Source organism: Vigna unguiculata, chromosome 5 (assembly GCF_037176805.1).
Source record: "Vigna unguiculata cultivar grain cowpea cultivar isolate G323 ecotype 2 chromosome 5, ASM3717680v1, whole genome shotgun sequence".
NCBI classification, from domain to species: Eukaryota; Viridiplantae; Streptophyta; class Magnoliopsida; order Fabales; family Fabaceae; genus Vigna; species Vigna unguiculata.
Window position 1 is genome coordinate 39,592,527 of NC_140796.1, and position 72,089 is coordinate 39,664,615.

The 72,089-nt window shown below is 33.4% G+C and overlaps 2 protein-coding genes, 1 long non-coding RNA gene and 2 pseudogenes across 11 annotated transcripts; 3 read left to right on the forward strand and 2 right to left on the reverse strand.

Moving 5' to 3' along the window:
* Positions 1-3,594: 3,594 nt before the first annotated feature.
* Positions 3,595-5,976, reverse strand: LOC114183457 (uncharacterized). 7 transcript variants are annotated; one of them, XR_014994999.1, is made up of 4 exons: positions 5,725-5,976; positions 4,894-4,964; positions 4,136-4,786; positions 3,595-3,883 (listed from the first exon to the last, which is right to left on the reverse strand). It is a non-coding gene; the product is annotated as an uncharacterized LOC114183457 (long non-coding RNA). The 7 variants fall into 7 exon arrangements; XR_014995001.1 differs by having other exon boundaries at positions 4,136-4,226; positions 4,721-4,964; XR_014995002.1 differs by having other exon boundaries at positions 4,136-4,529; positions 4,721-4,964.
* Positions 5,977-11,432: 5,456 nt separating this feature from the next.
* Positions 11,433-11,942, reverse strand: LOC114184627 (uncharacterized). Its single transcript, XM_028071944.1, has one exon. The coding sequence runs from the start codon at positions 11,940-11,942 to the stop codon at positions 11,433-11,435; it is 510 nt and encodes a 169-aa protein (XP_027927745.1).
* Positions 11,943-16,672: 4,730 nt separating this feature from the next.
* On the forward strand, positions 16,673-49,093 carry LOC146886425 (uncharacterized; annotated as a pseudogene).
* LOC114184158 (uncharacterized) lies at positions 25,068-34,747 on the forward strand (annotated as a pseudogene). Its single transcript, XR_014995414.1, has 14 exons — positions 25,068-25,209; positions 26,119-26,190; positions 26,264-26,304; positions 27,017-27,109; positions 27,475-30,071; positions 30,144-30,243; positions 30,337-31,113; positions 31,866-31,917; positions 32,639-32,776; positions 32,869-33,079; positions 33,165-33,294; positions 33,375-33,698; positions 33,916-34,017; positions 34,092-34,747. The product of XR_014995414.1 is annotated as an uncharacterized LOC114184158 (transcript).
* Positions 49,094-50,481: 1,388 nt separating the features above from the next.
* LOC114185951 (protein SRG1-like) lies at positions 50,482-57,078 on the forward strand. Of its 2 annotated transcripts, none has more exons than XM_028073928.2 (4): positions 50,482-50,825; positions 50,917-51,164; positions 55,716-56,040; positions 56,660-57,078. In XM_028073928.2, exons 1-4 carry the CDS (start codon positions 50,568-50,570, stop codon positions 56,912-56,914), a joined length of 1,086 nt encoding a protein of 361 aa, XP_027929729.1. In that variant the 5' UTR covers positions 50,482-50,567; the 3' UTR covers positions 56,915-57,078. The 2 variants fall into 2 exon arrangements, with proteins under 2 accessions (XP_027929729.1, XP_027929730.1); XM_028073929.2 differs by having other exon boundaries at positions 50,486-50,825; positions 55,716-56,075.
* The last annotated feature ends 15,011 nt before the right edge of the window (positions 57,079-72,089 follow it).

Below are 72,089 nucleotides of genomic sequence, written 5' to 3' on the forward strand. Positions count from 1 at the left end.
TAATTTGTTAGTGTTCTCAGTTTTAACCAAAATATAGTCTCAATTAAATGTGAGAACTTTTAGATTATCCATAGTAAATTCAACCAAAGTACATTCTCAATCAAATTTTACTATGCCTAATCATGTCTATTCTTTTGTCTCCTCACCAAATAAAAAACTTAATTAATCAAAGTAAAGTCTTGACTAATTTTAGTTAGAGTAAATATCTTTAACCAAAGTAAAGTCTCAATTATTGGTAAAAATACATTCAATTACCTGAATGTTTCTACCTAAAGTCAAAGTAAAGTCTCAATTGAATTTAAAATCCTTTCAAATCATATGATTAGCATGCATATAGATTTAAAATCACTACATTCTATTTGATTAAGAAACAAAAAGACATAGATAAATTAAAATCTCAACAATAACATAGTATGACCAACCCGAGAAGCTTAGCCTTCCATGAAATAAAAAATAAAATAAAAAAGAGAGGGTGGAGAGAGAACGAAATTAGGCCCCCCCTAAGGGTTCCTAAACTCAAAAGTTCTGAGTTTATCTTTCTACCTTCTCTTGGTCTCTTTATATAGGACTTGGATTGGACTTCTCTTTATATATGACTTGGATTGGACTTCTTATTTGATTAAGAAACAAAAAGACATAGATAAATTAAAATCTCAACAATAACATAGTAGGACCAACCCGAGAAGCTTAGCCCTCCATGAAATAAAAAAATAAAATAAAAAAAGAGAGGGTGGAGAGAGAACGAAATTAGCCGCCCCACTAAGGGTTCCTAAAATCAAAAGTTCTGAGCTTGTCTTTCTGCCGCCTCTTGGTCTCTTTATATAGGACTTGGATTAGACTTCTCTGTTGCTAAAATCTCTTAAATATCTTTTAAAATATAGATAAAGATAAAATTTATTTATCTTTATAGTGATCACAAATATTTAAAAATATTTGGAGAGATATAAACTATTTGACAAATATAGTTGGTTGAAAATTTATGATATAATTAAATAAATTAATTATTTAAAGATATCTGATAAATTATCACCAAATAATATTTTGTTAATTTTCTAAATCATTCCTTTGCAATCCTGTAGTTCAAATTAGTTGGGAAATCCAAATATATCAATAGTTGCACTTTAAACCCTCTTTTTTGATTAAACTTTGACCATATTTGAATATTTTGACCATCTTTGACCCATTGATTGTCCACTTAGGTGCTGACATCTCAAACTCATGCCACTTCTTTGTTATGGTTTCCGTTCAAGGTTCTGCTGATAAAGACACATGCTCATGTTTTGGAGTGTTGTGCTCATGTGTGCAGATCTATGGTCGTTGGCATCGCGAATCTAAATGAGATACATGGTAGTTCTATTCAGAAGTTATTGCGGTCTCGCGTGGATGATGAAACTCATGCAGGTACGATTAGGGTTTCGCAATTCGGCTACTTGTGGTGGTTTTTCTGCCCGTGTTTTCATGTGGTGAAGCCAGCGGAGAAGATCTGCACTGGTTAGTGTCGTGGTTGTTTGTCGCAGGTGTAGTTTTTTGGCGCGATAAGTGAGATGATTGTAGGGGTCTTCATTGTCTAATCCTGCAAGTTGGTTTGCTATTATAAGTGCAACATGGTATGGTTAATTTCCACTCCTTTCATAGGTCTAACAATGCTTGAAAAATTTCTTGGCCAATCTTTCACGTAATCTCCTAACAATCTCGTCTGTTTTGTACATTTTGCCCTGTTTTCCTCTAAACTAGTCTTATACACATGCGTACGCACAGATCGTTATATATATATATATATATATATATATATATATATATATATATATATATATATATATATATTTTTTTTTCTTTTTTTTCTTCGGTTACATTTGTTAGTTTAACGTGTGTGAATTAACAAGGAGAATTAATTTATTATCATCATGTAATCAAAAGTACGTGGTTATATTTGTTTATAATAACAATATATTTTACAATAAACTAACAATATTTTTTACCATAATCTAATTAGTTTATATCACATTTTTATTGTATGTAACACAAATAAGTTTTGAATTTATTATGATGTGTAATTGATCGTGTTTTGATATGACATAAGTAAATAATTAAAAATAGTTTTAATTAAATAAAATATATATAAGTTGTTGTAGATAATAATATGAATCCTATTATTGATACTAATATTACTAATACTAATATTATTTTAAATAATATGATTACCTAGAAAATATGTAAGTTATTGAAATATGATCTCGTAGAAGATAAAAGTGAAATGTATGTACAAAATGTAAAAAATAAAAGTAAAGTGTAGACATATTGTGAGATACGAATGATCCTGTACAAAATGGAAACAACATGAATTAATGTTAAAATTTGTAAATAAAAGTACATGCAAATATATATATATATATATATATATATATATATATATATATATATATATATATATATATATATATATATAATGATAATGACATAAAAAATTAAAGAATTTTTTTACATGACAAATATTAAAATTAAAAAATAACACTTGGATATAAATTTATTTGAGCTAAATTATAAAATTGACATAATAAGTAATTAGTAATGTGTAGATATATGATTAAAAATTCAAATTAGACATTAAAATTAAATATTATATTAAATAAAATATTTTAGGTTGTCTTTTGTCGGTGTTGTTTGTGAATTTATGGTATAGGAATTAATTGTTACTAATAATAATAATAATAATAATAATAATAATAATAATAATAATAATAATAATAATAATAATAATAATAATAACGTTATTACTCACTACAAAAAAAATAATATTTAGTGGAGGTTTTTTTTTTTGATCTGCGGGGGTTTTCACCCTCCATAAATTAATTTGTAGAGGTTTTTTGGACCTCTACAATTAGAATCCCCACAAGTTATTTGCAGAGATTTTGAACAACCCCTGATATCCGAATTATATTGTGGAGGTTATTTTGTGAAGGGTTTTAACCTCTTCTATTGCTAACTATTATTTTGTGGAGGTTTAAAACCTCCTTTATTTGTAATTACCCACCAACATTTATAATTTATTAATTTAATGGAATTTTTTTTATAATAAAAAATAAATAAAATATATAAATTCGTAAATTACACAAAAATTAACCAAAGTTACTTTTATTGATGATTTCATAAAGTATTAACAATTACAATGTAAATCTAAAAAAAGAAAATACATGATGTTGAACAAAGAGAATACATAGTGTTCTAAATATAAAAACTAAGTGTAGAGTTTAAAGCTACCCAAATAGATAAAACTACTGATCCTTTCGTTGCTCTTCTGATTCTTTCTCGAAGTGCTTGGTTGAAGAGAAAGATAACTCTTTCATCAGGATTGGCATTATTGAGTGAAAGTTCTTCGAATGTTTTATCTAATTATGGAACATTGAAAATAACTATATTTAATCATGGGTTAGAGAGTTGAAAATAGAAAGACTTTTTTATACTGAAATTCACATTGAAAACTAAAATACAAAATCATTAATAACAGTTTTAATAGAAACTTCGATCATAGTTTCTGAAATATATAAAATCCATTCAAGGGAACTTTTAGGACAAAAATTATGTAAACATGATGAATGAGCAGGGACCGGACCATCCTGTAATTTGAAATGTAAACCCAAGATGTCGAATTATTCTAAGTCGTTCATGTCTGAGTGTGACCAACAAATAATGCAACAGAAGAGAAGAGAAGAAACATGCAGCGAATCCATAATGGACTATACAGATGGAACATGAATGGATAAAATATAAGCTACTACTCTGCAGAGTGAGATACTGTAAATGGAGTGAAAATGTAGAGTTTACAGTCGTGGATATCAACTCCAACACTGAACGAGGACACTGCATCTTCAGCTACTAACTTGTGCTGCAAGATAAAAAAAAGCGGGCAAAAATGTTTCCATCAGTAAGTGAAACTTGTATTGATAATAGACCATTAAAATACATAAAGAATGCATATCTGTCTCACAGATTCACAATAAATCAAGGGTACAAAACAAATTATTGATTAATACATCTCAAATTTATCCATTTTATGTAACAAAATAAACACCATTGGCACCACAGACAGAGAGTTATGCATTAACTTGGAAACAATAATAGAAAGTAGTAGTACGACCTTGATTAATGGCAATGACTTCTTCATTGCTTAAAATCTCAAGTGTTTCAGCAGTCAAATTTCTGACATCACACCCGATCAATAGCGGTGTCTGCATGCACATGTTCAAAATTTTGAGCATGTGAAAGTTTCAAATATAAAATATGTGTCTCAGTCTTTGAAAGCTCAACTTATGTTTATGCTTTATTCAAAAGAAATCATGGTTAAGCCAAACTGAAAGTGAATTCAGAGTACCCCTAATTTTATCTTACAAAAAATGATTAATTAAAAAAATGAGTGTGAATCGTGTATACATGGAGAAACACCATCCACCCTTTGTGCTCATTTATCCCTGCACTTTCCCCTTCCTTTCTCGTGCCTACTCATTGCTACAACCTTATGAAAATTTTCATTCCTACCAAGCCAAGGTCACAAAAAAGTAATCATTAACCATTACACCATTAACCAATTAGTTGTTACCTACCTTACCTGCCCACAAGGCAGGGTTATCAACGCCCCTTCAAAATCAAATGTATCCCATGAAGAATTCTGTCAAATTAAATGGAACTAAGCTCATATGACAAAATACCAAAAATGCTTTATTACCATTCACAGAGTGAGTAGAAAATTTTGCGTCCAGTTGCATTGAGAGCAGCACGCATAGGAGGATAACTGGAATAAAAGCAACCACATTGGCTCAATTTATTGTATTAGGTGTAACAACCAATACAAACACAGTGTGACAAAGATGAGAACACATCGTTGTTTTGGAGGGATACCCAGGTTGTAACAATTGTCATACTTCAAATAGTTTACACCCTGGTATAAGGATTGATTTGAGTTGAAATTCCTGTTAAGTAAAGAAAAATATAACTAGCAACCATTCCAATTTATGACAATGTTACTAAGATACAGACTTTTAAACTTTTATACATAACCATTTATTCACATAGAAAATAGGTAGTGCATGCAATCATGAATAAAATACATGCTTCCTGCTTGATTAAACAAATATGTAAGTGGAGTGCAAAGTTGGAAGCACAACGAATGTATACTTTAAATCATTACACAACAATAACTTTAGCCATGATATAACATTGAAAGCCAACAATTATTCAAAGTTTATTTAATGTACAGGGAGAACCAAAGACCAAAGAAAGAAAAAAAGATACATGTTTCCTTAATGACCTTTTCACTGATATTGCATGCAAAGAAATTCTAGCTATTCCATCTGCAGTGCAATTAAAGTAAAATCAAAGTTAAGACCATCCAAAATATCTGTGTGCGATGGTGATCGTGAGTGTGACCGTGTTTGTGCAGGAGGTGATTACAGTTTTTTTACGGTGGTGCCTGTACACACACACAAATATTAACGACATCCCAAAAAATAAATAAGGACATTCATAAACACTCTTTTCTACACCTTAATCCCTCTACCACTTGGAATTTTTTGACAACCAGAGGCTCAAGAAGGCTCAATAATTTGAGACAGAGGAACCCAATCTTAGACATTGCACAACATTATTAAGTGATGAGCACAACCTAAAAGAACACAGACATTGAAGAAGTACTGGGAATCAATAGATGGCAATCCAACTTAGAGTTTGTACCTTGAAGGTCGACGATGACGAGTACAGGCCGACGACAAACGAGCCACGACAGAGACGATTTCATTGAATGTCGTCGCCGACGACGAGCACTGACCGACGACGATGACTCCCGACGAGCGACGACTGCCGATGAGCGACGACGGAGACCAATTTCCCTGAACTGAACCCTAATCCAAAGCAAAAATGAAGGGAGAGTGTAACCAAGCTGAAAAAAGATAAAAGGAAAATGAAAAGTATAAAATGATTTGCGGAGGTTATAGACCTCTTCCAAAAATTAAAAAATCCACTAATTTTTATAACCTCCGCAAATAAACCTTCACTAAATAATTTTTTTTTTTAGTGACCACTAATAATAATAGTAATATCAATTATAGTATTATGACTAATATTATTACCGCTAATGTTAATTCAAATAACAATATGGTCATATAGAAAAAATAAAATATGCAAGTAATTGACACATGATCTCGCACAAAATAAAAGTAAAATGTTTGTACAAAATAAAGGTAAAGGACATCGTACAGTATGAATGATCCCGTACAAAATAAAAACATGAGATTGATGTTAGAATCTATAAATAAAAATATATGCATATATCGACATAAGATAAACAGACAAATAATCAAACAAAACTACTGAAAGATATTGACACATGAAGAATCAAAGATATTCCTATTCTTTTATATGATAAATACTAAGAATAAAAAAATAACATTTAAATATGAATTTATTTGTACTAAATTATAAAATTGACATACTAATTTATTAGTGATGTGTAGTTATATGACTAAAATTTCTTAGTAGACATTTTAGTTAAATATTATATTAAATAAAATGTCTTAGTTTCTCTGATTGGTTTTGTTCATTTGTTCATATATTTATAATATATGAATGATTTGTTAATAATAATAATAATAATAATAATATTATTATTATTATTATCAATGTGAATGCTAATAATAATAATAATAATAATATAACTAATTTAATATTAATGTAAATAATAATAAAATTTATAGAAAAAATATAATTAATTAAAATATCATCATGTAGAAAAGACTAATTCAAATATACTGTAAATTCCATATAGAAAATAAGTGAATTTCTAGGTCATCTAACTATTTAGTTTTTATTTTTTAAAAGAAAAAGTTGTTATAGTGAATTTATTTAATAATAATAATAATTAAAAGATTAAAGTTTATTACATAATCAATAAAAGCCAAACATTTATATAAAATAATATAGTTCAGTTAAAGTAAACAAACTATAGTCTGTAGATAAAATAAAATAATTAGAGAATCTTCTCTTCAATTATTAGAAAGTAAATAATTTCATAAAATTTTATGCTAATTAATTTTCTTTTAAATTAAAAACAAACTGAAAAATGATGAAAATTTCCACCATTTTATGTCAATTTATATATACTTAAAAATATGATAAATAATAGTAAATACAATAAGAAGTTTAGGTTAAATTTGTCAATGAAATATTGAAAAAAATTGGCCAAATGAGCAAAAGTATTTTAAATAAAAGTAACATGTACATGGGAATCAAATGCAAGATATCATGTAAATCCATTAAAAAAAATTAGAGTAACATGAATTTGAAGTTAAAATTTTGATTAATAATATATAGTATAAGAATATTGTTATATGTTTAAAATTTAAAATTAAACTTTTATGTTATATATCAATTTAAAATGACAAGTGTATGCATGGGCAATAAAATACATATATATATATATATATATATATAAGGATTAGAGCTGTCAAAATGGGTAATCCGATTCTATCCGATCCGATCCGGTCCACCACAAGTTGGCTGGTTAAAGAGGTTGACTCACGGGTTCACTTAATTAAAAACAATATAATTTTTTTTTATTTTTTTTCAGTCAAAACTAAATTATAATTCTAATTAAAATATAAATAAATAAACTAATATAATCCAAATACAAACCAAAATAAAAAAAATACAAATTATTTATGTATTGGATAAAAAAATAACCTAACATGACCCAAATGTAAAGCCCAAATTAATAAAAAAATAAAAAACACTTGTGTGACCCTTTTATTTGGGGGTTGATGAGCCAACCCGTTTTACCACGGGTTCAACCCGGATGAGCCAGGTTCTAGATGAGCCAGGTCAAAAATCAACATGTATTGAAATTTATAAAAAAATTTCAACCCAACTCGGCTTGAACCCGTGATGAGCGAGTTAGTTCGCGAATTCCAACCCATTTTAGCTTTAAGAATGATGGACATACATGAGTTATAAACGCATAATATAAATGAATATATTCTCCAATGTAATTCGTGCATACAGTGGCGGAACTTGGACTAAAATTGTAGGAGGGCCAAATTAGATTTGTTATATATAATTTTTTTTAGAAGAAAAACTATTCATTTTTTTCTCTTCATTTCCTCTTCTTATAACAAACACATATAATAGTAGAATTCGAAAAAATATTACTATCATTCGCTATTATATCATGATACCAATTCATAAATACAATTTTAGATCAAGCATTCGTATCTGATCAATTTGATTTGGTGGTATTGTCAAATTTGATGTCGTTTTTTCCAGATCACGTTCTATTGAATTGTTAAATTAATTATATGTAACTCTGATAACTTTAGAGATTTGTTTTATATTGTCTTAAATTCTTGGTTCTTATTAAATTTCTCAAGCTTAGTTAACGTAAATACATTTTTTTTCATCTTCATCACAAACCTTCCTCTTTGAAAAAAATGAATCAATTTTTTTACTTTTTATCATAATCTTTCTAATATAAATTTATCACCTCTTACCTATTTAGAATAAATAAAATTTATATTCACAAATCACAATTATCACAATGCAAAACATAATAAAACTCATACTACTTTAATTAGATAAGCAATACTGTATAAATTCAAAACTTAAAAAAAAAATACCATAGGTAGCGAAAAACACAAAATCCCTAAATTTCACAATTAAGGATTATAATAATTTAGGAAAAATTATAATTAGGGTTCATACCAATTTCATAAAAGAATCCCTAAAATCATAATTAGGAGTTATATTAATTTAGGATAAACTTAATTTGGAAGAAACATCCTAAAAAGAATCATAAACTAACATACATAAATCATAATAAGATACTAACCTTGATTTGTGATAGATCATGCAAGAATGTATACATGAATCTCAATCTATGTGTTTCCAACCTCTATTTCCCAACCTTTGTATTTATCTCTCTTCACAGACTTTCATGATAATTTACATGATGGAAAGATCTTATAGTCAGAAAAAAAACCCTAATCTCTTTTATAAATTAATGTCTCTATTAAAATTTTTTATTTTATCTTTTATTATAATTTTTCATAATATAATTTTAATATAAATAATATATAATATAATTTTAAAAAATATATAAATATATATAAAAAAAATTCAAAAAAAAAATGGGGGAGCCGTGGCTCCCCTGTCACATCCTAGGTCCGCCAGTGTGCAGACACATGTCTTTTGGCATGATATAATTTTTTTTATAGTTATTAATATAAATTCTAAATTAGCTTTATATATAATATATATATATATATGGATAATGTAAGAAAATAAAAGCCATGACAATGGAATAATGATAAATAAGTTAATCAACAATTTAAAAAAGATATATTAAAACATTTTATATATTGATTATAGGCTATTGTCAAACCATTTTTGTTATATATCCTAAATTAGTTTTTCAATCTTATATATCTAATCTACAAAAATAACAATCAAATCATTATATTCTACTATAATATTTTAGAAAAAATGTATAGAGTTAATAATAATGTAAAACAAAAATAATAAAATAATAGTAATAATAATAAAAATACAAAATAATAATACTAAATATTTGTTAATACAAATAATATTGACAGTAATATTAATTAAAATAATAATAATAATAATAATAATAATAATAATAATAATAGTAATAATAGTAGTAATAATAATAAAAATTAATAATAATAGTAGTAGAATAATATTAATAAGAATAATAACATCAAATACTAATCATATTAATACTAATAATTGTATCATATTGATACTACTAATTGTATTATATTATTTGAGAATAGAAACACAGATGCAAACAACTTAAACACTAAAAAGAATATTTAAAATATAAAATATACATTAATATATTTAATTTTTCACTAAATTAATTAATTTATTTGTTATATTAGTATCATAATGTTATAAAGATGTATCGTTATATTTCTTGTAACGTCCCATTTAATTAATAAACCAAATTAAAAGGAAACGTCACATAGAATAACATATTAATGCAGTTCTGGAATATAAATACAACTCCGTACAGTAACCAAGGCACGTCACGATGCCAAAGGCAAACATAAAGGAATAACCACAAAGTTTTCAAAATGAAGCCCAAAGGCCAGACAGTACATGGGCCATTGCCCTAAAAGAAAAGCCTAGTTAACACAAGAAGTCCAGTCCAGGTAGACTATGCAGCGAAATCATCTCTCCCCTATTGACCACGAGTACCTCTCGCATATGCTCTCAGTCATGCATATTCATTCCTCTCATGCCATTATATAATAATCCAATCAAATACAAGCCAAACATTCAAGAACAAGGGAAACACCAAACCAGAACGCACTCTCGCCCAGCGCTTTGCTCAGGCTGAAGGGTCTCGCTCAAGCGAGAGGGTCTCTCGCTCAGGCGAGCTCCCTTCGCCTAGGTAAGAGCTCGACACACAGAAACAATAGCCTATGCGCATTCTCGCTTAGGCGAGACTCCCCTCGCCTGAGCGAGATGTTCACTCGCTCAAAACTGAGTTGGTCGCTTGGGCGACTCCTCGCGTGAAAAGGTCTGGGTGAGTCTCTGCTCATCTCGCCTAGGCGAGACAGGCTCGCTTGGGCGAGATTATCAGATCTCGCCACTATTTCCCTACAACAACCACACATACCAATCCGAACCAACATGCTAAAACGTTCCAAGCATTCACAACATCACACCAAGTATAGACTCTTAGAACAACAACAGAACAACAGAAAAAACGAAATACATGAGTAAGCCATAGCTTCCCTTACTTGGAAAGAGGCTAATATCAGACTCCGACCCTAAGCCAAGGAACTCTGTAGATCCAGGAGCATATTCACTAACTGGAACAGCGGCACAGAAGGATAACAAGGTTACTATCATGAACCCTAACAAAAATCATGAAAACCAACTCAAAAGGAAAGAAGTAAGGTTCAAGAACGAACTTACGTGAGACGGAGCGAACTTTTAAGTTAGCACAAACGAGCGGGAACCAAACCTAGCAGAGCTCTGTTTTAGGGGGAAAGGGAAGAACAAACGATTGTTTTCTGAAAGTGAGAAGTGAAGAGTGTGTTAGGGCAGACTTAGGGTCTGTTTGCGCTTTGGGCCAACCCTAGGCCCAAACGATTTTGGGGTGGCCCCTTTAAAATAAGGGCAGCAACGTAAGTGGGCCTTACATTCTCCCTAATTGGTGGAGGTCTATCGTATCATCTCCTCCGCTCCTCATGCCTCGGTTTGGACCGTGATGGCCCGCCAATCCTCTAAGGTTGCTGTGGACGCTGACCCTCCACTTCATTCTTCATCTTCTCCATCACTCGTGCTTTCTCCACTAGTGCAGCAAAGTCATTGATGGACAGAGGGGTTACCATCAAGCAGATGTCTCCTTTGAGACTGTTCTAAAATTTCTGGCATCTCCACTCCTCATCAAGTTGAAGTGTATAGAAGCGATTAAGATGCTTGAACTTCTCAGCATAGTCCACCACTGTCTTGTTCCCCTGTGTTAGTTGGAGGAACTCCACCTCATTGGCATACTTGACACTGTTGGGGAAATACTCAGAGAGGAATTTCCCTTTGAAGGCCTTCCAAGTCACAGGCTCACCTCTCTCCTCCATGATGGATTTTGTACTGATCCACCAGTGTTCAGCTTCTCCGGTGAGCATATAAATTGCAAAAGTCAACCTGTTGTCTACTAGACACATCTTCACATCGAAGATTCTCTCCAGGTCCTTCAGCCACCGGTCTGCTGCATCCGGGGTAGTCTTCCCGTTGAATTTTACCGGGTGGTGTTTGAGAAAATCTTCTAGACTCCATTCCCTTATTACAGGTCGTGGCTCGAAACCAAATACAAGGCCAACTGCCATGTTCTCCTCCAATTGGTGGAGGGCCTCCACTCTTGCAGCCTCCATCTGCTGCATCAACAGCTGTTACTGCACGAGTGTCGCTGCCTGTCGCTGCATTGATGCTTCATGTTGTTACATCATCGTCGTACTCTACTACGTCATGACAACCACCATTGCCTCGATTGCTCTCCCGATATCTGGCACATCACCCTGGGAGGATTGTAGAGTCCTACAAGATGGTGCCATAGTTCACTAGCATACAGGAAATCACTTGGTTAGTGTAACATCCCTACTATAAATTACTTAATTAAATAAATAAAATAAAATAAAATATAGAAAATCAATCAACAAAATTTTATTATTTCCAAAGGCGGGAAAATTCAAATTATTTTTTAACACGCCATAATTTAAACATAACTAAATAATAATAATCTTATTACAAGTTTTCAAAATTGAACATAATGAAAGAACATCATAAAAAAACCCTAGCTCAAGAGCCCCCAAGCTAGCTCTCTCTCCGTCTCCATGCATCACCAGCATCACCTGTAACATCATCTGCTCCTGCGTAACGAATCACACGATCATCGCCAAACATAAACAAAAAGGGTGAGCTAAGAAAAACAATCAATTAATTTAATAAACTTAACAATACACCCAATTATTTTATTCTAGTTAGTTCTTGGCCAACACCTTAATTACCAAGGCTTTTCAACCTTCACAACACACTAATAGTTAGCCTTAGATTCAGGGTTTATGATGCTCACACGAACCTACCCGCTCGTGGTCCTGCCTCTACGAACCTCTCCGCTCGTAGTCGTGCTCTACGGACCTACCCGCCCATTGTCCAACACACGTGATCCACTAGCTACGTACCTCCCTGCAAGTAGCATCTCTTAAGTGTGAGCACGGAACATACGAACCTACCTCGCTCGTATCCCCACACGAGAGTAACAGGGTATTAACCTCCCCGCTCATACCATCACGTGTTCACCACCATCCATGAACCTACCCGCTCATGGCACAACATCCCCTAATCCAAGTTTCACATTACAGCATGATAACGAAAACAAGAAAAGCACACTACGCTACACAAGGTACATACTCAACCAGGTCTTAGGGATTCTAATGCTTCCACGAACCTGCCCGCTCATGGTCTAACTCTACGAACCTACCCGCTCGTAGTCCTACTCTATGGACCTCCCCGCTCGTAGTCCAACACACATGATCCACCAACTACGAACCTTCCCGCTTGTAGCATCTCTCAAGTGTGAGCACGGAACATACGAACCTCCCCACTCGTATCCCCACACGAGAGTATCAGGAGATGAACCTCGCCGCTCATATCATCACGTGTTCATCACTAGTCATGAACCTACCCGCTCATGACAACATCAAGCATATCCCAGACCAGGACCAACACAATAAGTCATGCAAAACATATCACAGCGCACCCTGCCACTACACCATCGCCTAGCGCAGCCTAAGCGCGACTAAGTGAAATGGCAGTACAGACCGCCTGGCGGTTCCACATCACCGCTAGGGGCCACAACTCACAAGACATTCATGTTTTCTACTATTGCTTGGCGATTCAGTCTACACTGCTAGACACTACACCAGTAATGTGACACTACTGGTTTTTGGTACTCTAATTCATTTCCTTGAATTCAACCATTCAATTCTCAAACATCCAGAAATCAACATACACATTCATATATTCCAAATTACAACATCACAACACATATGCATCTTTCAAGTATAAGCACACATTCCTCTCTTTTATAATTCATATATACTTACCTCTTAAATCAATTCCAACACACACTTTATTTTCCCATTCTCATTTTACCAACCCTTTGCATGCTTACAATTCACAAACCCCACAGAAGACACAATGAAAGTTATATACTTATTTCGCATACCCTCGCAATTCCATTACATTTAAAGTATGATTATCATGTTCCCATACTTTCCCAAAACCTGTCATGATCATGCAACACTCGGTCATAGTGATATCATCAATAATGACCCTTATTCATACACTTATAACATCATACATTCGAGCTAACACACACACACACACACACACACACACACACACACACACACACACACACACACATATATATATATATATATATATATATATATATATATATATATATATATATTCGTCAATCAAGGCCATACCAACACTTAAGCAAACTTAAGCATCCATTGATAATCATATTATTAGGGAATTAAAACAACCAATCATGAGTGATGTATATCTCTAGCTGCAGAAATCCAATTCCAATCTCCACCGTTCAAGTGACGAATAACATGTTATAAATCTCCTGTCAAAATTTCACATAAATCGGACGGTTAACAAGGAAACACAATTTTACGAAAACTGCACAAACTAGAAAAATATGTGGCGCCTACCACCTAAAAAATCAAAGCTTGGCGCCTGGCGATATCAAAGTTGCGCCCGGCGGTTTCTGCTGTGCGTAAAGTAAGAAAAATAGCGTTTTTCACAGTGTTTGCATTGCCTGGCGGAGTCACCCTTGCCGACAGGCTGTTGATCACAAAAACCCATAATTGGGTTACATGCGTCGCTTGGTGGCAAATTCAAATCCGCCAGGCGATTTTTGGGAATTTTTCCAGAAACTCGAAAACACCACGATTTGGGATTATGTAGGGCATCATGATCATACATTACAATACCAAACAATCATAAAGCATGTATATACGTGAAGGAACTCCCCTAACCTGTTAATCCTTGCTCAAAATGGAGGAATCAAGACTTCTGTTGTGCCACCACTAGTCCAACCTTGGTCTTCTCCCAATACACTTGATGCTCTTATCAATTTCCACATAACACTCACCTTCAGACCCTCTTTTCCACTATCAAATTCGTTTTTCTTTACCCCTTCACATTTTTCTCTTTTTCTTCACCCAAAAACTCTCTAATTAGACCCTTAACTAAGCCTTAATGCTTGTTAATGATAGGGGAAACGAAAATGGCTTTGAATTAGGTGTTAACGACCATTCAAAGACCATTATTGGTTGTCTCCCAGCCCACTAAGCTGCCTCCCTTGGCAACTAGGGTTTTATGCCTTTTCATCTCCATGCCAAAGGAAATTCTGGCAAAAAGAAAGTTAAATTTGTTCTTAGTAAGGTTTGAACCCACAACCACTCAATTACAAAGTCAATGCATAACCAATTCAACCAATTCATGTTTCGCGATAATTCCTATAATAAGGTTTTATCTCCCACGACCCGCATTTGTTAAATAATGATTTATTTAGTTATTTAAATATCTCGGGTCTTACAGTTAGGCTTGATAAGATAGGAATTTAACTAAGAACACTCAGAAAGACACAGAGAAAGCTAAGTGGACATCTAAGTCCACAGACCCAAGGAATGACCGCTCTGTTACCATAAATGCAACGTCCCATTTAATTAATAAACCAATTTAAAAGGAAACATCACATAGAATAACATATTAACGCAGTCCTGGAGTACAAATACAATTCCGTACAGTAACCAAGGCACACCATGATGCCAAAGGAAAACATAAAGGAATAACGACAAAGTTTTCAAAATGAGGCTCAAAGGCCAAACAGTACATGGGCCATTTCCCTAAAAGAAAAGCCTAGTTAACACAAGAAGTCCAGCCCAGGTAGACTATGCAGTGAAATCATCTCTCCCCTGTTGACCACGAGTACCTCTCGCATCTGCTCCCATCAATAAATTGATGATCATCGCAAAAGTAGAGGAACAACATACAAAGCAATCAAACAAACAAAGGGTAAGCTAGAGCCAAAAGTGGTTTTATCATGCAATCATATATACTTTCACAGTCCAATATACATACATCATTCAAGTATGTTATGACCTTCCAATCAATACACTAAGACTCGACTTGACTCATCCGGATACATATAATCTAGTCGGATTCAGTGGATGCTTGCACTTGTGGTGGATATCTCTGCTCACCCCGAGCTATGTGTTACAAGTGTTACAATGTTTCAATCCCGCACACACAAGGTTAGCCCTTAGTGAGTTTTAGGCCTTCTGCTACTCTCACGATAATAGTCAGTTGCTCTAAGTAAGACTAACTGACTCCTTAGAGTGTCAGGATGCAACCTTACCTTGAATCCTTACCAGACTATATAGATGGGGCACTACCATGGAGACCCACTAACAAGGGTCATGGAATTACGTCCCGACCATTAAAGCATGACCCTGAAATCTCACCTAGAGATTTCAAGGAATTACGCACTGACCATAGACCAAACATATTCAAACAACTAAGTAATATTTATCATCCATGCATATATATTATGTCAACCTTTATAACCAACCTCTTTCATGTTCCAGGTCAAACCCATACCAACTCATCATACTCCATCCATGAATATAGAATTTCAACTCATCTCATTACCATGCCACTTTCATAACCAACCATTCCATGTTCATTACATGCCAAGAATTATTCAAGTTCGTCATTCACAACTAATACACCCTCCCATTCATGCATATTCATTCCCCTCATGCCATTATATAATAATCCAATCAAATACAAGCCAAACATCCAAGAACAAGGGAAACACCAAACCAGAACGCACTCTCACCCAACGCTTTGCCCAGGCTGAAGGGTCTCGCTCAAGCGAGAGGGTCTCTCGCTCAGCGAGTTCCCTTCGCCTAGGCGAGAGCTCGACACACAGAAACAGTGGCCTATGCGCATTCTCGCTCGCTCAAAACGGAGATGGTTGCCTGAGCGACCCCTCGCGTGAAAAGGTCTGGGCGAGTCTATGCTCATCTCCCCTAGGCGAGACAGGCTCGCTTGGGCGAGATTATCAGATCTCGCAACTGTTTCCCTGCAACAACCACACTTACCAATCCGAACCAACATGATAAAACATTCCAAGCATTCACAACATCACACCAAGCGTAGACTCTTAAAATAACAACAGAACAACAGGAAAAACAAAATACATAAGTAAGCCATAGCTTCCCTTACCTGAAAAGGGACTAATATCAAACTCCGACCCTAAGCCAAAGAACTTCGTAGATCCAGGAGCAGATTCACTAACTGGAACAGCGGCACAGAAGGATAACATGGTTACTATCGTGAATCCTAACAGAAACCACGAAAACCAACTTAGAAGGAAAGGAGTAAGGTTCAAGGACCAACTTACGTGAGACAGAGCGAACTTTTGAGTGAGCACAAACGAGCGGGAACCAAACCCTAACAGAGCTTTGTTTTAGGGGGAAAGGGAAGAACAAACAACTATTTTCTGAATGTGAGAAGTGAAGAGTGTGTTAGGGCAGACTTAGGGTCTGTTTGTCCTTTGGATCAGTCCTAGGCTCAACCGATTTTGGAGTGACCCTTTAAAATAAGGGCAGCAACGTAAGTGACCTTACATTTCTTACAATAATAATATATTACAGTAACAATATGTACTTTTATGAAATTTATATTGTATGTAACACAAATAATATTTGAATTCGTTACAAAGTGTAATAAGTCGTGTTTGATATATCATAAGGAAATAATATAAATTGTTTATAATCACGATCTATATTAGTTAATGTTGTACATAATAATTAACTATGCATTCTTATGTATAATAATAATTATTATAATATTATAATAATAATAATAAACTAATAATAATGGTCATAATAATAAAATAATAGAAATAATAATAAATATTAATATATTATTAGTTTTGTGTAATAAAACAATATTATTGAACGATCAAAATCAATGATTAAACTTTTTGTGCTATATATTATAATAAAATAAAATATGTATGCAAATATTGTTCATATAATAAATATATGTATACTATCCTTGTGTAGCCTGTAAAAAAATTATTTTAATAATACTAATAAAAATAACAATGCAAAATAATAAAAATAGTAAAATAACAATAATTTTAATGATAAAAATACTAATAATATTAAATATTTATTAGTGCTAATAATATTAATAGTAATATTAAGTCAAATAATAATAATAATAATCTTAATATTAATAATAGTCTATATTGTAAATGATGGATCAGGTACAAAATAAAAATAAAAATAATAATAATAAGAATGGAAAATAGTAATAATTATAATAAAAGAATAATAGTAATACTAACTACTACTTAGAGCTGTCAAAATGGGTCACCCGACCCAACCTGGTTCGGCTCGCGACGGGTTGGCCACTTAGTGGGTCAACCCAACTCGATTCACTTATTAACGAGCCAACAAAATTAGAACCCGACCCGACCCACCACGAGTTGGCGGGTTACACGGGTTGGCTCACTGGCTCACTTAATTAAAAAAAACACACAAATTTTTTTCTTCAATTTGAAGAAAACTAAATTGTAATTTCGATTAAAATCTAGATAAACTTCAATACAATCCAAATAAAATCCCAAATTATGTTAAACTTGTTCTTGTAAAGAACAAATAAGATCGATTAGGCACAAGTATCACCTTACCCATATAGTCCGCTATCTCCTCGATTGGGTTCTTTCCGTTTGGCATATATCGGTTTGAACCCGGGAGGAGTTACCTAGAGAATGGACTCCGAAGCCTAAGTTAGCGAAAGCCCTTGAAAAGTCAAATCAGGTGATTAATGAAGTAATAAATGCGTACCTTTAATCTGTGGGGTCCAAGTGTATTTATAGATTATTAATTGTGTTTGACCATTTCATGGACTAGGCCCTAGCTTGGGCTAAAGGTGGGCCCCTAGTCCTGACTATCGTGGACTGGCTGTTTCTTAGGTGTTTTGGCTTCGCCAAGTCTTTTAGAAGGGTTTGATCCGGTTACTTTCCTAGTTGGCTTATGTCGTCATTGTTCGTATACTGTCCTAGGTTGGTCGTTCCTTTAGCGACTTTGATTATGGGTTTAGGCCGGTTAGGCTTATGTCAGCCTAAGCCGGATACCTGGGTTGTTTCTGGTATAGATGTGGTGATTGTTTATTGTTATTATTTGGTTAAGTTGGCCAAGTATGATACACCAGTTCCCCAGCCTTTGCCGATATAAGTGTGTTGGTGAAGGATGATATGTGCTGATGTGCTAGCATGACCGGCTAGGTGTGATACACCAGTCCCCCAGCCTTTAAATGTGATGAACAGTGTGAAGGCTAAAAGATATGAAGGGATTTCAGGTAGGTGAAGGGGTTTGTGGCAGGTGAAGGGGTGTCAAAAATCTGATCTATAGAGGTTTGACACCGTCATTTTGATACTTTATGATGATTGAAATAAGTTGTGTTTTTTGGCGGGAAGGAGTTGTGACGTTTGAGATTCGTGTCTATAAATGAAGATAATGTTGGCAGTGCATTCACTTTGTTTCATTTGCAAAAAATCTATTCGCGTGTGTTTTAGAGTTGTCCGATATCTTCCTTACCTCCTCCGTCATCTTAAAAGAATCAGGTATGTCTAGTAGTAGTGATAGGGTTTCGTTGTCAAGTTTGGGTAGTGAGCGGTCTGGAAATAGTGGAAGTAGTCGAGACGATACTAGTGATAGGGAAGAAATAGGTAATATAGGGAGGATTCCAATGGAGAGGGTGGTTGAAGTTAGGGAAGACCCACCCGAGGAGTTGGTGGAGAGTAGTTGGTCGGCGAAGGCCGGGTACGAATGGGTGGCGGCAGACATGCGGACACAGTAATCGTTGTTTCGATGGTCGCGTTTACTGAGATCGTGGTTAAACTGCACACCACTTTTTGAGAAAGGTGCTCAGAGGGACATAGTGGTGCCAGAGAGAGTGACCGTTGTGGAATGTGTTTGCCACGATCGAGAAGTAGCAGCCGAAGAGTTTTTCTATATAAATATGTGCCATTTCTCGCAACTACACATTCGGCTGCCATTCGATGAGTTCACCATGGGAGTGCTTCGATTGTTGAACGTCGGTCCTACTCAGCTTCACCCAAATAGTTGGCCATACTTGCAAGCTTTTCGGTTGCTGTGCATGGCATTGTACTTGGAGCCGTCCCCTTGAGCATTCCTATACTTTTTTGTTACGAGGCCAAAAATTCTGACAATGTGGTTGTTGCTAATAAGTCGGTCTGGTCTCAATAGACTAGACGCTTTCACTCAGTCATTCAAACATTTTAAAGAAGGATTCTTCAAGGTGGTGGTGAAACCGGCTGGTCGGTCACACTTCTACACAGCTGACGGTAACACTAAATTTCCATTTTTCTGGACCGGCAACCCTTGGAGGTATAAGGTGATATCGATGGAGGATTTGTCGGTGGCGGAGAAAGAGGTGGTGGATACCTTGATGCAGTTAAGCGATAAGATGCCCATTAAGGGCTTAGTTAGGGTGTATAATTTGGTTCACCCGATTATAGATATTGAAGGTATCTTTTTGTAACTTTGAGCATTGTTATATGTTCGAGTATTTTGACAGTTTGTGTGTTGTGTATTTCAGGGCATATGGCACAAATGGGCAAGAAGAACTTAACACTTTTCCAAACTTTACGCAAGGAGAAAGCGGCAACGGCTAGAGCTGCGGGAAGCACTAAGGTTCCCAACTTGTAGGAGTCGTTGGTAGATGTTCATGTGCACGGTGGGACCAAAAGGAAGGCAAAGTTGTGAAGAAGGTGCGAACTGTTTTGATGGGGGTGGGTTCGTCAAGTGGAGTGAAGGGACCGGAAGCTGAACTGATTAAGCTTCTAGAGACTACTGTTTGAAAAGATATCGAGATTAATGTGCCGGAGTCGCTAATAGATTCTATTGACAACATGGAGCTGAATGCCTTGGTGAAGGCTATGGTCGAGTTTAGCAGCAAGACCTTGATACTAAGTCGGCGTGTTAGATCCTTATATCAGAGGGAGTTGAAGGAAGGGACCCGGACGAAGGTTGAAGAGCTGTAAGAGAAGGTGGACAAGCATGCAGAGGAGAAAAAGGCTTGGAAGAAAGAGAACGAGGATTGGGGAACGGAGAGGAAGAGGCTTGTTACGTGGAGGGTGCATTGCCTTGACTCTGAAGAAAAGTTGAAGGGCCGGATTGCAGATCTTGAGGCCGACTATGATGATATAAAGGAAAAACATGACGGGTTGGAAGGGGAGCTGGATGACCTAAAGAGCTGTATAATACAAGAACATATTAACGACTTTCAGATGGGTGTGCGGAAAGCAATCTTTTTCTATGAGAATGTTGACGTTAATGACGCAAAGTTTGATGTAAATAAGGATGTTGTTGATAGGGTACTTATAGATGAGGCGGAATCTAGCCCAGAAGGGGATGAAGATAAGGAGGCGGTGAATGTCGACGCAGGTGGTGATGAGGTGGTGGCGGAGGGTGCTGAGCAGGAGGCGGCTTAGGATTTTTGATTTAATATTTCCAATTTGCTTAATGATTCCAAGTCTGTAATAACTCGTACATTGCTTTACTTTCATCTTTATATGAATGTTCGTTTATGTTTATATTGTGTTTGTTTGAGGCCGGTCACTTGTGGGTTAACTGCTTTTCATGTTTGTAAGTGGGTGTTTGATGTATGTGATGTTTGCACGCATGGTTATTTGTTAAGGGTGTTCGACCCAGGCTGTTTACTTGTGGTAAGGGTGTGGAACTTAAACGAATTAACAACAAGTTAATGGTGTTCGACCCAGGCGGCTTACTTGTGGTAAGGATGGAAACTTAAACGAATTAACAACGAGTTAAAGGTGTTCGACCCAGGCCGCTTTCTTGTGGTAAGGGTGGGGAACTTAAACGAATTAACAACGAGTTAAGGGTGTTCGAGCTAGGCTGCTTACTTGTGGTAAGGGTGGGGAACTTAAACGAATTAACAAGTTAAGGGTCTTCGACCCAGGCCGCTTACTTGTGGTAAGGGTGGGGAACTTAAACGAATGCGAGAAGTGAAGTAAAGATAAAATGCTATATTGGGGTGAGGAAAACGAAGGCTTAGAAGAATGTAAACGATGCAAAACCTCTAAGTGGAAAGATAAAGATAAGAAACAATATGCAAAGATCTTACGCTATTTTCCATTAAAGACGAGATTGCAAAGATTGTTTATGTGTTCTAAGATAGTTGATTCTATGACATGGCATGCATTAGAGGGTAATGTAGATGGATTGATTAAGCATCCTAGAGATTCCGAGGCTTGGAAAATTTTTGATCTATTACATCCAGAATTTGCAAATGATCCTCAAAATGTACGGTTTGGTTTAGCTACTGATGGTTTTAACCCTTTTGGAAATATGAGTACAAGCCATAGTACATTTTTTTTGCTCATTTTACTTTTCTTCAAAACATATAGAAAATTGAGATTGGTAGGAACATTGGGCGAGCTGAAATGTGGAAGATCACTATAAGAGGAAAAATGGCACCTTTGTGAATGAGGAGGCTATGGAAATTGGGGTAAATTTGTTCTTGCTGCCATTGAATTGTCTATTTAATGATTGCCTTTATAATACGAAGTACACTTTGAGTATGCCAATAATTTGTTGCTTTGAAATTTGATTATTTGAAATCTGTTTTTACTGGTTTGAGTGCATGGTTATGGTTAAAACAATATTGTAGTTGGTGGTTGGTTCCCCTTGCTCAAACCGTTGTCTTACAACTTCACTTTTCAGTCCCTTAGTACTATTTTTTTTCTCCAGATGTCTATTTTGAATGTATAAGTTCAATTAGTGTTCAAGTTCGTGTATGCATAGGAATAAAATAGAGATTTCTTTGTAGAGTAGTGTGTGAGATTGAATATTTTTGTTCTATTTCTTGCTTTTCCTTCTTCACACAATTGAGTTCTTAATTGCAGGGTGGTGAAGCTTAACTCCATAGTTTTGTCTTCTCTATTTCTAATACTTCCTTTCTCTGTTATCTATTTCTTCTGTAAAAATTTAGTATTTTTTTCTCTCATTAGTTAGATAGTGATACTTTTAGGACTATTTGTACTTAATTTTTTGATAATTTGTAAATAGTTCAACTGTTTGTAGGCAAATCTATTCTAGGAAATCTATTGTTGTTAGTTAGGAAATCAAATAATGCATGCTCACTACTAGAATCTATGCCTGCATATAATAAGTCCATGGCTACAGAAACATTGAATTGTATATTTAATTATTGCCATTATAATATGAAGTACACTTTGAGTATGCCAATAGTTTGTTGGTTTGAAATATGTTTTTACTGGTTTGAATGAATATCATGATCCTTGAGCTATAGTGAGCATAGCATATGGGTTCCTAAAATCTGTTTGATTAAAATCTGTGTGTTCAATGTTCTGACTCCTTTTTTCATCTCTCTATTATGTTTGTTTGAAATCTATTTGGTGTTGGAATGAACGTTCTGGTCTGTGTTTAGTGCAGTGGGAAAGGAGTTGTGGCAGAGTTAGTGGGAAGTGGTGATAATTGGAGGAATTGGTGTTTGGGATTAGAAGAAAATGGAGTATATTGTATGGGAATGACAATGAGTGCATGGTTGTTGTTGCCATTTAAAACCCTTTTACAAACTACATAGGATTAGATTTATTTTGCTGATTTTGTGTGAGTTTTTCAATCAACATGCATAGTTAAAATAACGAACCTGTTAGGATAAGTTTGTTGGCAAAAGCAATACAAGTCTAAATGCTGAAGCAAGATTTTGATGATGATAAAAGAAGCCTGAAAGCCATCTGGAAGACAATATGAAGACCATATGTTGTTATGTTTAAAGCTATCTTGTAAAATGTAATTAGATTAATTTAGAAGCAGTATTGTACAAGAAAATTCTAGTATTTCTTGAAATATCAACATGATAATCGATTATCACTTAGAATAATCGATTATCCTAAGCTAAACCAATTTTTCAAGAAAGCACTGGAATAATCGATTATCACTTCTGATAATCGATTATCTGCTAAAAAAATTTGTTTTCCATAAGCCACACTGGAATAATCGATTATCACTAGTGATAATCGATTATCCTGGTCTGTTGGGCGGGACTGTTCAGCTTTTTGACCTAATTTCTGGAACCCCTATTTAAGGAACCTCAGAGTTACTTCTCACTCACCTTTTTTAGAAGCTAGAGTACTAGTGCTGTGACTGCAAGAGAGTTCTCTGAGTGTTCTCAATAGAAGCTTTGAAAAACCTAGTGTGGGTAAAGCGATAACTTTTCCTGAGAGGTATTCTAGGAGATTGAGTGCTGCTGCTGTTGCTAGGAAAGCTAAGGCACTACAAGAAAATTTCTATTTTGCTAGGAAAATTAGCGAGAAAATTTTTTTGTAGCTAATCCCTCACAAATTTGCGAGGAAATAGCGAAAGAATAAATTTGTAGCCTGTCTGTAGCAAAATAGCTACAGATTTATTAGAACATATATTTGTAACTAATCTCTAACTAATTTGTGAGAGAGTAATGAATGAAACAATTTGTAGCTTCTTCGTAGCTAAATAACTACAAATTTACTAGAATATATATATATATATATATATATATATATATATATATATATGTAGCTAATCCCTCTCTAATTTGCAATGAAATAGCGAAGGAATAAAAATGTAGCTAGTTTGTAGCAAAATAGCTACTTTACTAGCAAAATAGCTAGTATAAATATATAATGTTTTAATTTAGATATTCTATTTTTTTTTTATAATTTAAATATTTTAAAATTATTTATAATTTAAATATTTTAAAAATATTTATAATATAAATATTTTAAATTTATTTTTAATTTAAATATTTTAAAATTATCTTAAATTTAAATATTTTAAATTTATTTTTAACATTAATATTTTAAAATTACTTTTAATTTAAATATTTTAAAATTACTTTTAATTTAAATATTTTAAAATTACTTTTAATTTAAATATTTTAAAATTACTTTTAATTTAAATATTTTAAAATTACTTTTAATTTAAATATTTTTAATATGAAATATTTTTAATTTTAAAATTTAAAAAATATTTTTAAATATAATTGTATATATTAAAATATAAATATAGATATTAACAAATTAATTAAAATATATAATAAATAAAATAGGAAATTAGATATATAAATTTTAATTTTAGTAAAAAAATTATAAGTTTAATAAAAATATAAATCAAAGAAGGAGATAGCTTATGTATACTTTAACAATGATATTTTTTATTTACTAAGATAGTTTAAAATGAAAATTAGTAAAGGGGTTTTCCTTTTTTTTTATAGATTTTTTCTATTTAGAAACTATCTTTTTTAATTTTTTTGAAAGAGACCAACGGGCTACTTTTTCACATCTTCAACTTTTGTCTCGTTTCCGTGCTTCTCGTTCACATTTTCAAACACTCAAATGTTCACTTTCCTCTTCACTCACACTTTGGTTGTTCTTCTCCTCAGTCATACTCTGAATCCTTCGTCTTCGTGTTCTTAGTTCAGCTGTGTTCATAGGTACGTGGTTTCCTCCATTTTTTTTCAATTTTCGATTTTCCTGTTTCATATACCCTCTTTCATTGTCTCAATCTTCCAAGGATAACACTCTTCTCAGTAAATGGTCTAGATTTTTAGAGATTGAAGGTGAAAAAAGCTGACATAAGATATTTTAAGTTTTAGGATTTTGATTGATTAAACTATTTTAGGGTTTTAGGATTTGAATAGCAAATTCTATTCAAGAACAAATTGGATGTTTCCATCAAATATATTTCAATGCAGTGCTTTCGATGTTACAAGTTTATTAAGAAGATATGCAATGCTTAATTTGGTTGGTATAAAGAAAACCAATGCTTAGAATGTTGTCAACAGTGTACATGCTATAGCTAGGCATATGAGCTTCTGGAATCCATTTCATGTTCATTTGAGTATATGTTATATGGCTGTCGAAGAATTTTCAACAATACCTCTATGTTTTGAATGAAACTATTTTTAAAATTTGACATTAGAATTACAGATTTATTATTTAATTTCACTCTATTATTTATTTCATGTTAAAATATATAAACCACATTTCATCCTTTAAAGATGTGACCATGCTCACAATGAAGAAGGTAGCACATATATGTTCGTCAAAATCTCTTACACTTGGTATAGGTTTCTTTTCTATAGTTTTAATCAAATGTTATTATCTTATATTTTATTTTTAAAAGTGTATTTTATACATTAAACGAGAGGAGCAGTGAGAAAACTATGTTCACATTCTAATTTCCATTTATATACAACAAATCATTTGACACATTAAAGGAATCATTGGATAGGAATTGTACACTTTCAATTCAGATTAAGTATGATTTACATTATTGAATATATTGATAATTGTTTGTATTTGTCTTTTCCTTACTTTCTGGTGGATGTCCCTCCCTGCAGGTGCTATCAAATAAGCAATCAATACATTAAGGATAATTTTAATGCATTTGTTTTGGACCTAAGAGATAATAGGTGATTCGACAATGAACATTTCCCATTATGTACTTTCAATCACTAGCTTTCTGAAGTCTTTTATTTGTTGCAGTGGTGGTTTTTTCACATAAAGAATTGAGATTGCCAAACTTGGTAAGATAGGATTATTAACTATTGGCAAATTTACACCTATTATGTATCATTTTTCTTTGGTGGCACTTGAAAATATGCTTGATGGTACGAGTTATAGACATTCCATGTCTGCATAGGTCACTCCATCATTCTTATCTTTTATATATCAGAAATGTTAAAAACCATACTATTAGAAACAACTCCCAATATTTCAATAAATATAAAAAACACCTATTCAAGCTTTCCATGATAGGTTTTGATTTTTCAATAAATATATTGGAAAGGTTTAGTTTCACTGTAATGCAAATTTGCATTTTTTTAAAACAATAAAAATGTAGTTACATGAATTATTTTGTTTCTTTTTCCTATTATTTTGTCCCATTCCCGTTTTATTTTAGTTTGTTTTGAGACCCATTCTCATTGCTATGTTATCAAATATTATTTATTCTTTTACAGGTAGATTAAATAAAATGCATAAGTATACATTTTGGGATTTTGAACTTGTAGGAAACTTCCATTTTGTTTTGAACTTGAGTGGTACTTCTACGTCAATTCTATGATATTTATTCTTTCTCTTATGGCTACTAAATAATAGCATGTAAAAAATGTTGGTTTTAGTTTTTATAGTCATCATGATTCTTATTGTTGGAGTGTTTTAGCTTTGAAGAGAGTTTTCCATACAACTTATTTGACATACAGAGTCTGTTCTAATGCTCGAATTTTGTGAGTGTAGGAGTTTTTAGCTTTGCATAGGGGTGATGCCATACATTTGCTTGCACAATACAACAGAAATGTCGTGACAGTCATTCAATTGATATTTTCCTAGGTAAAGTTATTTTTTAAATATTATTTTATTCAAATTTGTGATTTTTTTTATACCCTTGTACATATAGCTGCAGAAGAGAAGTCATTGTAATGTTTGAAATCTTAATTGATGGAAGCTATTCTCATCTACACAATATCTTGATTATTACCTCTTAGTTTTAATATGAGAAATTTGTAATTAATAAAAAAATCATTTGTGTGATAAGAGTCATATACTTTCATTTTATCCTTTATCATTTTAACATGTTACATTGATTAACTCTGATTGTATTTATCTCCTATTATCTAAATTTTATGACGTGTGACATCAATTTGGAGTAACTTGTATCTCTCTACTGAATTTTTTGATACAATTCTTTGGAGTAGATTTTTATTTTGAGACCAACTACAAGGACAATGAGACCTGATAGAGGATGGATGTTGCGAAGAAAAGATCAATTTGGTAGTGTTACTGAGGAGTTCAGAAATGGCATTGATGGCTTTATTCAAGTAGCTAAAAGAGATCCAAAATTTGCTGATGTAACAGGACGCATTCCTTGTCCATGTGGAAAATGTAGGAATCGTTATTGGGATATATCATTTAATGTTGAAAAACACTTGTATCACCATGGATTTATGGATGGTTACACAAATTGGACCCTTCATGGTGAAGAAAGATGGGTAGATGTTGTGTCTTCTGGCCAAGACCGTGTTGAAGAGAATACAAATCCATATCATGATATGGTTATGAATGCCTTTTCCATTAGATCAAATCCAGAAGTACAAGAAGTGGAAGAGGATCCAAATCCATCAGCTAAGAAGTTTTTTAACTTATTAAAGAATACTGATGAACCTTTATGGGATGGTTGTAAGAATCATACAAGATTTTCTGCAGTAACACAACTCCTAAACTTGAAGTCAGAGTTTAACATGAGTGTTAGTTGTTATGATCGAATGATTGCTATAATCAAAAGCATGCTTCCAGAGTCAGAAAGGTTGCCTGAAAATTTGTACAGATCAAAGAGAATGGTGAGTGAATTGGGATTAGGATATGAGAAGATAGATGCATGTCCTAATCATTGTATGCTATATTACAAAGAAAACAGTGACAAGAATGTTTGTTTGGTGTGTAAAGAACCACGATTTAAACCTAAGACAACAACAAAAAACAAGGATGTGCCTTACTCAGTGTTAAGATATTTCCCCATTATTCCAAGACTTCAACGCCTCTTTATGTCTGTTAATACTTCAAAATATATGCGATGGCATGCAGATGGAGTACGCCAACATGAATTAATGATGACACATCCAGCTGATGCAGAGGCTTGGAAAAAATTTAATGCAACTCATCCTAAGTTTGCTTTGGATCCACGAAATGTCAGGCTTGGACTTTGCACGGATGGTTTTAATCCATTTAGTAATTCAAGTAGCCCATACTCATGTTGGCCGATTTTTTTAACACCTTACAATCTTCCTCCAAGCATGTGTATGAAAAGGGAATACATATTTCTTACTCTTATGATTCCTGGACCCAAATCACCTGGTAAAAGTTTAGATGTTTATCTCCAACCTCTAATCGATGAGTTAAAGATCTTATGGGATATTGGGATTAATACTTTTGATGCATGGAAAAAACAGAATTTCATTATGAAAGCAGCATTAATGTGGACAATAAGTGATTTTCCAGCTTATGGAATGTTGTCTGGATGGAGTACTCATGGAAAATTTGCTTGTCCCTATTGTATGGGGGATATTAATTCATTTACTTTGAAGAATGGTGGTAAACCTTGTTGGTTTGATTGTCATCGTCGATTTTTACCTATCAATCATTCATTTCGTCGTGATCAATGCTCTTTTAAGAAGTCAGTAGTTGAGAACTCTTTACCACCACAAGAATTTAGTGGCATAGATGTAATAAATCAAGTAAATCAACTTCAAAAAGTTACGTTTGGCTTGAAATCAAGCAAGCAAAAGCAACCCGACTTTGGTAAAACGCATAATTGGGTTAAGAAGAGCATATTTTGGGAATTGCCTTATTGGTCTACTAATATGGTTCGTCACAATTTAGATGTCATGCATGTTGAAAAAAATGTTTTTGACAACATCTTCAACACTGTGATGGACATAAAGGCCAAGACAAAAGATACTGCAAATGCAAGACAAGATTTGAGGTTGATATGTAAACGTCCCAAGTTAGAGTTAGTGTTGGAGAATGAGAAGTATAAAAAACCAAAGGCAACATATGTCTTGAATTCTGACCAGAGAAAAATGGTGTGTGAATGGATAAAACAACTAAAGTTTCCAGATGGCTATGCGTCTAACATTTCACGTTGCATTAATGTAGATGAGGGGAAAATATATGGGATGAAAAGTCATGATTGTCATGTTTTTATGCAAAGACTTATTCCTTTAGCATTTCGTGATATGTTGCCAAAGCCTATATGGGGTGTTTTAACAGAGGTCAGCTTGTTTTTTAAAGAGATTTGTGCAAATGCAGTGCATGCTTCTGTCATGGAGCACGTTAAGATTTCTATCATCGAAACAATTTGTAAGCTTGAAAAGATTTTCCCACCAGCATTCTTTGATTCAATGGAACATTTGGTTATACATCTCCCACATGAAGTTAAGGTTGGAGGACCTGTGCAATATAGATGGATGTATCCATTTGAGAGATGCATGTTATATTTGAAAAGAAAGGTTCGAAATAAAGCAAAGGTTGAAGGGTCCATTTGTGAAGCATATGTTTTAGAAGAAATTTCTAATTTTGCTTCTATGTATTTTAATCCATCCATTCAAACAAGGCGTACTCAAGTTTCTCGTAACGATGATGGTGGTGAAGATAAAAATACAGAAAAGCTATCTATTTTTAGACACCCATGTCGTCCTATTGGTAAAGGCCATAATAGATTATTAACAGAGGAGGAACTCCATATTGCTGAGACATATGTCATTGTAAATTGCAAAGAAGTAGGACCATACCTACAGTAAGTTTTTCTTTTTGTTATTTATTTATTCATAATTAACTTAGTTATGATATTAATTGTTGTCTGTATTAGGAAATTTGAGGATTCATTAAAGGAAACAAATCCTAATATCTCTGACGATGAAATATTGATATCTCGAGATAAAGATTTCAATAGGTGGTTGAAGCACCAAGTGAGTTGTTTCTCATTACAATTTAAATTTTAATTTGATATTTGTTTTATTAAGTGATATAATTATATATTTTCTTTATGTAATCCTCTATAGGTGCTTGCTGGTCAAGTTGAGGATCGATTGATTTGAGAGATAAGTTACGGTCCGATTAAGATTGTAACTTCCTATAATGGTCTAATAGTAAATGGATATAGATTTCATACTAAGGAATACGGAGCTAATAAATCTACCATGAACTATGGGATATGTGTTAGAGGAAATATATACGGTGAAAATGATTTGGACTATTATGGAATTGTTGAAGAAATATTAGAATCGTCATATCCTGGATATCAAAACAAAATAATTATCCTACGGTGTCATTGGTTTGATCCTTTCCATGGTGTTAAAGTTGATAAATATGGGTTGGTTGATATTAAGCATAAGTCAAAGCTTCAGACAAATGAGCCATTTGTATTAGCTGGACAAGCTCAACAAGTGTACTATACAAGGTATCCACATAATAAGGGTAGAAATAATGCTGATTGGTGGACAGCTTGCAAGGTTAGACCAAAATTATTTATGGTTGAGACATTAAAAAATGATGAGGATTTTTCAAATGAGAAAGTTGTTAATGATTATTTTCAAGATGATGGATCAATGGGAATGACAAATATTGTTCTGGATGACGAGGAAATACAATTGTTTGATGATAATGCCCCAATGGAAGAGGTAAACATGGATGATGTTCATTATCCGATACACAATGTGCATAATGATCAATTTTTCAATGACAATGATGAGCTTCTGGATGAAGACATAAAGTTAAATGATTTAGACGAGGAGTTGGATGATTCAAATTATGATTTAGATAACTTAGACGATGAGTGGCTATGAATGAATGTACGTAAGTTTATTTAATAGTAGTGATATTGTGTTTTCTTATGTGATTGCTTATGAAAGTATCTTTTACATTTCATAAGGTAAGTAGATGTGCATCAATCACCAAGCACTTGCATTTTGAATTATTAAGCTCCATGAAGAAAGACATTCTCAAGTTGGTTTTGACTTAACCCCTGTTCTTTAACGTCATTATCTGAATACGCTTGTTATGAATCGTCTTCAATGTGCTACTTATGTTATTATGTAAGTTATCTTTTCCTTTGTAGTTTGAGTGTAACAAAGTGGATACATCTAAATTGGGGAGATGGCAACTTAATTATTTTGTTTTCAGAGATTTGGAAACTGCTCCGACCTGTAAGTATTATCTCCTTTCATCATCCTATTGTTTTTATTTCTACTAAATGTCTTGACCACTGAAACTGAAAAAAGGCATATGATATATTGGGACCTATTTGGTCAGATAAGGTTTTTATGGTGAGATGAACATCATATTAAGGTATATGGTTGCACATGATCTCTTCTGCAAATCTACTCCCACCCCTTCCTTTCTCTTTATCCTTGTAGTCATGGATGTTTTCTTCTACTCTCTTTCTCAAGTCCCATCTCCTCCCTCTACTCCATAGACTTTTTACTTTTCTTTTTGTTCCAGCTTGGATTAATCTTTACTTTTTTATTTAATAATGGACATGATGTAATTATATTTTGTTGTATGTTAAAAATATATTCTTTCTTTTGTGCAGGGTAGCATTTTTGTGGTGGAACCTCAACCATGGAAGTCATATGAAAGCAATCGTAATGTCTCAGAGGTGATAATTTGGTAGCCTTTATTTTTGTGAAAGTGGAAAATGTTTTCTTGAAATAAAAAAATCCTTACAAATGAAGCAACAAATCCAAACATTTTAATTTAGCTCTTTGTAACTCATTGGTTGATCAATTTAACTTTCCTTGCTAATGTTGCAAAATGTTCAATTCAGAAAAGCCTAGCTTCACTAAACATGCTTAAAACTAGTTTATTTATTTTCTAAATTTTTTCTGCATGGAGATATGGTTATGGATAGTGAAGATAATATTATAAGAGAGAGAGAGAGAAAGAGAGAGAGAAGTGAGGGAGAGGGTTGAGTTTTGGATTGAGAAATTGTAAGTTGCTGGAGGGACAAGAAAAGGCCATAAATAAACAAACTTTGTATGCGTTTGTGTTTTGCTTTTATTTGTTAATTAATAATAATTGAACACAGAAAAATTCAACTAATTTTTTCTGTAATATTCAGGTTTGAAATATTATAACAAACTTATAGTGTGGTTGGTAGAACAGAGAAAGGAGGAGGGTATAGTAGAACATAGTAGGAGGAGGCAAAGCATAGAATTTTTTCTTGAGTAGTGTAGCATCTGTATGATTCATTGGTCTTCTTTCGACATGTTTAATCAACTTTCTCTCTCTTTTTTATAAGAAATTCATCTGCGGACACAAGGCTTGAATGACATTACTAACTGGCAATCCTTGTTACAAGCTAAGTTACATTTGGTTCACTTGATAATCTCAAAATGCCCCGAGGAAGAGGAAGAGGGAGAGGTCGAGGTTTTATTACTCCATTCCATCCTACTCACTCTCTCATTAACTCTTTAGACCCAGATCCTTGTTTGCATTCACTAGGTATAGTACAAATACTTTAATGATGTCTTATTTATTAACTTTTTTTAAAGTTTTTTAAATACAAGGTATTGTTTCATTATTTTTTTTCTTAGGTGCTACTTCAATCCATGAACCATCAGCTGATGTTGGCCATTCAACCAATGGTGATCAATCAATAGACACCACCCCACCAATTGATGCTAACCAATCTTGTGTTGCCCCAACATGTGCTAACCCACAATTTCAGGAGGAGCCTTCAAGTGAAAATTCTCACAATGAAGTTGATAGGAGACCTATTATATCTGTGCAAAAAATTACTAACCTGTAAGTTAAACTAAACTTAATTATCAATTGTTTAACTTTTATTACCAAATCATAATTTATATAAACTAAGTGTCTGAAATTATAGGAGGAGGTTTGTTCCAGATTCAGTGACTCGAGATATTATATCTGAGTTGCTCATGAGGATGCCTAATCCAGCACCAAATTGGAAAAAATATTTTGTTGATATGAAAGAAATTCTGTTCAATGAGTTTATGGTTAGTAATCATTTAGTTAATGTAATGAAATATTTTTGTATCACTTATTGTATTATAAATTAATCATTATATTGATGTAGGAGAAGTATCGTTTTTCATCAACTTATGATCGTTATATAGCAAGAAAGGTTTGGAATTTAACATGCATGGATCGATATTCTAACTCTTTATCTAAGGCGAGAAAAAAGGCGAAAGAAAGGACAAATTCAGACAATATTCAAGACTTAAAAGGTTTTGGACCAAGAGGTATTAGGACTGAGATGTGGGATGGATTAGTAGACATATGGGCAACAGAAGAATGGAAAAAAAAGTCTACTGCAGGTAAGAGCAATAGGGCTGCCAAGCCTGATGCCATGATTCACACAGCAGGATCAAGAAGCTTTGGACAACACTTGAAAAAAATGGTACTCTTACTTTTCACATTTGAATTTATAAGTCAAATATAATGCATTGTAATTTGTCACATTCAAAATGTAATATCAGATAGCAATTGTCTGTCAGATAGAAATGAGTTGGTCACTTGATAGAAAGTAATATGGCAGAAAGTAAGATGAATATGTCATTTTACTGTCATTAAGGAAAGTAATAAGTTTTTATACATAAATTGCATTATTTTTACAGGAAGAAGAATACAAACGCCCAATTTCTTATGGTGAATTATACAACAAAGTTCACAAACGAAAAGATGGTCAATATGTGTCCAACAAAGCAAAAAGCTTCATTGTAAGAATATGTTTATTTTATAAATGTTAAACTACTTATTTATATAATATTGCTAACATATTGATTTGATGTAGGAATCATATGAAAATGCTATGACTGAAAAATATGGGGAAGACACGTCAAAGCATCCTATAGTTGACTCTGGTGTTTGGATAAAAACAGGTGGTGAAAATAGGAAAGGTAGAATTTATGGAATTGGTCACAGTTTGGATCTTGGCATTGGCCCACATGTTTCATCCTCAACAGTTGAAGGTCCCTCTTCCTAAAATCTAAATCCAACAACTGAAGAAATCACTACACTGACTACACAAATATCTAATTTGCAAGAGCAGGTGAGAACGCAGTTGCAAGCACAGACTGATATGCAAGCCTTAATGCAAGCACAAATGAAGGCACAAGCAGAAATGCAAGCAACTATGCAACAACAGATGCAAGAGCAAATGCAATCTTTTAAGAGAGAATTATTGTCTGCTTTGAAGAAACAAGAATGAAGACATGTCTTAAAGAATCCAAAACTTTGTTTGTGTTTTAATTGTGTTGATGCATTACTTTTTGTTGATACCCTCCAATGCTTTTGTGTCCTAAAACTATTATACATTGGTGGAAACTTTTATGTTGTTTTGTACTGTTGGATGGATATACTTTGATCATTGTAAGATTGATTATCTATCCTTTTTAAATAGGTATTGCAAATATTGGAGGTATTTAGACACTTTTTGTGAATAATTTATTTTCTTTGTCTTCTTTTTTTATTATACGCATAAGTTTATGGACATGACTCATAATAGAGAGTGAATAACAATTAAGTAATTGCAATTAACAAAATAATATTTATAGGAGATTAATAGAATTGCAATAAATTAACTAATCAATTGTGATACAAATTAGTGATAAAAGAATTGCGACAAATTAGCTACGGATTAGCGAGAAACAAATTGAAACAAATTAGTTACAGATTAGCTACGGATTAGCAGGGAAAAAATCGCGACAGATTAGCTACCGATTAGCGAGAACAAAATTGCGACAGATTAGCTACAGATTAGCGACAACAGAATTGTGACAGATTAGCTACGAATTAGCGAGAACAAAATTGTGACAGATTAGCTACAGATTAGTGACAACGGAATTGCAACAGATTAGCTACGGATTAGCGACAACAAAATTGCGACAGATTAGCTACGGATTAGCGACATTAGATTTGCGACATATTAGCTACGGATTAGCGACAATAGAATTGCGACAGATTCGCTACGGATTAGCTAGAAATTTTAAAACTTTTTCACTTCAATTAAAGATGGAATAGAGAGGGATTAACTATGAATTAGCTAGAAATTTTAAAACTTTTTCACTTCAATTAAAGATGGAATAGAGAGGTATTAGCTATGAATTAGCTACAAATTAGCTAGAAATTGTAAAACTTTTTTACTTCAATTAGAGAGGGAATAGAGAGGGATTAGCTATGAATTAGCTACAGATTAGGTACGGATTTTATCCGTCTCTAATTAGCTACCTGTATTTAGCTACGGAAAATTTCCTAGCAATTTGATAGTTAATCTGTCGCAAAATGGTTTAGCTACGGATTAGCTACGGATCAGCTACAAAATTTTCCGTAGCTAATATATAAAATTTTTGTAGTGAGGTCAAGGTTCTCTGTGTGATTCAGAGAAAGGTGTTCATCTCTTGTGTGATTCAAGAGAGGTGTTTTCTTTCCTTACACTCTTAATATCTGATTGTAAATCTGTTACTTGTTAGTGATTTAGTTAATCTCGTTTTTAAGAGATTAACAACTGGACGTAGGGTCTTTTGATCCGAACCAGTATAAATACTTGTGTTCAATCTTCTTCTCTATCTCTTTATTTCATCTATTATTGTGTTTAAAAGAAATTATTTATTGATCTAATTGATAAATTTTGGAAAAATTTTAAAGTATTAATTTTATTATTTAAAAACCAATTCACCCCCCTCTTGGTTTTGTCCGCACGCTCAAACATTCTGCTGCGCGATACCAACAATTGGTATCAGAGCTTGCTTTGGTAGTTATTCAAAATTTTTGAAAATGGTTGGACAAAATCAAACCTTTGCCGAGGGCGCGTCTATCAACAAACCTCCTCTATTTACTGGTGAAAATTATCCTTTCTAGAAAGTTAGGATGCAAATTTTTCTGAAAGTTACGATGTGCAGAAACGATTCACACATATCGTCAATCATCTCAAAGGTCCTGGTAAAACTTTTGACACTGATGAATTAAATATAAAAGTTCTTAAATCCTTGAACAGGACTTGGCAGCCAAAGGTGACAGCCATCACGGAGTCACAAAACCTTGCGACAGTGACGATGGCAGCTCTGTTTGGAAAGATGAGAGAACATGAGCTTGAAATGGGCAGATTAAATGATGAAGAAGATATTGGAAGAAAGAAGAATATAGCCTTTAAAACCGAAGTGGTTAAAGGCAAAAGACAAAAGGAAGAAGAATATTCGGATGATGATGAAAATCTTAGTCTCATGATTAAGAAGTTTACAAAATTCATGAAGGCCAAAGATAAAAATCAATTCAAGAGAAACAAGAAGGATAATCAAGGATCATCCTCAAATTTCAAATGCTATGGATGTGGAGAATCTGGACACGTCAAAGCTGATTGCCCAAATTCAAAGAAAAGTGAAGAAAAGAAGGGTAGAAAATTCTTCAAAAAGAAAGCATATATAGCTTGGGAAGACAATGCCTCAAGTTCATCAAATTCTAGCGATTCTGAAAATGAAGAAGCAAATCTATGTCTGATGGCCAATCATGATGATTCTGATAGTGAGGTAAATTCTACTTGCCACGAAAATGACTATGATGATTTGTATGATGCCTTTCAACAATTGCTTATTAAATCTAGTAAATTGGATACTGCTCATAAAAAGTTAAAATCTGATTTTAAAGATTTGCAAAGTAAATTTGAAAAATCTCTTTAAGAAGAAGAAATTTTGAAAAATAAAATTTTAAATTTAGAAAATAAAGAAACTGTTGAATGTGCTTCATGCAAAAGTTACATGTTTGATATATGTATTTTGGAAAAACATCTTGAAGATGCTTTAGAAAATAAAAATTGTGAAAAGTTTAAAATCAAGAAAAATCCAAATAAGACCAAGCATGCTCATAATCATAGTTTTAAAAATAAAACTAAAAGAACTCGTAGAGTTTGGGTAGAAAAAGGAACATATCATTCTATAAATACATATGCATGTACTGCTACATGTTTTTATTGCATGAAAAAGGGTCATACTTCAAACAAATGCAATATCAAACATCTTGGTGTTCCTAATAAGAAATATCTTTGGGTTCCTGTTCATAAGTAGATATTTTTTTTTCTAACCCCAAGGACCCAAACAAGTTGTTGGGGACCTAAATGAATTGTTTCCTTATTTTGCAGACGAGTTCTAAATCCAGAAGATCAATGTGGTATCTTGATAGTGGTTGTTCAAGACACATGACTGGAGATAAAAAGAAGTTTAAGAACTTTAAAAAGAAGGAACAAGGATTTGTCACTTATGGGGATAATAACAAAGGAAAAATACTTGGAGCAGGTGATGTAGGTGGAGGAAATACTTTGGAGATCAAGGATGTACTGTATGTAGAAGGACTAAAGCACAATCTTCTCAGTATAAGCCAATTATGTGATAAAGGACTCAAAGTAATATTTGAGAGTGGTTACTGCACTATTCATCAAAAGGACTCCAAAGAAATAGCCTTAATATTTGATCTTGATACTGCATCATCTAGTGATATAACTTGTTTGGTTGTTAAAGAAGAAAATCCTTGGTTATGGCATAAACGAGCTGCTCATATTAACATGCAACAATTAAACAAACTGATTTCTAAAGAATTAGTAATTGGATTACCAAAAATAAAGTTTGAAAAAGATAAACTATGTGATGCATGTCAAAAAGGAAAACAAACAAAATCTTCATTTCATTCAAAGAATGTGATTTCCACATCAAAACCTTTAGAACTTTTGCATATGGATTTGTTTGGTCCTTCAAGGACAAAAAGCTTTGAAGGAAATTATTATGCTCTTGTTATTGTTGATGATTACTCACGATATACATGGACTTTCTTTCTCACACTACAAAGTGAAGCATTTAAAGCTTTTAAAAAGTTTGCAAAAGCAGTTCAAAATGAAAAAGATTTGAAAATTAAAGTTTTAAGAAGTGATCATGGTGGAGAATTTCAAAATGAATTATTTGAAAACTTTTATGAAGAAAATGGAATTATGCATAATTTTTCTGCACCTAGAACTCCTTAACAAAATGGAGTTGTAGAAAGGAAAAATAGATCTTTAGAAGAATTAGCTCGCACAATGTTGAACGAATATAATGTGCCTAAATATTTTTGGGCTGATGCTGTGAGCACTGCTTGCTATGTATTAAATAGAATGCTCATTAGACCATTTTTAAAAGTTACCCCCTATGAATTATTTAAAGGAAGAAAGCCTAATGTAGCACATTTAAAAATATTTGGATGCAAATGCTTTGTTCTAAATAACGGAAAAGAAAATTTGGGTAAATTTGATTCTAAAGCTGATGAAGCTATTTTCTTAGGATATTCATTAACTAGTAAAGCCTATAGGATTTTTAATAGAAGAACCTTGAATATGGAAGAATCTGTGCATGTTGTTTTTGATGAAATTGTTGACCTTAAGGAGAACCCTCTTGAGTCAAATAAAACAAATGCAGGTGATGAAGAATATTTCAAAGAAGCCCTTGATGAGATGTATCTAAATGAGAATCCACTGACTGCACCTGAAGATCTTGCCAAAAGCTGGAAATCACCTAGAGGATTATCTCTAGAAAATGTCATTGGTGATATATCAAAGGGAGTTGTTACTAGAAATATGTCAAATTTCTGTATGACTGTTGCCTTTGTTTCACAGATAGAACCCAAAAGTGTAGACGAAGCTCTTCAAGATGATCAATGGTGCGTAGCAATGCAAGAAGAGCTGAATCAATTTGAAAGGAATGAAGTTTGGGAACTCATTCCTAGGGATGATTCACACCAAGTAATAGGAACAAAATGGGTGTTCAGAAACAAGCTGGATGAGGATGGAAACATCACTAAAAACAAAGCCAGACTTGTAGCAAAGGGATACAGACAAGAAGAAGGTATATACTATGATGAGACTTATGCTCCAGTTGCCAGGTTAGAAGCTATACGTTTACTTCTTGTCTATGCTTCTCTCATGAAATTCAAACTATATCAGATGGATGTCAAAAGTGCTTTTTTAAATGGATTTATAAAAGAAAATGTGTATGTTGAACAACCACCTAGCTTTGAAGACTATAAGTTTCCTAATCACATTTTTAAATTAAAGAAAGCATTGTATGGATTAAAACAAGCACCTAGATCTTGGTATGAACGATTAAGTACATTTTTGTTAGAAAATGATTTTGAAAGAGGTAAAATTGATTTAACTCTGTTTATCAAAAAAGTAAATAAGCATATTTTGCTAGTTCAGATTTATGTAGATGACGTAATATTTGGGTCTACTGATAGTTCACTATGTAAAGGCTTTGCAAGCATAATGCAGGGAGAGTTTGAAATGTCAATAATGGGAGAATTGACATTCTTTTTTGGGTCTTCAAATTAAGCAAATGGAAAATGGAACTTTCATTTCTCAATCTAAGTACTATAAAGAAGTACTTAAGAAATTTGGAATGGATACTGCTAAGGAAGCAAGTACTCCTATGGGAACCTCCTGCTACTTAGACAAAGATGAATCAGGAATAGAGGTAAATCAAACTATGTTTAGAGGCATGATAGGTTCTTTGTTGTATCTTACTGCTAGTAGGCCTGACATTATGCAATCTGTATGTGTGTGTGCTCGTTTTCAAGCCAATCCAAAAGAATCACATCTTACTGCAGTAAAAAGAATTTTAAAATACTTAAAAGGAACTGCATGTTTTGGACTATGGTATCCTTCAGGAGCATCTCCTAATTTGATAGGCTATTCAGATGCTGATTATGATGGTTGTAAAATAGATAGAAAAAGTACTAATGGTACTTGTCACCTCTTAGGTAATTCATTAGTCTCTTGGCACTCAAAGAAACAAGCTTGTGTGGCTTTGTCAACTACAAAGGCTGAATACATAGCAGCTGGAAATTGTTGTGCTCAAATTCTTTGGATGAAACAACAACTAGAAGACTATAATATCTTTCTAAATCACATACCTCTAAAATGTGATAATACCAGTGCTATTAATTTAACCAAAAATCCCATAATGCACTCTAGGACAAAGCATATTGAAATAAGACATCATTTCCTAAGAGATCACATCAATAAAGGAAATTGTGAAATAGAATACGTAGATACAAAGCATCAATTAGCTGATATCTTTACAAAACCTTTAACTAAAGATAGATTTTATGAACTAAGAAGAGACTTAGGCATATTAGAGATCTCTTAAATTGCAAAAAAACTCACAATCCTTAAAAAATCCGAAAAATAGCGTTAATAATCGATTACAAGTGTCAATAATCGATTATCAGACTCTCTTCAAAAATCCCAAAACATACTCGAATAATCGATTATTTTGGGTAATAATCGATTATCATTAAAATCTCAGCCTTAAAATTCAAAAACATTTTTGTAATAATCGATTATTTAGGGCCATAATCGATTATCCTTAATACTGAGCCAAAAATCAAAAACTCACTGGAATAATCGATTATCACTTAGGATAATCGATTATCAGCTCTTCAGACTTCATATTTAGCCCAGTTCATGAACCAATAATCGATTATCATCTTAGAATAATCGATTATTACACGTCGTTGGACCAATAAAATTCAAAAACTAGCCGTTGCAATGGCTAGATTTGCATCAAATCGCGTGTATATGGCCGTTGGAGTCTTCTCTCTATAAATATTAACCATTTTGTCACCAGAACACTATTTTCTCTCCATCAACACTCAAGACCCTCTCCTTTTCTCATTTTCTCATAAAACTCTCAAAGGCTTCCCTCTCTTTTACCTAAACCATGGCTGAATCCTCTTGTAGAAAAATTCCTACACACAGAAGGACTGCATCTCGTGCCTCTCATCCCTCAACTGCACCTAGAACAACCTCCATTGAAGGATGGATTTCGGATGAAGAAAGACGCTCTGAATTCATCACACTGTGGAAAGACAAACCTCTCATCACTCCAAAATTCATCCAGTCTCAATGGTTTGTAAATCACCATTTCACAATTCAAAACTTTCCGGCTGAACAAGGTGTGAAATTCTTCACAGAGATGCAAGGCACCTACTATCCAGATTTGGTACGAGCCTTTTATTTCAATTACAAATTCAGAGATGGAGTTAGGTTCACAAAAGTGAAAGGTATCGACATCATTTTAGATGATGACATTTGGGAAAATGTTGCACAATTTCCCATTCATGATGGCACATCTCCCATTCTCACGGCTGGCATAGAAGGGTTCAACAGAATTTTTGCATATAGATCCTTTATGCGACGCCCAGATCAAGAAATTGGCCGCCAATTACTAGCTGGACCTCTCAAAATCGATGAGCGTTTATTTCATTATCTCATTGTTTGGATTCTATGTCCACGTGGTACAAACCACGCACAGTGCAGTGAAGCAGATCTTATGATGATATATGCCATGCTCAACCACATCCCCATCTATTGGCCAAGCATCATTCTTGACACCATGCTAAAAGCCAAAAGATTGCCTCAATATCCTCTTCCGTATTCCTTGCTCATCTCTCATATTTGTGAGTATAAAGGGGTAAATGTCTCTGATGAACAGTCTCATAAGACAACTACAGCAAACAAAATTGCAGAAAACTCCTTGAAGCAGATGAAATTTATTCCTTTTGGGAATACCTACATTCACAAGGATGATATGCCTTCCTCGGACAATGAAGAAGAAGAGAATCCTCCCACTGCTCCTATTCCTCCTGTTGACACACATATTGGATCATCCAGTGGTGTTGGTGGCTCATCCTCTTCTTTAGAGGATCACATTTTAAATCTCAACCAAAGGCTTGAAGAATTCTTTCTTCTCTCCACTCACAGACATGAAGAAGTCACTGGCTTAATTAGAGGATTAGATTCTAGGATCTCTAACTTAGAACATAAATTTGATAAATATGAGGACGATGATGACATGAGTCAAGACTTTTAAAAGTCTACATCATAGTCTATTTGTTTGCAATTTTAATATGTTTTCCTGTTTTATTTTTAATAAAAGTCTATTTGTCTTGTTATTCTTTACCTATGCCTAATTGAGGGGGAGCTCCTTTATTAAAACTTTTTTTCATATGATCAAAACAGGGGGAGAAAAAGTTTAAACGTTTTAACCAAACAATGCTACTAACAAATCTCCTTGTAAGATATTTTGATTGCAGATACCTTAAACATATTGTTTTGATCATCATCAAAAAGGGGGAGATTGTTGGCAAAAGCAATACAAGTCTAAATGCTGAAGCAAGATTTTGATGATGATAAAAGAAGTCTGAAAGCCATCTGGAAGACAATATGAAGACCATATGTTGTTATGTTTAAAGCTATCTTGTAAAATGTAATTAGATTAAGTTAGAAGCAGTATTGTACAAGAAAATTCTAGTATTTCTTGAAATATCAACATGATAATCGATTATCACTTAGAATAATCGATTATCCTAAGCTAAACCAATTTTTTCAAGAAAGCACTGGAATAATCGATTATCACTTCTGATAATCGATTATCTGCTAAAAAAATTTGTTTTCCATAAGCCACACTAGAATAATCGATTATCATTAGTGATAATCGATTATCCTGGTCTGTTGGGCGCGACTGTTCAGCTTTTTGACCTAATTTCTGGAACCCCTATTTAAGGAACCTTAGAGTTACTTCTCACTCACCTTTTTGAGAAGCTAGAGTATTAGTGTTGTGACTGCAAGAGAGTTCTCTGAGTGTTCTCAATAGAAGCTTTGAAAAACCTAGTGTGGGTAGAGCGATAACTTTTCCTGAGAGGTATTCTAGGAGATTGAGTGTTGCTGCTGTTGCTAGGAAAGCTAAGGTCAAGGTTCTCTGTGTGATTCAGAGAAAGGTGTTCATCTCTTGTGTGATTCAAGAGAGGTGTTTTCTTTCCTTACACTCTTAATATCTGATTGTAAATTTGTTACTTGTTAGTGATTTAGTTAATCTCGTTTTTAAGAGATTAACAACTGGACGTAGGGTCTTTTGATCCGAACCAGTATAAATACTTGTGTTCAATCTTCTTCTCTATCTCTTTATTTCATCTATTATTGTGTTTAAAAGAAATTATTTATTGATCTAATTAATAAATTTTGGAAAAATTTTAAAGTATTAATTTTATTATTTAAAAACCAATTCACCCCCCTCTTGGTTTTGTCCGCACGCTCAAACATTCCGCTGCACGATACCAACAAATATAATTGAGGTGAAAATGCATAGATTATTCTGAGTTCCTTTAGATAGCACTTTATAAAAGTCTTATTAATCAACGCAGAATAAGGAGGAAGATTTGCATTTTCTCCAAAACCCTTTGTGACTTTATCAAGTTATAGTACATAAGGTAGATTAAAAAGTGTACTCGTCTAAAGGTGATAAATGATGAACTCGGCTAAGTACTAATTGTTGGTTTGCTTATTTGAGTTTGGACACCTTTCTCTTCACCAAGTACTTCAACTTATATGATCACTTTCAATTTGCTTATTTTTGTCTGAACTAATTGTTAGTGTACTGGTTTATCACTTTAAGTTGTCATAATTTGTTTGTTTGGCGATCTTTTGCACTTCCAAGTTAATGCAGGAAAAAATAGATGAGCTAATGTTGAATAACCCAGAGATTGCATCAGATATATCGCCAAATGATCTGACTGGTCTCATATTTGGTAAGGATCATCCAGGTCGGGTCAGAGAATTGTAACATGGAGCTTGTCCCACTCTTGCATTTAAGAAATCCACTACAAGGTTAAATGGTATGAATTTTGCTTCATGTAGTGCAACATTAACAAATACGGGTGAGAAGTTTCTAAAGATGTAAAATGAGATTACAACTCTCAAAAACCAAATGCAAACATTGGTTGCCTACATTGCTTCTAGAGATGACGTTCCTGACCATTTTGCTGCTATGGTTGCTAGTTTGGTACATACTTTGGTTAATGAGGTAAACTTTTAATAGTTTATTTAACAAATTACATAAGTTTATTATAATACACATGTGAATTTGAATAAGTTATAAGTTTTTTTTTATTCTAGGTACCCGATGTTTGAAGTGGTGCTCCATCACATATTGGTATAAAAAGATCAAACAGGACAAAAAAGACAAGTTAGGAACATAACTATAGGAACATAGCTATAGAAATTTAGTAAAATGTATTATAATAATGTTTTATATTATTTTTGGCTTTTGTTTTCAATGTGAAAACTTTTTAATGGTGTTTCATAATATCAACTTTTTAAATATGAAATATGAATTATGAATGAAAGTATTAATGATCAAGATGTTGTCTATGATTTTTTTAATTTTATGGAAAACAGGTTCAAAAATAATGGAAAGCAAGTTACATAAAAATAATATAAAAAAAATCACATTCAAATTATGGCAGTTGAAACGTCGTATAACGCATTCGTACAATGCAAATAATGGCATTTCTAGGTGTTGTATTTTGCATGACAATTCTTTAAAAATAAACAAATTAAGACGGTTTTCACTGTCATTATTTCCGCACAAAATACGACGGGTGTTGGAAATGCGTACAAATTTTAGATAAATAAACTAAAATACATACAAATTTAAATTGAAATCTTAAAGAATCCAAAGACATTTCAGATTAAGGAGTGTAGAAAGACATTTAAATATTCACCATTTCTAAAGGTTTAGCACAAATTTCACCTCTTATTTTCTCTTATATTTCTCATAGGTAACTTGTAACCTGAAAAAAAAAACACAAACAAAAATCAATAGAAATAAATAGAAAATAGAAAATAAAAGTCATTTATCAAGTACACAACAACAACCTATAACTGACTTAATAATACTATTTACTGTATTTTTGTCTGTTAAGGAAAGAAATAACGCTAAAATATAACCCAAAATATACATTTAATATGAGAATAAATAAAGATCATAAAATCGACAACTAACTACACCACATGTTAGCAAACATATGAAACATAAATCCGAACAATCAAATTTGTTAGAAGAGTCCATGAGGTAATTGATTAATAGTTCTACAATCTCCATAAGCAAGATTATGCTTTCATAAGACAACAATAAGAAGATCAAATAAAAATTGGAGTATCTCAGCAAGATAGGAAATAACACTGAAAAGAAATAAAATAAAACCCTCTTAATAAACAAAATAGAGAACACCAAAATACTAACACACAAAAAAAGATTTAAACTTCACTACAACAAAGAGGAAATAACACAAAAAGCAACCAAAACAACATTGTTAAAAAATAAACAAAAGAACAACAACACAGAATACACAAATAAAATCATCAGCCTTGACAACACAGTACATAACCCATGAGCATGTACATATTTATTTCGCAAAAGAAAAAAACAAATAAGATAAGAATAATACCAGAAAACCTAGTAGAAGAAAATCAAAAGATGGAGATATGGGACTTAGAGATGACAACGTGGCATCCCAACGAACACGAAAATCCTAGATGTTGAAAAGGAAAACAAAACTTTTAGAAAGCAAATAAAGAAAAAATACATAAAAACAACTAAAGAACTTGTATCCCAAAAATCAACCAATAAATAAGACCAAAGGAAAACAAAGGACTTGTATGACAAAAATATACAATGAATTAGGGATGTCAAATCGGGCCGGCCCGCCAACCGGACCAAAAAAACATAGGTTGGGCTAAGAAAATCAACCCGAGAACCCGCATCAACCTGGCCCGTTCAGCCCGCTGACCCGACGGGCCATCCCGCGGGTTGAAATAGGTCAGCCCGTAACCCGACGTCCAGTTTTTTTAATTGCTTTATGTGTTGTGTGTGACACATGTCATGCTCGTGCGCGTGCCTTCCACTCCACTTTCTTTCTCTCTCGCGAACGTGTCTTCCACTATGAACCGCACTCTATGACTGCAAATCAGAGAACCACCTTTCAGCCCTCCATTCACCGGTGGTGTTCCTACTCCTCCGTCATCCAGGAGACGTCACTGGGCACGACGAAGGCAGTGCAATGAGATAACACAGCGAACGCGGTTACGTAGAGCCACCACCGATCTGCGACGTCGGGGATAATTTCGACCACCACGACCACCGCTACTGACAGGTTCGTTCTTAAATTCACGTTTTGGTTCCTTAATTTTTGATTTGTAAGTGTATTGGATGAATTTCCCTAACCCTAAATTTCATTTCCCCTAATTGGAGGTGAAGGTCTGTTCGTGATTTTGTTTGCTGCGATTTCCCCCTCCTCCTTCGATATATTAATGTTGTTTATGCTGCAATTAAGAGACTGGGTCATACTGATATTGAAGTCAAGATTTCAGAAATTGGTTGGCCTTTTAAAGGTGGTCTTGATGAAATTGGAGCCACATCATAGAATGCAAAAATATATAATAGTAATTTGTTAAAAATGATAGACCATAAACAGGGTACTCCTGCAAAACCATTTGTTCCAATTGATGTTTTTGTCTTTGCACTCTTTGATAAGAATTAGAAACCTGGTCCTTTATCGGAGAGAAACTTTGCCCTCCATTATCCTGATGGCAACCCATTTTATAACATTGGATTAGAAGGTTATCTTCCAAGAATGATTAGGGAGTCAAAATCTAACGTAAGTATAAAGTTTCTTCACTTTTTGATTTTGAAACTTTTTAAAGTAGATGTTTGTGTCTATTTGATGTATCTAATGCTTTGTTATTATTGTTATGCAGGTGTTGTCTATTACTTTTGTTGTCTACCTATTACCATTTTTTATGTTCACTTGGGAGTTTGTTTGCTGTGATATATTGCAGGATTTTTTGTGTTGTGATCATTTTTGGGCCACAAATTAAACATATGGGAAAAAGTTGGCGGGCCAGCCCGCCAGCCCGCGGGTTGGGTCCAAAAGTCCAACCCCATTTCACCCTACCGGGCCACCTCGACCCGACCCGTTTAAAGAGGGTCAAAATCGGGCTGGGCTGGCCTGTTTTGACATCTCTACAATGAACCGATGAAACTAATTGAAAAGAAAAATAGAACCCAAACAATATGAAATTCATAGATATGAAAACGAAAAAGTAAATAATATAGACAAACACAAAAAATCACGAATTTCTTAGATCTCAAAAAAAAGAAGAACCTAACCTTCAACCTTAATCGAAAATAAGGAGAAGAACACTAGCAGAAATAAGGATAATAACACAAAAAACAAAAATGGGTTGAAAAAAACCTAATCTGAACCTTATGTGGAACGAATAAGAAGAAAAACACCAACAAAAATAAAAAATAAGGAGAAGAACATGAAAAACAAAAATGGGTTCAAAAAGACCTAACCTGAACCTGGACAAATTGGAAGTAGAAGATATGAAGAAGAAGGAAGGAACGGGAAACTAAGTTGGGCACGTCCATCAATCATTTTTTTCCTGTCCATCGAGTATAGTGATATCAAACTTAAACGGGGAAGGGGAAGAAGCGCCAAACATTAAAATACATAAATACCACCGCAAATAATGGCATCAGAAATGTGAAGGTGAGGATTAAATGGTCCTTTGGCTGCGAAACATTGAGAACGACAGAAAACCCATACATGAGAATAGGTGTCACAATATTAGAATGGGTATTAAAGGAAAACAAAAATTGGAAATGACTTAAAAACCGTTTATTTGGACAGTTGTCAAAATTTTAAGAAGGGGTAGTTAGGTATATTCATTAGTAGTTGCTTTTCTTATATTGTTATCGATTATTCAAATTTGAGCTTTGAAAAGGTGATTTTTCTCCTATCTGGTTCTGATGCAGCTCAAGTCGTTCCTGCAGCCTGTTTTTCCTGTTTTTGTTGTTATTTCTCCTAATAGTTTTCTAAATTTTCGGATCAAAAAACAAGGTTCCTTTCTCTCCTCTTGACATACACAACAACTCAAGATCAAGTGAGCGGAGCAAATTGAATTTTAAAATAAAATTAAATAACTAATTACTACACAAATTTACACAAATATACAACAAACTTAAGGTGATTCAAACTATTGATCTAACTTAGCCCAAATCCCTAGCAACGACGCCAAAAACTTGTTGACTTCCGTTGGGGGTTAAATTTTGCAATAAATATATTGGATCAATTGTAGCACAACAAGGTCATTTCATTAGTGCAGAATTCCCATTTTACCTCGCCTTATATGCCTCGGTTGGCCAGGAACCGAAGCATATAATGGCGAAGTGGCATTTTTGCAATTAGAGCCAAGTTTTAGGCCTCGGTTCTCCAAATACCCGAAGCCAAAGAGGGGTATAGGCCCCGGTTCGCCCAAAACCAGTGCCAAATAATGGTATAGGCCTCGGTCCAGTAAGACGCGAAGCCAAAAAGTGGCTCAACGTTAGTTGGTTGGCCTCGGTCCAAGGAGACCTAGTGCCAAAAGGGGGTCTATGGCTTCGGTTCCCCTAACAACCGAAACCATAGGGTTTATTTAGGGTTCGAATTTTGCGAACCCTTCTTCTTCCCTGCGTCTGCGCCTCTGCAGCTTCTTCCCCTCGCTCTCTCTCTCGCACTCTCTCTCTCTCCGCTGCACCCACTGCCACCACACCCTCCGGCCACCCTGTGCTGCACCTCCATTCGCGTCTCTCTCTCTCTCACTCTCTCTCTCGCACGCTCTCTCTCTCGACCTCTCTCTCGTGCCTCTCCCGTCTCTCCCTTCCTCAGCTTCCTCCTTCGGCCACCAGCTTCCGCCTCCGACCACTGTCGCCCCCCTGGCCTACACATCCAAGCAATTGGGTTCTCTTTGTGCCCGTGACTCCAAGCTGTGGTTCAGCATGTGCCAGCGTAGGTGGGGTTCCAAGACCACCATCACACAATGGGGCAAAGCTAAGGGCACAATCTACTACAAGCACCTCTACCATACCCTTCACCACTGGGAGAATCCCCTTCTGAATCCCTCGCCTATGGAGTCACCAAAACGCCTTTCCTATGGATGAGTCTCTCGGAAGATGTGGACGTGGTTACATTTCTCGATCCTGATGGAAAGCCCGAGGTGGAACGCGGGATTCAAAGCGAATTGGTTGCTGTGGAGGTTAGTTTAATGGGAAAAACGCACTCTGTTTCAAATTCCTTTTTGGGTCTGTTTTGAACCCTGTTGCTGTTATTGTTGGCTGCTGAATGTGGAAAAGATAGGGAGTTAGGTTCAATCTCACTCAATGGATTTCTCTTATAAGGTGATTGTTCTGCTTTTCTTGAAGAGCTGCGGCTAAGGGATGGAGGCTGCTGATTCTCGTTGAACGGTTTATTATTAGCATTTGCTCTTGCAGGAGACTGAGAACGCGGTGAGGCAGCACCAACATTTCTGTTCACTGTTATCCTCTTGATGCCAGTGGTTGCTGCAGATTCTCCACCACCACCATTGTTGTTACATCTATTATTGAGTTCATTTCAATATAGAATAGCTTCAGTTCATGTATGTCGCTTGCATCTTGAGTGACCCGTGGATTCTAAAATTTTCAGATTTTCGTTTAGATCTATGATAATTATAAAAAAATATTTTTACCCTATAGTCCCGGTCCTATCTGACCAAAGGCAGAAAAGTGGGTATATGACACCGGTTTTGAAACAACCGAGGCATAAAACTGGGTATATTGCTTCGGGTGATAACCGAGGCCAAAAGGGGTACCTTGTGGCCTCGCCCCAATATGCCTCAGTTCCAGACTCGAGGCAAAATGTGAAAAATAACTGAGGCAGAAAGCCCTTAATGCACTGGTGTATCCACACGGATTTGGTAACTAAATTAGTAATCAATAATCTAAACCAAGTTTGACAATGAAACTGTAACAAAGGTTTGATTTGGTATTGTTAAAAATAGATTAAAACTACATTTGACATAGGTGATGTTGATTAAAGTGTTAGGATTGAACTTAGCCTCTTAACTAAACTGTATTTCCCTTAATTACTGATAAAATGTGCACTTTATTTTAGTGTTCATGGAAGTATGCTTCACTTGTAGATCTAATCTCATATCTGAGAGTTAGAACCTAAGGCTATCAGACGCAAGATGTTCTATCCAAATGTAGTAACCCTTATTTTGAGAACAAGACTTTTTAAATAAACTAAAACTGTATATTCATGTCTAGTACTAGTATAGACTACAGTTATTTAAATATTTATAAATACGAACGTTGAGTAAGAGAAAAGTTGACGTGAGAGTCATCTATCACCTTAAATTCTTCTGGTAAGCATTTAATAGCACTGGTTTCAAACCACACAACAATTCAGCAATGAAAATTATTATTTGTACGATGAAATTAATTTCAAAATATCATTAATAGATCTCAATCTCAGCCAGTCATAATAAAAAGGCAGGGTCTTATAATTGAAGAAGAGATTAAGAGTGGAAGTGTGTTGTTTTGCAAAGGGTATGGAAACGTTGTTCAACAAATCAGGGACTTCAGTCTTGGTACCATCAGTTCAAGAGTTGTCTAAGGAGAGTGTATCTAATGTTCCACAGAGATACTTTCAGCCTCAACATCGACAACAAAAGCTCCTCATCTCTCAACAATCTCATGCCACCCTTCAGATTCCTGTTATTGACATGCACAATTTGCTTTCTCAAGAATCTGGGAGTTCGGAATTGCCCAAGCTTCACCTTGCTTGCAAAGAATGGGGATTCTTCCAGGTTAGTTTCATATTCTCTTTTTATTCTTCAATTTATTTGGAACGCATATAATCTCAAACAGTTAATGGATTTCAATTTTAATATTTTTTAGATTATAAACCATGGCGTGAGCTCTTCTTTGGTGGACAAAATAAAGTTGGATATTAAGGAATTCTTCAACCTTCCAATGTCAGAGAAGAAAAAGTTTTGGCAGACTTCAGGGAATATGGAGGGTTTTGGGCAATTATTTGTTGTGAGTGAAGATCAAAAACTTGATTGGAATGATATGTTCTACATGACCACCCTTCCTACCAAATCCAGAATGCCCCACTTATTTCCACAACTCCCTCTTCCTTTCAGGTTCTATATATGTTTATATTTTGTCACATTTTTTTATGTGTATGTATTTATATATGGATTTTCTTTTTTATAGTGATATCATAATACAAATTATTCAACTTTGGGACCACTCATTTTGTGAGATTCTTGAACTGTGGTTTTTATTGATTATAATTGGAATGGTTCTGATTTTATTTATATGTAGAAAGGGGGTCTTGTTTATGTGATATATAGTGGTTCAGTGAGGTTATTGGTTTGCTAAAGTATAAGTATATTTTTTATTTCTTAAAATTTGTAAGATTTAATTCTAGTCTTTCAAATTTAAAAATGAAAAATTGTAATCTCTTAAATTTCAAAACATACGCTTTAATTTCTAAACATTAAACTAGAGATACTTTCTACTCTCTAAAGTATATTTAAAGAACCTTAAACCTTTATGGTTTTTTTTTTTTTTTTCTGTTCTGTAAACTAAAACTTGATTTTCTCTAAGTTACATATATCAAACCTAAAACTAAAATACATGTGTTTATTGACAACCTAAAATTGCCCAAGTGTAGAAATAGATTGTTTCGGTTTGAAATTTAATCAAGGTAAATAAATTATTTGAGTGCAAAATTCTATATTCGTTATAGAAGTGTTAAGAGAAGAAAATAACACTTTACTACAAGAATCAATACAAGAAAATCTTTTTTTAGAAATCAATTTTAAACATTAATAATAATTAATCATTATAGTAACCAATTTAAATACGAATTTATAACATAAAAATTATTGATAATTAAACTAATCTATAAATTGATCATTATAGTAAACTAATATCTAAATTGATAACTAACATTAATTATCAATTTTTAGCTATAAAAAAATTAGTTTCTAAATTAGTTTCATTAGTAACCAAATTTAGAGACCGTCTTTTTGGTAGCTAAAAAACATATTTGTAACTAATGTTACTGACTTATTTATTATAATTATCAATTTAAGAACTATTTTAGTTATCAATAATTTTTAATTTATAAATTAATATCTAAATTAGTCACTAATTAGTTATTGTCACTAAAATTGATCACTAATTAGAAATTTTCTATTTCTGTGTAGTAAAACAAGTAAAAGGTTGTATTTACATTCTAAGCATAAGCATTTTATGCATATTATTAATTATTCTTGTTTTCTTATCGATGAAAAAGAATAAAATAAATAAAACATGATACTTGAAATGTCTAAATCCGAATACAAAGTTGCAAAACAATATTGGAGAGATGTAAAAGGTATCCACAAACCCCAAGCTCTAAAAAAGTACAATACTTATGGCATAGCAAACTTCTAATGAAGGGGTTTTCTTCCTGCACTCCCAATATTTCTTTTGCACCTCCAAATTTTTCATAAATTCCAAAACTACCCTTTTAATATTTTAAAATTTTAAAATTTTAAATCAATCAATCTCTATTTCTCTCTCCTATTTAATGTCTCACTTTGTTTTCACTCAACCCTAGCCGTCGCACCCCCCCCCCCAATCTCTCATCTGCCCCACTCTCCTCTTTAATGTGCCACACTCGTCGTGCCCCACTCCTGTCTATTTTTTGTCTGCTCTCCCTCTTCCCTTCACCATTCCTCTCCATTAACAGGTAAGTAAACCTATCCTTGTTGTATATTTTAATTTTTAAATTTTTTGATTGTTTCTGCCATGTTTGTTGTATCGTATGTAGTTATTTGTTTTATTTGAATATGGATTTGTAAAAACGCAAACTCGAAAGTCGATTACAGAAGTGGACTTCCATAGAACCAGTTTCAGAAGTGTAGAACATGCAAAAACAAAAAAAATGGCACTTACGGAAGTCGACTTCCGTAAGCCATCAATACCGGAAGTTGACTTCCGTAGTTAAAACTGAGTTCTGTGAAGTGACTTTCGTAAACATTATTGACTTTCGTAAGAGCATATGACTTCCGTAGAGTGTGACGTGACTTCCGTAGGGGACTTCCGTAGGCGACTTACGTAAAACTAAATTAAAATATCACTAACTCTAAAAGCATCTACGGAAGTAGAAAAGTAAAAGAAAAAAGAAAAAAAAAACTTAATGTAAAGGCATCTACGGAAGTGGAAAACTGAAAAAAATAAAAGAAAAAACAAAACTTAGTCTAAAAGATCTACGAAATTCGAAAAGTGAAAAAAAAAAGCATGGTAGAACATAAAAAGCATCGGAAGTGGAAAAAGTGAAAAACAAGATGATAAACCGCTTACTACAGAAGTGGAAAAAATTTACTTACCACACTACTTACCAAACAAAAAAAAAACTACTCTTTGGAACTCGACTTTCGGGACGAAAAATTCACTTAAAAGACCGGAAGTCCACTTCCGTAACACTAAAAAAATTTCACTTCACCGGAAGTCCACTTTCGATTTAATCATACACTTCCGGAAGTCGACTTCCATTTCACACATACATTTCGGAAGTCGACTTCCGCAGAACGAAAAAAAAATTGATTTTCGTAAAATTTCACTTGTCTTCTGGAAGTCGACTTCCGTTTTACATATACACTTCCGGAAGTCGACTTCCGTACATGGAAATAATAACTTGGCTTCTGCAAAACACTTCCGTAAATAAAGATGACTTCCGTAAAATGTAAGAATGAAATATTAAAAACACAGCATAACATTTATCTCAGACATAAATTTATGAAATATAAACTTGTATTCTAATGCGCGTACCTTTTTCTGAGAAGAAATGAAGCAAATGGTGAAATAGAAATAGGAGTGGACCCTCAACTGAAAAATTCACACTTCAACCACCAACGAACCAATGAACAAGTGAAAAAGTGAAAGTGGAAGTGTAAGTGAAACTGAAAGAAGAGGGGTGCAGGGTATATAAAAGACACTACTGGTAATTAATTCAGGTAGCCAACTAACTCTGCCATTCATAATTGTTTAATTATTGCATCTACCTAATTAGTTTTTTTTTATTTAATTTTCCAAGAACATAAATGGAAGAGCATGAATATTTGGAGGTGCACAAAAAATATTGGGGGAGGAAGAAACCCCCCTAATGAATAATAAAATTATTTTCAAACAAATTTCTATTTAGGTTACATCTCACTTAACCTTGCATATACTTTGTACAGTTTTATACATCATCACCTAGTGTATACCTAGTGTATTGATCCCTTACTTGCAAAACCAATTAGAGTTTTTCCAAATACATACCTTTTCTTACATTTCCATTTCATCTTTCCCTAGCACTACTGTCTCTATTTTCTTAACTGTACTCATGCACTCTTACCTTTTTTTTTTTTTTTTTTAAGTTTAGTATAACTCTACACTCCGTACAACTTATATCCTCACTCTGACTTTCGACATAAAAATGAATTTTAAATTATAAACATCATCCTCAAATGGTCAACTTTATTACTACATTACTAATCTTATAAAAGGGATAAAGAAACCCTTCAGAGTATGAGAAATATTCTTTGTTGAATTTATGTGTTAACCATACCCAAACTTTAATTTTTGCCGATCAGAAGATTTCTTTTACATTCGCACTAGCATTATTAGAGATAACTTTATTGCTTATATTGTAAATATCCCAAATGATTGATACCCACATACTCTTCAAATGAAATTACCTTTAGGACTAATCTTTAAACTACTAAATTGTTTGAAGTGATTCTTCGCTTGGCTATATTATAGTGAACTTGTCCCGATCCATCCATACACATGTCTCACATTGCAGTTGCATTACATTATTTCATCTACCTCACCACACATCACACTACATTGTTGCGTAGTAGGTTTTCCCTACCTCTCAAGGTTTGTTAGTTGTCACTCTATCCAAAATACCCTCCAATCTAAATGTTGGACAGATGGTAATGCCTTAACTTTTCAAAAATAGTCTAAAGAAAATAATATTGTCGCTATAGACATCCCCCACTATGTACATCACACCACTTCCATTCATCCTCTCCTTCCATATTTAGTGATTTTTGTTCTAACTTTCCCATTAGGATTGATAAGTGTGGTTTTTCCCATTCAAACCATACTCTCCTCCATTAAACATACCATTCCCATTTATTAGCATTTTCTAGCTTCACTCTCCTGGTGTAGTCCCTTTATTGTGTGCTTTTAGATAAATACTAGAAAATCTATACATGAAAAGAGAATCTCCCAGCAATCTATCTTCCCAAAATCTAATCTTAAAGCTTATTCCTAATTTCCATAACACGTTCTCATCAAGCCACTTCCCATCAACCCATTTCCACACAGGGCTTAAATCACTCCACCACCTTGATTTATGTCTCTAGGGTTATCCTTATCATTTAAGTTTCTCCAAGATTCACATTTGGATTCTAAAATTTCATAACCAACCTCCATTCCCTCTTAGCCAGTAAAACAATATTAAATAACCTAATGTCCTTGGTAGAATCCTGGTTGTTTGAATGTGATGTAAGATTAAAATCATGATGGTAAATTGATTAATATTTTACAGTTCTGAAATTTTGGAAACTAATATAAAAGAAGTAATCATTTATATATATGTCTTAAAAACAATCTATCTTACAGCCGTGTTGGTCTGTGTTATGCAGAGAGAATCTAGAGCTATACTCACAAAAAATGAAAGATCTGGCGATGATCATAATTGGGCAAATGGGAAAAGCTTTGGAGATAGAAGAAAGGGAAATGAGAGAATTATTTGAAGATGGAACACAGAGGATGAGGATGAACTATTACCCGCCATTTCCTCAACCAGAAAAAGTCATTGGTTTCACAAATCATTCAGATGCATCAACTCTAACTATCCTCTTACATGTCAATCAAGTGGAAGGGTTGCAGATAAGAAAAGATGGCATGTGGATTCCTGTTAAACCCTTACTTAATGCCTTTGTTGTCAATGTTGGTGACATAATGGAGGTAATATATATGATCATAATGGTGACACAATGGAGGTAAATTTTAGTTGGGGTTTAGCTTCATTTTTTTTTAAGTTTTAAATGTGTAAATTATCGCAAATACATTTTTTCTAAGGTTTTAATATTTTAGATTTTTATTTACTATAAGAAAGTTACCTATTAAAAGGTTAAGAGTCTTATTCACTCTATAAAACTCAAATTCAATTTGTTAACAAATGTTTTAGGTGATGTTTTAAGGGTATTGTTTTTGAATAAATTATATTTATATTCTTTTATTTAATTATAAGATTTCTGATTAGTTTTTTATCTTTTCAAAAATATTTTTTTTTATTCTAAAATTTTTGGTCATCTTAGTTTTTAAAAGTAATGTTTGTTTTCAATTTTGAACCATTTTTTATTGATTCCGGATGTGAAAACCATTCCATTCATCATATACATGAAAATTACAAAATTCAACTATTGTTTGAACAAGAAAGTCAGAAACATGGTAAAAAAGATTCTTAAAAATAAATATAAAATCATGTCATAATTATAGAGAATCTATTTTGTTCTATGTGATTTATATATCCTAATGAAGTTTACTTTCATATTTTCAATTTTGTATATTTTATATGGCATAGATTATTACAAATGGAACCTATCGAAGTGTTGAGCATCGAGTAACAGTGAATTCTGAGATGGAAAGAATTTCATTTGCAACATTCTATAGCCCTAGAGAAGATGCTGTCATAGGTCCTTCGCCATGTTTGATCACCGATCAAACACCATCACAGTTCAGGAGCATCAGAGTGAATCAATATTTTAAAGAGTATTTTGCTCGGAAACTTGAAGGAAAGTCTAACAGAGACAACATGAGAATAGAGCATCCTAATTGAAGTTATTAAAATTAGGAAAATAAATATATTTGCACGAGTTATAAAGATTGTATGAAAAATATACAAGTAAAAATAACATCAGAGTTCTATCTAATGATAATCCAAATAAGTTTGTAAGGAATGTTTATATGAATACCATTGGACCTTTATTATTTTCTGTTGCATTTCTTGTTGCTTTAAACATTTCTTGTCATGTCATATATGATAATTAACACTCTAAATATATTGTTATATATTTTTGTTAGCAAAACAATATGTATTATATATCTATAAGAGACACTTCAGGTGTTAATGATATGAAACCTCAAATCTTCGATCTTTCGGAGAGAATCGAAGAAATGAAATGAAATATGTGAAGAAACACTCTTGATGAAATCACGAGTTTCTCTCGAACGAGTTCTGGTGTGGAACCTATCAGATTCTCATTAAATCGTAAACCCTAGGAGGTGAAAACCTCAACTAGAACGTGGACTATGAATAAACGGGGAAAAACCACTCTACTCATCAAAGTTCTCGTTTACAATAGATTGGCCTGCCTTTTATAGAAGAAGAAAGGCGACTGTGAAATAAAACCCAAACGTAAGAGAAGAAACCGTCTAACATAAACCTAATTGTAAGAAGTAAGATTGGGTAACAGCAAGAATGGAGACGCTAACCAAACAGTTGTCTAAGGGTTGAGATCGAAAGGGGAATAATGGAACCCTAGTTGTCATGTCTATAAGAAGTAGAATGCTTCGTCCTTTTGAAGTGGTTGGCTTCCTGGATGTGCAAATGATGCTTAGCAGAATAGCCTCCATGCTGAAATATGAGTTGGGCTGTAGGCTGGTCTTGGTCCAAACATGTGAATGAACTTGATGCTGGATTGGGTTGCTCGAGGCCCAAAGGTAGAATTCATCTTTGGACACTAAAGTCTGCTGAAAGAAAGAGGTATTGGGCTGCTAGAAACATGTTTTTGTGGCCCAAAAAAAATACAATGAAAATATGTAAAAGGTAATTAAAAACGTGGGCCAAAATACAAGCCCCATGAGTGCTAATTACACCGCACAATATAACACCTATACCTAGATCTAAGTATTTGAAGACATGTAAAGAAAAATGGGTCCAGCGATTGACCCATGTTGAAAGCCTTCTTAGTGTGATTTGCATCAATGATCTTAACTCAATCTTCACGAATCACAAAACATCAATAGGATTCAATACACCAGTTACAGTGAAAGTGAGTCCAACGCTATGCATTCCGTGAATTACTACCTTTATAGTTCCATTTGATGAAAATCCAAAACCTCCAATTTGATGAAAATCCAAAACCTCCGCTTCATAACCATATCACATCCTTGTTGAGTCCTTATCCATTACATAATTCTTGCTCAAGTAATTTTGTTACTTTGGATCAATATGCATTCATTATAGCTTTAGAGATGTTGAATTCAAGGTCATCTCTTGTTTTGCCAATCCCACTAGGTCATACCAATGCTTCTACTTTCTCCTTTCATAGAGTTGACTGTTATAAAAATAGAGTTTTATATTGCAATAGAGAAATCGTGTACCACACTTGCAAAACTCTCTTTCATGTAGTCTCTTCCTTCATTATTAATGAAGATATTTGCAAGTAAAGATTTACTATTGAGCATTTGTCACTAGTAACGATTTTCTTCTCACAATGTGACGATTTGTTGCACACGTCTTGGAGGCTTTAGCGGTAAGATCCACTTTTGGTTTTTCATAGTTCATAGGTTATTGCGGATCTTTCTCTTAGATCAAGGTGTTACGTCGATCGAGGTAGAAGGTTAACTACAAGATACAACACCAATGAAACCTTAGTCTAACTACATAAGACATTGATAACAATTCCTATAAAAAACCTTAAGGAAAGGTTTATGGGTCTTAATCCTTATATAGTGTTCTACTTTCTCATTTCTACCCAATGTGGGACTTAAACTCACACTTGGATTTCCAAAAATATCCCCCTCAGGGTTGAGTCCCTTCCCCTATATTGGTACACCTCACCTCTAGCAGAAGGATTTCCTACCACGAGTACCCCTTCTCCGTAACGCCATTCTTTTTAATGGGAGACTTTTACTTGAAATCCTATCTAGAAAAGGTTTCTATAGAAGGACCATAATGGACGCGTCTATCACGGAGGAGGTTCACTGGGAGATACAACACTAATGAGACTTAAGTCCAACCATATAAGGTATTGACACCACTCTCAACCGAAAACCTTGAGACAATGAGTTTATGGGTCTTCATCCTTATATAGTGTTGTACTTTCTCATTTCTACCCAATGTGATACTTAGACTCACACTTGGATTCCCAATACAAGGGGGACGTTGTAACCCTCCAGTGTGTGACCTTGTAGAACAAGCTTTCCCTTCCCTATAAATAGATCATGTTTTGCTCTTTTGAAAAAACAACTTTGTACTTTCAATCTCTATCTCTCATTTTCTATCATTCTCTTTTTTTCTCTCCTTTCTTTCTTTTATATCCTGGGTTTAATGTTTTAAGAGTTCCTTACTAGTTCCTAAGTTCCTTACAAAATTCAAAAAAAAAATTGTTGTGTCTTGGGGGACTTGAGCAACAGTAAGTTTACTTTGATTGTGCTTTTAGTAAGTTTACAACAGTCTTAAGGACTTAACATGATTTTCTCCACAATGGTATTGCTAAATTACATGATTGTTAAGAACAAGAAACATATAGGCAGCACTACGTTCTAGCTGCAATAAAAGTGGAAGTTCTTATGGAATAGTGAATTCCTCTTCTTTAATATCCTATAAATCTTGGGAGCGAAAGAACCACCTAAAACCCTGAACTAGGTAACCCAGCTCACGTCGCCTAGCAGGAAGAGCATAGTTGTTAGGCAGTTCATCCCCAAAACAAAGAAAATTGGGTTCAAGCACCTGTGTCGCTTCGCGGATCATTAGAACCGCCAAGCGATTTTTGGGAAATTCCCAGAAACGTGAACATAGCATAAGCCAAAACAACATTTAAATTAATCGTAAACACAAATAACAGTTCCCCTAACATAGATTCTTCGCTCCCAAAAATGTTCTAGCTTTCACCTTAATCTCAGTTGTCCTCCCACTCTCTCGTCATTCAAATGACTCTCAATTTTGCGTTTCAGTGCAATTTGGTGGCTAGTTTTCCTTACTTTTCCGACCCTAAATTTTAATTTAATTTAAAGGTAATTAACTTTTAATCAATTCCTTCCAACAAAGATAACATGAAAATAGATCATCCTAATTGAAGTTACTAAAATTAGGAAAAAATATATGTTTTTATCATTTTTTGTGCACCGTAGAAAAATTTATATGTATAATAATATGCACAGTGAATCATTTGTAAGATATTGAATGTGGTACACTAGCATGTGTAATGTAATTTGTCATCTACATAATTAATGTATTGTTTATGTCCAATCTAAATTGCTCACATTTCCTTTTTTGATTAGTTTTGTGTTCATTATATGATCGCAAATGTATTACTATATAAAAAATATGGATGCAAAGGTGAAATTATTCTTTGAAGTTCGTTTTTTTAGTTTATCGATTTGTCGTTCAAAAGCTACTAGATATTAAAATGTCAATGATGTTGTAAAATTTATGTTGTAATTAAGCAGCGAAATTATTTTTTAATGGACAAAAATTAAGAGGGGTGAATTGGTCTATTAATTAATAATTTCAAAATTTTTCCAAATCTTACTGTTTAAATTAAACCTTCAGTTCATTTAAATTCAATAGTAGATAAATTAAAGAGATAGGAAAGATGATTCAAAATATTGGTATCGCGCAGCGGAATGTTTGAGCGTGCAGACAAAAACTAAGAGGAGGGTGAATTGGGTTCTTAATAAAAATTGTGCTTTTAATATTTTCCCTTTTTGTATCAAAGATCAATTAAAAATCTTTCCTTTATTTTAATAAACACAATAAAATAAAGAGAGTAGAGAAGAGAAAATTGCACAAAGTATTTATACTGGTTCGGATCAAAAGACCCTACGTCCAGTTGTTAATCTTTCAAAAACGAGATTAACTAAATCACTAAAATAAACCAAACTTACAATCAATGATAAGAAAGATTAGGGTTTAGAAAACACCTCTCTTGAATCACACAAGAGATGAAGACACCTCCCTTGAAATCCACAAGGGATGAAAACACCTTCCTTGAATCACACAAGGAATGAACACCTCCTTTGAATCCCACAAAGGATGATCGGCTTCTCCTAGCAACAGCAGCAGCACTCAATCACTCAAGATCCCACTTGATGAAAGTTATCGCTCTACCCACACTAGGTTTTTCAAAGCCTTCCCACAGAGAGTTCTCAAGTACTCAAACTTCTCTAACTTCTGTATATTTACAATGGAAGCCAACCACTCTATTTATAGAGGCCTATTTAGAAATTAGGTTAAGAATATGAAAGGTTAAGTCACAACTGCTATAGATAATCGATTATCATAAGTGATAATCGATTATTCCAGAGCAGTTTCTAAAAAACATTGTTTCGTACTGATAATCGATTATCCTCTGAAATAATCGATTATTTCAGAGCAGTTTCTGAAAAATTTAAAAGAAAACTTATGATAATCGATTATCATAAGTGATAATCGATTATCACAGTGCGTTTTGTAAAAATAAGAATTTTCTCTCAGTGCTTTGTTGTTTGGGTTCTGCCTTTTGACTCTTGACCTATTATTTTAACTATCTTAAATAATGTACACATATTACAAGACTTTAAACAACTAAACTATTAAGTCTTCAATTAATCTCTTGAATCGAAACATTCTTTTAAGTCTTCAACATTTTCCATGCATCATCATCAAGTCTTCCATACTTCTTCATAGTCATCATCATCATCAAAATTCCTTATTAGAGGAAGATGTTCATCTTCTTCTTTTTGTCAACACAAAAAATATATTTATATTGGTTTAGATTAGAAGATCATATGTCCAATTGTTAATCTCTTTAAAATAAATGTTTTTTTGATATTTTGAGGTGTGTTAGTCAGGTGCAGCTAAGTTGAGCTCATGGAGGTGTGGAAATAAATTGATTAAAGCTTCACTACACCTTAAAGATAAATCCAAGAATAGGAATTATCAAATTCACAAAAATCCAAGCCAAGCAGAAGAGGGAACGAACAACAAAAATTGGACCTTGTGGTTTTCTATATCTTTTTCCAGAAAAAAAGGACTTTGATAATTCATAAATTTTTATGATAAAAGATAATTCTGGAAAGTATATCTTTAGATATTTTATTTGATATTTTTAAATAATTATCTTATTTAATTATATCATAACATATCAAAAGATAATAACTACCGAATCTGTTTAAATATGGTGAGATCTTCTTAAATCTTTTTAGATCTCCACAACAACAAATATATCTTGAAGATATTGAATTATTTAGAAGATAATTTGAGAATACTTCAAAAGGCTAATTTGGAAATTTAATGCAAATATTAGTTGGTGATAATTTATCATATATCTTTAAGTAATTAATTTATTTAATTATATAAGATATTGATATTATCAACCAACTATATTTGTCAAATAGTCTATATCTCTCCAAATATTTTTAAATATTCATAATCACTATAAAGATTTGAGAGATTTTAGCAACAGAAAAGCCCAATCCAAGTCCTATATAAAGAGACCCAAAGGGAAGCAAAAAAATGACAAGCTTAACACTTCAAAATTTAGGAAAAGTTATCGTTCCACTCACACTAGGGTTTTCAAAGTTATTTTAAGAACACCCTGAGAAACTCTTTTCAATCATAGCTCTAGAACTCTAGTTCTCAAAAAAGGTAAGTTTAGAAGTGAAAAGGAGTTCTATTTCAAGTTATTGGGTCTAGTATTTGAAAAGGCAAATCCAAAACTGCCAGGGAAAATTGATTATTAGTTTTGATAATCGATTATTCCAGTGCGTTTTCTAAAAACAAAAATTTGAGTAGATAATCGATTATCCGGGTCTAGTATTCAATGTTTTCTTTAAACTTTTCTCCCCCTGTTTTGATCATTAGAAAAAAAAAAACATTTCTCATGAAGAAACTTCCCCTCAATTAGATAATCATAAATAAACAATTACCTTAAAAGATAAAATCCTTGATTTAAAAGCAAAAAAATACATTGATCATCAATTTATTTAAAACAAATAAATAACACTAGTACACTCCCCCCCAAAATTATTCGGTACTCATGTCATCATCTTCATCATCATTATCATGAGTAAATTCTAATTAATCCAATAACCTCTTCATGTCGGGTAGTTGAAAGAAGAAAAAATTCTTTAAGTCTTTTGTTCATGTTTAGAATCTTTTCTTCTAAAGAAGAGGATGAGCAACCAACCCAACTACAAGAACCAATATTGGTGTCAACAGGAGGAATAAGATCAGTGGGAGGATTTTTTTCTTCTCCATTGTCATACTATGACATCTTATCTTTGTGAACGTATGAGTCACCAAGGTGAATGAACTTCATCTATTTGAAGGAGCTTTTTGAAATTTTGTTGGCCTCTATGGTGCGATGAAATTCTTCATTAGATGTGCTTGTTGGCACAAGGAAGCTTGAAGCAAAGAATTGATAAAGCCATGTGCATGAAGATCATAGGTGTTTGATGAAGATTGATGAAGATCTACTTGAAGATTAAGTTTTTAATGTGTTAAATATGGAAATAACATGCTCAATGTAATGTTTTAGTGTTATATCATGTTGGTAGGCTATATGACATAGGTTAGATCTCTTGTGTGCCTTTTTGTGTCTCTTTTAATCTGTTAAAATGAGTTTTAACAGGTTAAAAGGCTTGCAGTATAAAGTTTCTGGTATGAATGCATTCAATTAGTTGAATTATTTTCAAATCGACTGATTTCACTTAAGTCAAGTGAAATTAACTGACCGTACGAAAAAATCAATCGACTGATTTCACTTAAACCAGACTATATATGATGTGTTTTCGAGAGCAAAGTGATGTTTCTGAGTTTTTGAGCACGAAACTTTGTCATTCTTCTCTAGAAAACTCTCTCTCTTTGTAAGACCTGCAAAATTTAATTAATTAATTAATTAATTAATTAATGGGGGTAGTGAGAGCCTTTATGGCATTAAATGTTAGTTTTTATGATGTGGAAAAGTACTAGCTCAAATGGTTGAGAGTACTTGGTTATGTGAAAGGACATGGGTTCAAGTCCTATGTATGTTAATTGTGTGTTATTTTAATTGTGCATTATTTTAATAATATACTTGATCGTAGTGAGTGATAATATAATCCTATAATTATAGGAATTATCATGAAACATAAATTGGTTGAATGGTTATGCATTGACTTTACAAATTTCAAGGTTATGAGTTTGAATCTTGGTAGACACAAACTAAGTTTTATTTTTGTCAAAATCCTTTTTGGCATGAATGAGAAGGATCAAGAAACCCTAGTTGCAAAGGAGCAGATAGAACGGTTGGAAAACAATTTCATAATGGTTTATGAATGGCAATTAAAGTCATTTCAATGCCAATCTTGTTTTTTGGCCATAAACCACAACTAAGCCTTAGTAAAGTGTCTAATTAAGAGTGAGAGAGAGAGTTTAGGCACCTACCATTGTTGGGCATTGTGAGAAGGGAAAAATTTAGAGTAAAAGACTGAGTTTGTGAGTGAAAGGAAGACTCTAAACAGTGGAAGAGCAAATGAGGCCATTGGTGGTTAAAGAGGAGCTTTAAACTCATCAATTTTAAGCAAGGAATCCAGGTTCCGAGAGCTGAGCCTCGTTGATTTTGTGTTTAAGATTAACTGCATGTTGTATATCATGATTATGTATGATTATTCTTTGTCTTTACTTAAATTTCGTGTTTCTGGAATTTTTTCCAGAAACTGCCTAGCGGGTGACGAATTGCCGCCACGCGTCTCATGCATTTTTCCAGTTTTTGTGCATCTGCTATGAATCGTCTGGCGGGCGATGAACTGCTGCCAGACAATGCGGGCCAGTTTTTTGCATGACCATTGTGTTTTCATGATTTTTGAGGGGTTCTGATCGGGGAAAAAATGTTCTTAGAAATTGTTCATATTGTAAATATTTCTTAAGTGGCGAATCGTGAGGTAATTGGAAGTAATTGGATGAGATATTGATTATATGTGTATTAAGTTTGAACTATAGCTCTAGTGATCTTGATATTTAGGTATTAGGGAACTATCCTTGTGAGCACATATACTTTGCCTTAGAAGTTTAAGAGTGGAACCTATGTTAAATTAAGGCCTAAAGGGAGACTATTTGCGTCATTTACCCTCACATTTCCTTGTATATAATAATAAATTCATCACAATCACACCATTATTAAAAAAAATAGGAAAAAAATGCCTCCCAAGGCATAAGCATACATTTCATTGGCATATGATATGAATAAGTGTCTAGCAAGGCACAACAATGCATTTACATTCCCATTCTGTGGTCATCCATGGTACCATGTTCATAGTTTCATCATGCATATGCATAATTTAAAAAAATAAATAAACAAAAAAAATGCACTACAATAAGTTCAAATTGTTTCCTACTTTCTTTATCACCAAATTCTTGGAATCTTTTTTATGAAAAATGAGAAAATGATAAAACATTCTTTGGTCAAATCAGTGGATTGAATAAAGAAATAAAATTTTGTTTGTAATAATTTCTTTTGAAACATCCATCTAGTCTTGCATACATGAAATTGCTCAAATCCATCTCCCTTTCCATCTCTCTTCCACTTTAAACCTTGTTTTCATTTCAATGGAGGATTATCATAAAGGGGACACATACCTTAAAATGATTACAAGAAACTCTCTGAACACAAAAAAAAAATGAAAAATAATCAGATAGGTTGAAAACTCTAACGGATAGTCTAGGAAAAAATAAGACAAAAAAAGAAGTGAAAAAATAGAACAAAACAAGGGACATCCTGTCACATGAACTAAATTCTTTTCCTCTGAATTAAAGTTTTTATTGAGAAAAACAAGCATGATTTGAAATGATGTGTGGCCATGTTTCTTTATCCAAAAAAAAACAAAAGTAATGATCCTTTGCCACCCAATTTGAGCCTTCCAAGCAATTTCTTTCAAATTACCCTAAATAAGGTTCACCTTCACACTAAGGGTTGACATAATGTTTGCATTTGTTTTATTTGAATGGTAGTTCACCAATACAAAAATATATAAAAAGAAGAAGAAATGGTTATATCAAGAAAAGAAAAGAAAAAGAGAAGCAAAAAGTGAACAAAAAGAAGTCAAACAAATTCTGAATGAAACATTATTCAAAGATCCTTGTTTGAAACAACCACCATATCACTTTTTGGGCCTTTAATATCATTTACATCTATACCCCTAGCTTTGGCCACGATACAAGCCTAATAAAGTCTGCACAGATCAAAGATTGGTTGTTATGTTTCGAAGGTTTTAACTTAGAGAAAACTTTTGATTTGCTAACATGTTTGTTTTAAAAAATTATAAAAAAAAATATTGAAAAAGTGTGTTTAGATTTTAAACACTAGGGCAGTTTATGTTTGGTTAACATGTTTCCAAAGCTTCAAAATTATCATGGGCAATCAGACAATTAAGTTAAATTTGGGTTGTCCCCTTTCAATTCATTCATCATGAAACTCCATCTTTGCTACTACAATATCCCCGCTCTAAGCCTAAACCTTGACCAACCTTAAAATAGTCCATCTTTATCAATTCCAAACCCAAGCTAGGGCAATCACTTTGTTAGTAATTCATATATTCCCATAATTCATTCTAAATTGGGGCATTTGTTTACATTGAAAATTGTGATCACATTAGGGGCAATTTGTGAATCCTTCCGTTTTAAAAGGAAAAAAAATTAAAATAAAATACACAATTTGTTTCTATGATGTTTCTTAAATTTATGGTCCTCTTCATTCATATGAATGACCAATATCCCCTAAGCCCAATTTTCACACTGGCCCCTAAGCCCAATTTCCAAACTGGCCCCTAAACCTAGTTTTGTCTTTAAGTTTTTTTTTTTCTAGCCTCTGAGCCTAGTTTTCCTTGCTCCCAAATTAAAATAAAGGAAAAATGAAAAATGAAAAAAAAGTAAATTTCACTCATGCATCATCACATCATGTCATCCATCATACTAAAAAAAATCATTGAAAATCATTTCCAAAAAAAAAACTAAAGAAATTTGAAAAAAAAGTCAGCAATGACATTTTTTTTTCTGTGTAAGTCTCATAAATGTTAGACATTCATGCGGTGTTTGTTCATATTTCAAGAGAAAAATTCAGGTTCTCTTTTTTTACATCAAGACCCTCTGTGAGGCAATGGTCATTGATTTCCTTATGTTTATATAAAGACCCTTTGCGAGGCAATGGTCATGGTTTTTCTTTACATCGAGGCCCTTTACGAGGCAATGGTCATCAATTTCTTTATATCAAGACCCTCTGCGAGGCAATGCTCATGGATTTTCTCATCATCGAGGCCCTCTACGAGAAAATGGTCATTGATTTCTTTACATCAAGACCATCTGCGAGACACTGGTCATTGATTTTTATACATCAAAACCCTCTACGAGGCAATGGTCATTGATTTCTTTGTCACATTAAGGCCCTCTATGAAGTAATGGTCATCGATTCCTTTACATCAAGGCCCTCTACAAGGCAATGGTCATTGATTTCTTTGTTTACATCAAGGCCCTCTGCGAGGCAATGGTCATCAATCTCTTTATATCAAGACCCTCTACGAGGCAATGGTCATTGATCTCTTTACATCAAGACCCTCTACGAGGCACTAGTCATTGATTTCTTCACATCGAGGCCCTCTGCGATGTAATTGTCATTGATTTATTTACATCAAGGCCCTTTGCTATCTCTTTCTTTCGATATAGACCCTCTCCTCGGGATTGGTCTAATCTATTTTTTCAAAAAGTCAGAAAAGAAAATAATAAAACAAAGTTATTTATCAGATCGTGACCCTCTACATGGTAATGGTCACTGAATCTTTTGGATATAGACCCTCTCCTCGGGATTAGTCTATCTTTTTTCAAAAAGTAAAAAAAAGAAAAATTTCAGATCAGAACTTTTTACATGGTAATGGTCACCGAATCTTTTGAATAGAACCTTTCCACGGGATTGGTCTAATTTGGTTTTTTCAAAAAGTAAAAAAAAAACAAAAATAAAATGGTGTGTCGGATGGAGACCCTCTACTTGGTAATGGTCACCTAGTTTTTTTTTTCAGATACAGACCATCTCCTCTAGAATGGTCAAGTTTCTCTTCAAAATTGTCTTCTTTTGAAACCTAAACGAAATTAGTGTCTCTATCTTTACTTATCATTTACTACGATAATATGAAAAAGTCACATTTTCATATTATTTAGTAAAATCTAAGTAAAGAGAGGCGACTGTCAACACCCAATTTCATCCGGGTGAATTATTTTTTTTTCAAAAAGAAAAAAAAACTTTTTTAGTTAATGGAAAATAAAAAAATGTGAAACAAAATTTTCTTCAAAGATTTTCAAACTTTAATTTAAAAAAAAAAAGAAAAAAGAGAGATGAAAAAAAAAGAAAGAAAAAAAAAAGAAGAGCCTATTTTGTTATCACGCTCCTCTTCATGAGCCCAACAACTAAACATATCTTCTACCTTTGTTCTAATAGAGAAATTAGTGATATGATTCTAATAATTAAAATCAATATCTCTTCATATAATTAGAATCAATATTACTAATTGTGATTGATTTTGTGCTATGATTTGTTAATGGTTAGAATCAATATTACTAATCTTGAAGGATTTTATGCTCTTATTTGTTGCGATTTGATCCCATATTATGTTGCAATCATGACCAATTCCTTCCTTATATTGTTCATTAAAATTAAGGCTATGATTGCATTAATATTGCAATGTGTATATAAATACTTTGTTTGTCATATGAAAAAAAAAAAATCTCTACACTTCTCTAATTCTTTCTCATCACCACTTCCACATACACACCTCCTTTTTTATTTCTCTTTCAAGAAAAAACATATTAAAGGAGGTAGAAAAAAAAGAGAGAAGAAAACAATTCTATATATTCTCTCTTTCTCTCATTACCACCCACATAAACATCTCTAATTTTTATCTCTATTGGAAAAACAAACACAAAAATATTAGAAAAGGAAGCCAAAAAAGAAAGAAAGGAGATTTTGAAAATTTTTTGAATGTACGTCACTCTTAGTTCTTTGATCTTTTGATTTATGTTTTTCAATTTTAATTTTTTTAATCATAAAAAATATTTTTTCCCTTTCTTTAGTGTATGCCCGGCCGCTCGCATCGCATGACATCCAATTTAGACTTTTGTGTTTTTTTCTAAAAAATATATATATTATCTAAAAAATAACTTTCTTTGTTTACTTTTTGATATCTATCTTGTTGCTCGCATCGCAAGGACATCCACTTCCATTTTTAATAAACTTTAAAAAAAATAAAAAATTTATAAATGATTAAAAATTGAAAAAAATAAAAGATTAAAGAAAAGAGAATTTATTCCATGTGCCTGCCCGACCGCTCGCATCGCGTGGAACCAATTTTAAAATAATTCAACATATGAAAAAACAAAAAAAAAAAAAAAGGTTTTCAAAAATATCAAAAAATTCAAATCATTTTCCAATTGTAAAAGAACTACGTAACCTTGATTCTCCATTGTGGATGGAGACATGTAGGAGCAAGGATTAATCCTTGTCGGGCACAAAAAACCAAAAAAAAATATTTTTGTTTCTTTTGTAAATTCATTTATTATTATTATTGGGGAAAATAAATATTTGGAAAAACCACATCACTTTTACACATTTAATTAAAGGTATTGTCTTAGGACGAGCGTTGTGGGGTGCTAATACCTTCCCCACGTAACCGACTCCCGAACCCAAAATTTGGTTTTTCGGAGACCTTGTTTTATCTTTTCTTTTTTGCTTTTCCATAGGTTTCCATAATAAATTATGGTGGCAACTCCAAACTCTGTTTTTTTTCAAATTTTTATTTTTGGTTCGCCGTCGTGTCGCGATTTCGGTTGCGACTAAGATCAATCAAGTAGATATTATTTTGTCTCATACCTTTCAAGGCTACTTCCTTAGAGTCCTATTGATGAATGGTGTAGTAGTCACTCTCAAAGACAACTTTGAGTCCTTTATCACATAATTGACTTATACTAAAAAAGATTGTGCTTTAATCCTTCCACAAATAGCACATCCTTGATCTCCAAAGTATTTCCTCCAACAACATTACTCGTTCCAAGTATTTTTCCCTTGTTGTTATCCGCATATGTAACAAATCCTTGTTCCTTTCTTTTAAAGTTCTTAAACTTCCTTTTATCTTCAGTTATGTGCCTTGAACAATAACTGTCAAGATACCACATTGATTTCCTGGATTTAGAAGTCATCTGCAAAATAAGGAAACCATTTCTTTAGGTCCCTAACAACTTGTTTGGGTACTTGGAGTTAGAGAAAAATATTTACCTAACAACAGGCACCTAATAATACTTCCCACTTGGAACACCAAAATGTTTAAGTTTGCACTTATTTGAAGTATGACCCTTTTTCATGCAATAAAAACAAGTAACAACACATGCATTCATAGAGTAAGATGTTCCTTTTTCTACCCAGACTCTACGAGTTCTTTTAGTTTTATTTTTCTTATTACAATTATGAGCATGCTTGTTCTTATTTGAATTTTTCTTAAGAGCAAGCTTTTCAAAAATTTTATTTTCTAATGCATCTTCAAGATGTTTTTCCAAAATACATATATCAAACATGTAACTTTTACAAAAAGCACATTCAACAATTTCTTTTTCTTTATTTTCTAAAGTTGAAATTTTATTCTTTAAAATTTCTTCTTCCTTGAGAGATTTTTCAAATTTATTTTGTAATTTACTAGATTTAACAAGAAATTGGTGAAATGCATCATAAAGATCATCATAATCATTTTCATTGCAAGTAGAACTTACCTCACTATCAGAGACATCATGATCAGCCATCAAATAGAACTTTGCTTCTTCCTCATCAGAGTCACTGGAGCTTGATGTACTTGAGGCATTATCTTCCCATGCTATGTATGCCTTTTTCTTAAAAAATTTTATGCCTTTCCTTTCTTCACTTTTCTTTGAATTTGGGCAATCAACCTTGACATGTCCAATTTCTCCACATCCTTAACACTTGAAGTTTGAGGATGATCCTTGATTCTCCTTTTTATTGCTCTTAAATTGATTTTTACCTTTGGCCTTCATGAATTTTGTAAACTTCTTAATCATCAGACTTAGATTCTCATCGTCATTAGAATCTTCTTCTTCTTTGTGCTTTTGCCTTTGATGACTACGAACTTAAAGGCAATATTTTTCTTTCTTCCAAGATCTTCTTCTTCATTTAATCTACCCAGTTTAAGCTCGTATTCCCTTAGCATTCCAAATAGGGTCGCCATTGTCATCGTTGCAAGATTTTGTGACTTCGTAATGGCTGTCACCTTTGGCTGCCAAGTCTTGTTCAAAGATATAAGAATTTTTATGTTTAATTCATCAGTGTCAAAAGTTTTACCTAGACCTGTGAGATGATTGACGATGTGTGTGAATCATTTCTGCACATCATAGATGGTTTCTGCTTGTTGCATACGTAACATTTTGTATTCTTGGATTAAGGAGTTCTTGCATGCCCTTTTTACATCGGTTGTTCCTTCATGAGTTACTCGCAAAATTTCCCACATCTCTTGTTCACTAGTGCAGACTGAAATCCTGTAAAACTCATCAAGTGTCAAAGTAGATGAAATAATATTTCTGGCTTTAACATCGTACTGAGCTCGTCTATTTTCATTTGTAGTCCATTGTAAAAATGGCTTCGGTTCGTGCACTTCATTAACAACATTAACAAGCACAAATGGACCATTTAACATGGCATCCAAATACCTGTATTAACTAACTCCAGAAAAATTTGCATCCTAACTTTCCAGAAAGGATAATTTTCACCAGTAAAAAGAGGAGGTTTGTTGATAGACGCACCCTCAGCAAAAGTTTAATTTTCTCCAACCATTTTCAGAAATTTGGAAAAACTATCAAAGCAAGTTCTGATACCAATTGTTGGTATCGCGCAGCGGAATGTTTAGCGTTTGGATAAAAACCAAGAGGGGGTAAATTAGTTTTTAATATTAAAATTAATACTTTAAATCTTTTTTGAAAATTTACCGATTAATTTAATATTAGTTCC

Bases quoted from the DNA above. Each gene is read 5' to 3' on its own strand.
- LOC114184627 (XM_028071944.1), bottom strand. From the start codon at position 11,942: ATGGAGGCTGCAAGAGTGGAGGCCCTCCACCAATTGGAGGAGAACATG.
- LOC114185951 (XM_028073928.2), top strand. From the start codon at position 50,568: ATGGAAACGTTGTTCAACAAATCAGGGACTTCAGTCTTGGTACCATCA. The intron at 50,826-50,916 runs GTTAGTTTCATA...AATATTTTTTAG, and splicing joins AAGAATGGGGATTCTTCCAG to ATTATAAACCATGGCGTGAG. The intron at 51,165-55,715 runs GTTCTATATATG...TGTGTTATGCAG, and splicing joins CAACTCCCTCTTCCTTTCAG to AGAGAATCTAGAGCTATACT.